Source organism: Silene latifolia, chromosome 10, assembly GCF_048544455.1.
Source record: "Silene latifolia isolate original U9 population chromosome 10, ASM4854445v1, whole genome shotgun sequence".
Lineage (NCBI taxonomy): Eukaryota > Viridiplantae > Streptophyta > Magnoliopsida > Caryophyllales > Caryophyllaceae > Silene > Silene latifolia.
The window spans coordinates 148394137-148465811 of NC_133535.1; the positions used below are offsets into that span (position 1 = coordinate 148394137).

The 71675-nt window shown below is 40.2% G+C and overlaps 4 protein-coding genes across 4 annotated transcripts; all 4 read left to right on the forward strand.

The window, feature by feature from the left end:
• The first annotated feature begins 2629 nt into the window (after positions 1–2629).
• Positions 2630–13083, forward strand: LOC141606286 (flowering time control protein FPA). Its single transcript, XM_074425354.1, has 6 exons — positions 2630–3050; positions 4998–5243; positions 5461–5580; positions 5774–6696; positions 7283–8576; positions 12836–13083. The coding sequence occupies exons 1-5, from the start codon at positions 2784–2786 to the stop codon at positions 8556–8558; spliced, it is 2832 nt and encodes a 943-aa protein (XP_074281455.1). The 5' UTR covers positions 2630–2783; the 3' UTR covers positions 8559–8576; positions 12836–13083.
• A 1861-nt stretch (positions 13084–14944) lies between these two features.
• Positions 14945–23164, forward strand: LOC141606287 (putative transcription factor PosF21). Its single transcript, XM_074425355.1, has 4 exons — positions 14945–15711; positions 20256–20388; positions 20594–20678; positions 22451–23164. The coding sequence occupies exons 1-4, from the start codon at positions 15161–15163 to the stop codon at positions 22798–22800; spliced, it is 1119 nt and encodes a 372-aa protein (XP_074281456.1). The 5' UTR covers positions 14945–15160; the 3' UTR covers positions 22801–23164.
• Positions 23165–37835: 14671 nt separating this feature from the next.
• LOC141606291 (uncharacterized) lies at positions 37836–38550 on the forward strand. Its single transcript, XM_074425359.1, has 2 exons — positions 37836–38033; positions 38115–38550. Exons 1-2 carry the CDS (start codon positions 37854–37856, stop codon positions 38529–38531), a joined length of 597 nt encoding a protein of 198 aa, XP_074281460.1. The 5' UTR covers positions 37836–37853; the 3' UTR covers positions 38532–38550.
• Positions 38551–40007: 1457 nt separating this feature from the next.
• LOC141606290 (putative B3 domain-containing protein At5g66980) lies at positions 40008–44948 on the forward strand. The gene is made up of 5 exons (XM_074425358.1): positions 40008–40153; positions 40939–41226; positions 41988–42096; positions 42911–43053; positions 44489–44948. Exons 1-5 carry the CDS (start codon positions 40082–40084, stop codon positions 44549–44551), a joined length of 675 nt encoding a protein of 224 aa, XP_074281459.1. The 5' UTR covers positions 40008–40081; the 3' UTR covers positions 44552–44948.
• Positions 44949–71675: the final 26727 nt, after the last annotated feature.

The following is a 71675-nucleotide window of genomic DNA, read 5'->3' on the forward strand; positions in this document are numbered from 1 at the left end:
ATTATATATTATGGAATCTAACTTTAATTATTTATAACCTACATATTATATTTTTGTATGTTAAATAATTAACATCTCTATACATCTAATAAACTATAAAGTTTAATAAAATTGCATAGATTATAAATTTAATATATAATTTTATGATGATAATAATTAAACCATAAGTGTGCATGTTTATACTAATTAATTATTTTATTTTAAGAAAATTGACCATCTTCTAGTATTCTATAAATACTTAGGAAAATTACCAGTCATCTTCTTTCTTTTAGTTTCCTTGAAATTGACCATCTTAATTAATTATTTTATTTTAAGGAAATTGACAATCTTAATTAATTGTTTTATTTTAAGGAAATTGACCATGTTTAGAAAAGTTATCAAACTTCTATATAATTTAATTTTAACTAAAGCTATATAATATTTGCATTGAGATTTAATATATAATTTTATGATGATAATAATTAAACCATAAGTGAGCATGTTTATACTAATTAATTAATTTATTTTAAGAAAAATGACCATCTTCTAGTATTCTATAAATACTTAGGTTGCCACCTTCTCCATTGCTACTGGCTTGCAAATGAATTCTATGAAATCTAATATTTATTTTAATGGAGTTCATCATTCTGTGAAGGCTGATATCATCATTGAGGTGTCTGGGTTTGTGGAAGGTACCTTGCCTTTCAAATATCTAGGTGTACCTATTGTTTCTGGTAGGCTCTCACATAACCACTGTGCTGTTTTGATTGATAAAGTTACAGCCAGAATTAGAGGGTTTGGTTCCAGGAAACTTTCCTATTGTGGCAGGTTAACTTTGGTGAACGCAGTTCTGACTTCCTTGTATAGCTACTGGGCCAATATTTTTATGATTCCAAAGGGTGTCCTCAGAAGGATTGATACCTTGTGTAGGAACTATCTTTGGGATAGTTCCACTGAATTTTTGAGGTCACCTCCAGTAAGCTGGGAGAAACTAAGTGTACCAAAAAATGAAGGAGGTTTGGGTGTTAGAAATAGCTATTCTTTCGAATGCAAAACGCTTTGTGGGTAAGCTTGTTTGGTGGATCCATTCCAAGCCTGATGCTCTTTGGGTTAGATGGATCAACCACATTTATATGAAGGGTACTCCTTGGGCTTCTTACTCCCTAAACCGGATGTGGCTGAGTTGGAGGTCTATTTGTAAACTAAAAACTAAATTCCCATTGGTTTTCTCTCTTTTGGTGTATGGAGTACCGACCCTCCCCGGTATTCTGCTCTCCGTGGGTATGAGCCGATCGGGACTCACTACCCACGGGTCCCTTGGTACAAGTATACCGAATGTCCGAGTGTGCCTAAGCACACCTTTATTAATTGGTTAATTGTCGAGAAAGCCTGCCGAAGGATAAACTATTTCGATTGGGCATTAGTCGATGCTATGTGTTTGGTGTGTGGTATGGTCCGATGAGACTCATATGCATCTTTTTCATCGATGCCATTTCATCAGGAGAATTCTTGGGATGCTTAGTGTCAAGCTTAATATTCGTCTTCCCCTCATCGGTACCTTGGCTTGGGTTCACAAAAGCCTTGGTCAAGATTAAAAAGAAGGTCCTTATTGCTTGGATTCAAAGCGATACTATATGGTTTGAATTCAACAGAACAAAGTCTTTGTTGATGGCGCCCCTGCTCATCCAAATAGGGTTGTCCATGATATAGTTAGCATGATGAAAATTCGTTGTACTTTTTGGCTTCAAAATGTAATGTCTACTAAGGATAAGGAATGGATATTTATGATTAGCTCCTAATTATAATTGTCCATTGCCTTGGAATTGTACCATTAGTTGGTAGTTTGTAAATTGTTTGTTCATTGGTTTTAATGAGAAGCTAACCTTTCACCAAAAAAAAAAAAAAAATATAAATACTTAGGAAAATTACCAGTCATCTTCTTTCTTTTAGTTTTCTTGAAATTGACCATCTTAATTAATTATTTTATTTTAAGGAAATTAACAATCTTAACTAATTGTTTTATTTTAAGGAAATTGACCATGTTTAGAAAAGTTGCCAAACTTCTATATAATTTAATTTTAACCCAAGCTATATAATATTTGCATTGTGATCCCTTAATCGGGTCCATCACACGGTGCTATTGATTTAAAACTATATAGTATAATTAATTTGTATAACTTTCTTTAATTACATTGAAGTCCCTTGGTTTCTGGAATTAATATATAGTATAAGTATTGATTTGTTCTACGATGGAATTTGTAGGATATTTGTATTGGCAGAATTCTGAAGAAATATACTCTTTTGCACACTAACGGGTCCCATCATAACATGAATTTAAAAAAAAAGGCTGAATTAGTGAGATGGCACGTCCTGGATTGAGTATTGTTTTCTGAATTAATAAAGATAAGATGGACAACTAAACAAGCTTTAGAAAACACAATTTATGGGATTATGAAATTCCCATGAATTAGCAAGGTAACCAAACGAGGTCTTAGTAATACTAGAAAATAGCAAGTCCCTTAAAATTTGAGAGTCAAAAAAATAAAGTTAAAGGGGGATAAATTGACACTTTCGCGAACGAAAAAATATAGGAATAATATATTATGGAAAAACCTGATAAGATTAGCGGCCACCAATACCCGTCAACGATTATAAAACATCACACATACCACGCCATATAACCCATCCACTCATCCTTTCCCTTCCCTTCTCTCTCTATCCTATTCATCTCCAAATCAAAAATCCCCAATTCAAAACCCTAACCCTAATCCCCAATTTATCTCCTTTTTTCCCTCCCGAAAATCATGTCGATGAACCCTAGAAAGCAAGGTTACGGATCCGATACCGCATCAAGTCATCTATGGGTCGGAAACTTACCTTTCGATATCTCTGAATCGGAATTAATGGCGTTGTTTGAGAAATACGGTGCTATCGACGGAATTACTTGCTACGCTTCGCGAAGTTACGCTTTTATTTATTATAAACTAGTTGAAGATGCTGTTGCTGCTAAAGAAGCTCTTCAAGGTTTTGTTCTTAATGGAAATCCCGTCAAAATTGAGTTTGCTAAGCCGGTTTGTTCTCATCTTTTGTCGATTATTTTTTATCGGATCGTTGTATTTTGCGTTTGTAATTACTTTATTTGTTTTGATTGTACTCGGTTGAATTCTGGAATTTGTGAATGTTTACTGGTTTTGATTCAATGTGATTGCGTTCATGTTTGCGATAACACGAGGGTATGACTGCATACATTCGATCCCCGATCACCCCCGCTATCCCCCACTCCCTCAAAAGTGAGTTCATTCTATTTTCATATATACGTTTGTTCAAAATTCATCTCGCATATCGAAAAAACGTAATCTCCTCGCACGAGATAGCGTCATCCAATGTGTTTTTCTCTCCCGCAACTTATCAGTTTCATCGGCAAACACAACATCTTTCTATGATGTCATTCTTGTGCAGATGCGCGCCACCATGAACTTTAGAATTCAATTCAATCTCGTTGCAATATGAACAATGAAACAGAAAATACATTGATGCTGATAATCGCATCTTCAAGATCGTGTGGCGTGTCAGCTTCAATGATGGTAATAACATAAGAGTAATCGGAAAATTGTGATATACTTATCCATTTGTTGCAGATGTGTAAGTCAATCTGCAATGCGTAAATATGGTCTTCTTTAACAGTAATATATTCAGGCAACCATCTTTTCCCTAAGATTGCTTTTGTCGAAGGGTGTGTGAGCGACTCGATAATTGCACCTTCTTTTCAGCATAGGATTTTCAAACAATGACAACACTATAACATGAATCAATGCAATGCCAGATAATCTCAATGAAAGAGAACAAGTGAAGCATGGAGCATGATGACAAATTAAGAGATACAAAAACAATAAATCAAGTGTTAATATATACTTTTAACATATATACTTTGAAGAGAGGTAAAAGAGATTTAAATAAGAAAATGTGTAAAAGAGAACTATGTTAATTTGACGCTTCACTTGGGCACTGTGTCGCGTTTTCGACATGACTCACAATCGATATGACACAGGTCAGTATAGTGTCTCCGTCATTACGACTCGCAGATGATACGACACAGGTCACTTGACGTGTCTGACACACCCAATTCAAACACGGCCGTTGACTGATTCTAATGGTTTCAAAAAAGAAAACGAGAACAGAAACAAAAATGACATCAAGCTGTAACTAAAAACACTTTTAAGAATAGCAAAGAGGAAGGACACAGTGTTGGCTTGTTGCTGGTTAAAGCAAAGAAAATAGTGAAGTCTGTTAAATAGTTGTGTCTGTATCTCATAATTGGTCAAGACGCTTACGCGTATCTGCCTGATGCTTAATTTTTAAGACAGTGTATAGAACACTGACACACTGTCGATTCTCACACTGTCCGGAGTAAATAGAATAGAATGAAAGCTAAGAAACTAGAAAGAAGTAAAAACATTTGCAGAGATAAGAAAAAGATATTCAAGTTGGAAAGAAAACAAGTCTAAACTCTAAAGTCAAATTCTCTCATTCAAATGCATTCTTTCTCCTTTCTCCTTTCCCTTCCTCCAATCTCCTACTATTGTAAATTTAGATCCACATACAGTCAGTTCTATATGTTTATCCACATTTTCTAGAGTGTTCCTGTACCCTTTAGAAGCTTGAGCATGTCCAAATTTTGTGTTGCTTACTTGTGCCTCACTGTCTCATTGTTGCTTGACAAAACCATCGTTCAAGGCTTCTTCTTCGTCTTTATGTTTTTTCGTTACTTTTTTGCTTTTCAGAACTCCCTCGTTTGTGTGAATTAAAATCTGTCTTGTGATAGGGGAATAGAAACTTCTGTCTGTGTGAATTAAAATCTCATCTCTCTTCAGAAATAGATGTATCTGCAAAAGTACTTGCAGTTTTTAAACTATATTATGATCGTAGTTTTGGTTGCTTATGTGTTTAAGATTTATTCACAGCATATGTTAGATTACATTCATGTTAGTGAAGTAACATTCTAGACTTTTGACTCACAGGCTAAACCCTCAAAACATGTATGGGTTGGTGGATTCAGCTCAGCAATATCCAAGGAGAAGCTGGAAGAAGAACTAAGTAAATTTGGTGAAATTGAGGACTTCAAGTTCATAAGAGATAGGAATACTGCACTTGTTGACTTTGTTAGGGTAGAAGATGCTTCTGCAGCAGTGAAGAACTTGAATGGGCTGCAAATCGAGGGTGATCATATACGTGTTGATTTTCTTAGGTCACATCCTGCAAGAAGGGTAAGTTTTCCATTCGAATGTTTAATGATTGTTTTTGGATTGTATCCAGTCAATTTATACTTGAGCAAATCAGAATGATAATTTAGCACCAGTTACCTGACACACTAATTATTTTATGTGGGCCTTTTTAAATATCTGTTAGGAATTGTTACCAATGACACGAGATCTGTTTTTATGCACCGACACTTTGTGTGGGATTTTGCTGTATTGGCTACAGGAACAAACTGATTTTATTGAGATGGGGAGTGCACAATATAGAGGTGGTGGTTTTGATTCATCATGGATTAACCCTGACATTGCGAGGAATTACCCCGAGTCAAGGCATAAGAGACCACAGGTATATTGCACTATCTGTCCATACTATTGGTATTTGATTCTCATGATCTCTTAGCTAGATTGCGCTGTCTTGTGACGCGAGCTGGGATTGCAAGCAAATATTTGTTTTCTTTACCTTGTAGATGGCTTGATGCTAGAAGTGATCATGTGTAGATGCTTCGCACAGATTATAATTGTTCTTTTTCCTTTTTCAGCCATTTCAATCTGCTGGAGGACGTAAAGGGGATAATCCCAGTAAGGTCTTGTGGGTTGGATACCCTCCTTCAGTTCATGTTGATGAAGAAATGCTTCATAACGCCATGATCTTGTATGGCGAGATTGAAAAAGTAAAATGTTACTATGGAAGAAATTATGCATTTGTTGAGTTCAGAAGCATCGAAGAAGCAAGGCGAGCAAAGGAGGCTTTGCAAGGAAGACTATTTAATGATCCTCGAATCGCAATAATGTTCTCAAACAGCAGTCTAGCTCCTGGGAAAGAGATTGACCCCAACTTTTCCGGATTTAGAGGACAGAGGCCTGATGTTTTTGGAAACAAAGGTCCTTTTCGACCACCTATAATGGATATGTTTCCTCCTGTGGCACCAAATAGCTTCTCTGGACCTAATGGGAGGCTTGGACGGGGTATGATAAGGCCATTTGGACCTAGAGGAAATTTAGATCCTCTGCTGCCAACCCCAGATTTTCATGATCCTAGTATGCATTCTCCTGGTGGCATGAACCAGAGAAAATTGTCTCCTTCTGCTGCCAATTTGCTCCCCTCCCCTGCTCTTCCTGGTAGGTCAGGTCAGAGGACAACTGGTTGGGATGTCGTTGAGCCTCATGTTCCTGCTAGAGAACTAAAGAGGTCAAGAACTGATGGTCCCTCGTTTCATGACTCTGAGCAATTGGATGAATATGTTGACCAGCCTTATAGTTCTGGTCCTCCCTTTGGAGGCGGAGCCTTAGCTAGAGGTCAGCCTGAAAGTGGATTGGGTATTAGAGATACTGGAGCTGCAAAAGGACTTGGTCATGGACGTGGAACTGATGATCATATCTGGCGGGGTGTCATTGCGAAGGGTGGAACTCCTGTTTGTCATGCTCGTTGCATTCCTTTGGGAAAAGATATAGAGTTTGAGCTGTAAGCATTCCTTTAATTATATGAATTTCTAACTCTTTATTTATTTATTTTGATATAGAACTTCATTAGCAAATGTGTTATGTGTGATATTTTCATTTCTTATTGGTTTAATATATATTTATATATCTTTGGGCTTGCTATTGCAAAAAGAAAAAAAAAAGAATCCAAATAGTTTGGTAAAACGTCAGTCATGGAGAAGTATTTTATCAGCTAGTTTCTGCTGAACAGATTTGAGTGCCAGGAGGTGGATTTATTAGTTTTCTATTACCAATGCATATATTCTTTGATGGATAACAAGAAAATGTTAGCACACTATTCAACAGTTAACATTATCATAATTTAGTCGTGATGGGACTATCTGAAAGAAGAGTTCTCAGACACTAAGTGCCATCCCACTTGTCTTTCTGGACAATGTGCACGACTGCACGGTGCCGGTGGTGAGAATTTTAAAAAAAAAGTGCAGTTATTTTTCAAGATATATTTTCTTTCATCGAAAACATCCTACTTGTGCTGTGTGCAGTTACATCATCTGTAGATCAACCTGTCTGTTGTTACCTGTCCTAATGTTGAACATCTTGCTTTGTAGGCCCGAGGTTGTTAATTGCTCTGCAAGAACAGGATTGGATATGCTAGCAAAGCACTACGCTGGGGCTTTAGGGTTTGAAATTGTATTCTTTTTGCCTGATAGCTTTGAAGATTTTGCTAATTATACTGAATTCTTACGGTATCTTGGTTCAAAAAACCGCGCTGGTGTTGCCAAGTTGGATGATGGGATGACATTGTTTTTGGTCCCACCATCTGATTTCCTGACCGATGTTTTGAAAGTAGATGGCCCGGAACGCTTGTACGGAGTTGTCCTTAAGTTGCAACCGACACAACCTGCTGTTACTCCTTCATTACAACAGTTCCATCAGCCTCTTCCAACTATGCAACAAATAGACAGGCCGATTATTCCTCAAACACATGAATATGCAGTGCAGAAACCGGAATTTTCCATTCAAAAAGATTACAGTACCTCCACACCTCAAGCAGCGATACCTCCGAAAGCAGCATATCCAACTTCGTCTGTACCTCAAGCTCAATCTAGTGAGAACTTTCCTTCAGCATCAGTACCCGCTCTCACATTAACAGCCGAGCTGATTGCTTCACTTCAGTCCATCCAGTCAGCGGCTCAATCTTCGACATCCTCACATTCATGGAATCAACAGCCTCAGGTGCAAGAGCAAACAGGGCAATCATCTCAGCAGTTTGGGATTCAACATTATCCTAATGCACCACCATTGATAAATAACTTCCCGTCATTCTCAACGAACCAAAATTTTAGCAGCCACACGGTTCCCCCTGTTCCCGAAAATACGGCTATGCAAAATCATGCTTATAACCGACAGGAGCAGGGTTCGATTGCTTCCAGGCCCACTCATATGCACTCAATGAGCGCGCAGGGCCAACAATTTGTTCCTCTAAGTCAGGCTACTCAACGTTATTCTGTAGAGGTTCCTCATAGTGCTCAGCAGGGTTACGCTTATAGTGTAGCTGATAGTCAGCAGCCCAATAATCCCGGTTCCTATGCCAATCATTTGCATGAAGGTAATAATTCATCTCGTCCAGAAATTAACTTGCCAGGTTCAATTGGGAATTCAAAGCTGGAGGTACAAAGTTCAGTTGAAAGATTTCAAACAGTGCCAGCAGGAGTTAGTCAAGGAACAACAGAGGTTGAGGTTGACAAGAATCAACGGTATCAATCCACGCTGCAATTTGCTGCTAGTCTTCTCCAACAAATACAGCAGAAGCAGCAGCAGCAGCAGCAGCAGCAGCAGCAACAGCAGCAGCAGGGTGGTTCTAATATGGGAAATCAACAGTGAAGTCCACCCTTTTGCTAGGTAATTTCTTGCAACCCAGTTCTTGGCTTCTTGCTATTCTTTGTGTCTATACTATGTTTGGAATTTTGACGTGCTTATTGAATGATTGATTTCTATTCTTTGTGCTCTGTCAAGAGCTGAGTCTGGTTTTTGTTCTTTTCTCCCTTGGCAATTGCTCTTTTTGTTAGGGGTATGCTTATAAATTTACTAGACTCGGTTCACAGTATTCGATGCACGTGTTTGTCAAAGTGTTGGACTCGGCTACTGCTCATGGCTTAATAAAGTTTGTCAAAGTGTCATATCCGTGGCTGAGTGTTGACTGTCAGACACGGTACACAAGTTAATATGAAAGACCAGAGTAACATAGAGCTCACCTCCTGATCAAGTTTTTCACGGTCTCTATGTTCCCCTGTTTTTTAATTTAGTTTTGAGTGATGCAGTGTATATATGCTTTATTTTAAGAGTACGGATTATGTTGTTCTTGCTAGTTGCTACTTTTGTTCTGTCTTACTGTCTGGGTTTTTGAGATCCTATATTGAAGAAATTTGTTCGGCTAGAGTGACTTGTAAAAGAACTTGACAGTTCTGGCCTCTGGGATAGATCTTTTTTTGCAGAATTGTTTTTTGAATTCATACTTATATCACTTGCATCCATAGGATTCTAAGATAGAAGTGAACAAAATGTTTCGTCTAAGGACTAGCTTTGAATAATTGTGTGACTTTTGTTATCTTTACTTGACTTTTTACGTTGTATTTCAAATAGATATAGTTTTTCAAATATACTTGCTTTACAATTTTTACATTTTATTTTAAATTTATATTAATAATTTTAAATATTGTTTTACAATTTCGTCTCTAAATCGACAAATCCTTCTTGTGTTCAACGCCAACAGTAGCAATATTTTCCATTTCCCAATTAATGATCTTTGAAATTCACACGTATTTTCTCATTACACTTCAATGGTTTTGAACGGATATTTGTGTCTGTTTATCCTTGCAAGTTAGGTGTCATGTTTCAGTCTAAAAACTTCTCGAGTGGTTAATGCTGAAGAGTGTGTATGTGTTAGTTTATTGCAGAAGACGTGCATTCGTAGCACAAGTTCTGGAATTAGTATAGTTTCGGTAGTTGCGTTAACCAATCCTATAATTTGCTTATAGCTAGTCTTCTTTGGCTTAAAAGAATGTTTTTTAAAAAATTATCTTGTTGGTATCGACATGACCCTCTTTTTGACAGTATTTAGACACTTAAGCTCAGGTTGAAAACGTGACTTTTCACACATTAACAAATTAGCCGTGGCCAACACTCTGACACACCTACATCTGTCATGTGCACCGAGTTTGAGTAACAAAAGCAAAATGATACAGAGTATTGTCTAAATTTTGGTTTGTGGCTTTTTGCTCCTTTTTTCCCTGGTTGTGCTGTCATGTTTGTTTTCCCTGCTGAGTTGTATGTCGTTAGGTGCTGCATGTCCCATTTGCATGTCTTATGTAGCAACCAGATGCATGGCTTTATCTTTCTGATGTTTTTTTTTGTGCGCGTCAAATGAGTAAAAAGGCAGTGCAATATCAGGGGTAGGATCCGAACTTTTGGGACATATTCTCCACTTTACCCCCATCTTAACTACTAGGCTTAAGACGACTTCGGTTTTATTTTTGTGATGTAGATGTTTTTTTAACTAGTCTTTCTATTTTTTTCCCCTCTACCTTTTAAAATCTTGTCAGTTTGTAATGTTGACTTATAAATTGCTTATATTGCAAGTTTGGAGTAATGTTTGTGAGTTGTCTCAAATTGGACATACTTGATCCAACCTTTGTCTAGGCGAGAACAGTCGCATTTAGGAAGAAGAATAAACAAGAATAAGACGTGAAACTAATTTAAACATGAAAAATACAATTAGTACTTAAGTTGTGGTACTGGGATCTCGTCTCACCCCAGCAAAGTGAAAATCATACGAAGCAAACCGGTAATACTTGAACATGCATTTAGTTCTTGGTGTTATAGGTCAGGCTTAGTTTGGGGAGAACGGGAAAGGGGCTGTTTAGCGGTTATTGTTCGAACAATACAGTATAATTATACCGTCAAAACGAAAAACACGAATGTTTTCAGCTATGTTCAATGAAGTGGAAGCCAAATTAAGTTTTGCTACATCATCGTTAAACGAGTTAAGCGAGTTAAGCATGAAAATAAGGGTAAATCGTACACAAGGCGAGTCTGACATCCGATCAAATGGCAAAATTAAATAACGTCAATCCTTTTCCTTTTTCTTGCCAATCATTTACGGCTTACATCTGCTTGAAAACAAAGAAAATTAAAATCTTCACTGAATGCAAACTCCCAGCGAATCCGAATGGTTTGTTTTAGGATACTTGAAGTTGCCCCGTTTGCCTCTGTTATGTTTAGTATAACCTGTAACAATCTTCCTAGTTGCGATCCACTGGTCAATGACTGCGATGGTGCTGGTACGTTCCTTAGCATGGTCGATGCAGAACACATGGCCATTACAATTGCTAGCGTAGGACCTTTTCGGTATAGTAATTAGATCCTCTACACTAGACATGCAAGTTTTCCATCAGGTATTAGACGAATGGCAGATTGAAAATTGGAATCCTACCTCGCTTAAATTTTTATGATCCCTCCAAATTATGATCAAGATCTATACTTGTTTTAGGAGTCGTGTCTTGTGTGTAAAAACGTGCTGCATACTTACATCAGTGTCCGTCTACTCGATTCTTCACAATTCACAATGTGGCATTTGGTCGATCGATGTACCAATCTTCGTGTTTTACATGGTTTATCATACTATTCATGGCTGTCGTTCCTATCAGTTTTTAATATGCCATCAAACGAGTTGAACTCGATAATTAACTTGTCACACACTCACACTTCCGAGTGTTTTTCAATGTTTGATTTAGTGAGAAAGGAAACTCAATTCTGAACCTAAATTCCACGTGAATGCGTTCTCTTCACCTAATCCTTTCCTAATTCCTACCCATGGTGTTGCAAAATGCAATTAGCAGCAGATTAGGTATGTAAATATTTTTCCCTTTTTTATTTGTTATGCTTACCCGGACGCTTCGATTTGGCTCAAAAATTGAATAGGCAGCTGAACAATATTTAGGGTTTTGCAAATCGAACTGGCTACCTTGCTCGCGCTAGCTTTGGGAGTAGAAGACATCAACGACCTAGGGAGGGGACGCTAGAGCATGCTATCTAAGCTTTCGCATTTTGCATAAATCTTTTCGCATGATAGATTTATCCACCGCATTGCTCGAACTTCATTGGCAATTTCATATTTCCATACCTCAACATAACAATGTTAACGCGGGCAATAAATTTTCATCATTTAGAGTCGAATACAAGATATGGAGAGTGTTGGTGCTAGATAGGCGAAAAGAAAGGGAGTGAAGGGGCAAGAAATTTCGGTTAGAGGGGGTGAAACAGTGATCGTCGTAACTAAGATATAGGCGGTGAAAAAGAAGTTGAATATTAAGCACGGATTCAATTTAGATACCTATCTCGGTTGAGATCGTGCAGTTTTTTCGGATCAAATCCGAAACGAAATTATTCAAATCAATTAAAGATTAAGACCATCCTACAGAGTGACATAATGCTTAGTGTTTATATATACAGCAATTCTCCCTTGTGACGGTCACAATTTGCGATGGGTAAATGTGACCACTTTTTGATAAAATGTAACCACTCAATTACTGTTCATAAAATGTTACTTAAAAAAAATGGTCACATTTTCTCATAAAATGATCATATTTGGCCCGTCGCAAATGTGAATAGTATTTGTGACGGAATAGTATCCGTCACAAATGAGAATTGGTGTTATATAAAAACGTACCATCCCTCATTTTGTAAGACATTTTAACACTGAATAATTAATTGCTATGTAAAATCGAGCAAACATGTCATTAAAAGGGTTAACCCATTAAATTGCCTTCAGTATTTCGGAGGAGATTGTCCTAACTGTCGGTAGGGGATACTCCTGATTAACACAAAAAAAAAATACTAAATAATAAGTGCGTACAATTATTTATATATGTTTGATAAAACATAAAAATTGATATTTAAAAAATCTATTAACAAATACGGATAGTATGTAGTAGATCCTACAATCCTCGAATTCTTGTTTTGATATTATTTGGATTTATTTTTAAAAAATGCCCATGATTATGAATTTCATATACATACGTATAATATTAAATTTTGATTTAAACGTTTCAGCAGCTTTGGAAGACTCATTTTTTTCGCTTTTTTTTTCCACGATTTTACAGGCAAATGGAAGAAAGAAGATTTCCCTTTGTTGCGATCGTTAATGATGAAGAACTGGAAAGTTTGAAGATTTAGTTCCAACGTTACTGGTTTAGTTCCGACGTTAATGGAACCATAGGGGTAGTTGTTTGTTTTAGGGTTTGTTTATTTATTTTGTGAGTTGTATCTTTCTTTTATAGTTTATCGATTTAGTTTTGTAAGAATTCCCCCCTTTTTTGTTCAAGGCAAAATCGTTTCTCCTTGCATTGAATCAATGATTTATCCCTTGTTAATTTTACTCCAAAGTTACTTGTCAAAAAAAAAAAAAAAAAAAAAAATTTACTCCAAAAGTTTAACCTAAAATAAGTCAAACAAAAAAAAAAAAAAAATAACAGAACAATGTAATGTGAAGAACTCTTAACTAATACATCTTTTAGAACCACTTCCATGATTGAGCTAAACCTACGTACTAGTTAAACCTTGTAACGTCAAATTTTGAGCTAATTTCAAGTTAAAAACCATTCAACAGTTTAATTAATTTATGACTCCATTAGCTGGATGGACGTACACGCTACACATCATACTTTTTTATTTATTTATGTATTTATTTATATAAATTCACTATTTTCTTATTAGTTGCTTCTTTTTTGCGACTATTTAAATTACTTGCTTTATTTTTTTTTTGGTGCGAAAATTACTTGCTTTATGAAACTTCTATAATTCAAACAAAGTTAATCTACATCACAAGTCCAATTGTTGAACTATTAGTTTACAATTTTTTAAAATTTCAAGCAATCACAAAACCAAATCATTAAAGTCAGAGGCGGACGCAGAAATTTCTTATAAGAGGGGCACAAAAAAAATTCAAAACATCGTCCATCTTAAAAAAAAAATTATATTTTGGATTTTTTCCCCTAAAATTAATATGGTATAAAGTAAAAATGGAAAAACAATTCGTTTGACTAATTAATGATACTTCGTATTCTAAGTTGAATAAATAAATGTATATTTAAATTAATGATAATTGATTTTTCTAATTAAAAGATATAGTACATACTACTAGTTAAAAAATCAATAAATACTAGTGGCATAATGGTTACAGAGTAAATATATAACAAGTGAGGTCTAAGGTTTGACCAACTGAGCCACTAATTACTACTCCCTCCATTCAACTCCAAATGTTAGTTAATTTTTTTTTTTTACACTATTCACAAGTAAGAAGAAGCTTCTCATTTCCTCTTAATATATAAGATAAAATATATTCATGTGAGATCTTGTTTTATTCATTTTTAGGAGTACATTTAAAATATTAAACTTTTATAATTTTTACAAAAATGTGTAACTAAAAATATTTACAAAGTAAAACTCGCGCTGACAAACGTGAAAAAATGATAAGTATCATTTGTAGTTGAATGGAGGGGGTACAAAATTTGATGGTGGGCACGTGCCGACCCGGGCCCCCTAGATCCGCCTCTGATTAGAGTTGTTTTTTCTCAAATCTCTATCTCATTTTTTCTCACCACGTTAAGACATCATCAATTCAACAAATACTTTCAAATTTCATTTCATAAATTACTATTTAATACGGACATATCCGCCTAAAAAAATAAAACGGGTTAAATATATAATGAAAGATAGAATAAAATGCATAGAGAATAAATAAACTTTTGCTCCATCCATCCTTAGTTAGGGTAAGATTATTGGAAAGGCTTTTTCAAGTCTTGAAACTCTAAAACATCAACTTTCCATTAACTTTTATTATTTCTTTATTGTTCAGACTCGTTTTTGACTAACCTCAAATTTTATACATTATCCGCCAAACTTAACTCGTACTCTACTTTTCCAAAACACTTTTTTTAACAAAAAGAGTTGACATATAAGATTATTTATTGAATAATTTTCCTTCAAAGTGGAGTCACGATCCACTCAAAGTCTTATGCTCAACTTAATACCTTGTCAAGACTAAGATAAATTATTAGTAGTCTTGATATATTGGATGAGTATTCTTTCAATACTACCAATAATCTTACCCTTATTATGAAGTACTACCGTAATATTAAACTCGTTTTAGACTTAAAACGGACGTAATTATACAGACCGTAGTATAAATCACTATCCTCCACGTGACGGCCAGCAACTTCTCGTTCTCTCTTCATTTTTTCTATTCATTTTCTCCTTCGCCGGCACTCCACCCTTCCTTCTCTCTCCTTATTACATTCTCACCACTTTCTTCAATTTTCCCCCAAAATCTCCCCCAAATTTCCTCAAATCCCTAACATTTTCCAGATCTTACCTCAATCAATAACCTAATTCAATTAATTCAATCAATTTCCGGCGAAAAATCATCAATGGAGAAGGAAAAACCTACCGGATTACCGCCAACAGGAAGAACACCACCACCGCCGCAAACGACGTCGTTCAGTCATGATTTAAGCCGAATGCCGGATACTCCACCGAAGAACAAGGGACACCGTAGAGCGCACTCGGAAATCCTCACTCTTCCGGATGATATTAGTTTTGATAGCGACCTCGGTGTTGTCGGAGGTGTAGGTGACGGCGGAGGTTACGGTGGTGGAGGTTTTGATGGCGGCGCGTTGTCGGATGATACCGAGGAAGATTTAATTTCGATGTACATTGATATGGATAAGGTGAATTCGGCTACGTCTTCGGAGTTTCGGCTTGGTGAGTCGTCGTCGGGGAATGCGCCGGTGCGAGGTCCGAGACATCAGCATAGTCAGTCGATGGACGGTTCGGTGTCGATTAAGACGGAGATGTTTATGAGTGGTGGTAGTGGTAGTGTTGGCGGTGGTGATGAGGTTTCGCCTGCTGAGGCGAAGAAAGCTATGTCTGCTGCTAAGCTTGCGGAGTTGGCTCTTATTGATCCTAAGAGGGCTAAGAGGTAGTGCATTTTGAACTTGTGCTTTTCGATTTTGTATTTGTATTGCAATTGTGTATAGTTTGGTAGTTGAATGATCACAAAAACTCCAGAGAGACGGTCTCTCAATAGCGTTATTGAGAGACCTTCACATGATGGGTGAGGGATCCACTGAATTTCTTTTTTTCCCTATTATGTCTCCCACTAAATTAGTGGGAGACGGTCTCTCATGAGACCTACTAATGATATAGGTGATTGTTTGGTTGTCTATCGAAATACGCCCTTTGCTGATTCTTTGTTTGGTTCTCCTTCTGATTCATGTAAATTTGGGAGTCCTAGGAATCACGCGAATAGATTTCTATTTTGGTTGTCGAAACACGTCTTGTGGTAGTTCTAGTTCGTACAAAATGTAGGTTTCACTTGCTAAGCATGCTGAGTTAGCTCTTATTGATCCCAAGAAGGCCAAGAATTAGTGCTGTGGATTTCAATTTTGTTTTGCATTTGTTTGTAGTTTGGTTGTTAAATTATTCTAGTACTTTAGGTTGTATACTTCAATTTGTTTTGCAGTTTTCTTTAGTTTCATAGTTTAGTGATGGAGATATTTGTTTGGTTGTTGAAATACTGTCGTACGATGATTGTTTGAATGAATTTGGAAATCCTAGGAGTTACTAGAAGCGATACTTGTTTGGTTGTCGAAACTCGAAACACATTATAATATCCTACAGTAGTTCTATTTTCCACAAAATGTAGGATGTTACGTGCTAAGCTTGTTGAGTTAGCTCTTGATGACCTAAGAGGGCTAAAAGTTTGTGCATTTTAGTTTTGTGCTATTCAATTTGTTTGTAGGTGATTGTTCAATTATTATTCTTGTACATTTTGGTTTCGTGTAATTCAATTTGTTTGGGAGTTGTGTATAGTTTGACCGTTAAAATGATTTAGGTGATTGTTTGGTTGTCTACCTAATTCACTTGAATAATCGAAGAAGTTATGTAAATTCTTGTTAGGTTGTCCAAACACGGCTTGTGGTAGTACTAGTTTCTCCAAAATGTAGGAAATCACTTGCTTAGTTACCTTAGCCTCTAATAGGTACATGGGAATTCTCACCTAACTTGCAATTGCCTTGTCTCAACCAAACTTTGTCCCACTCACATGAATTTAATGTTCACGGGAGTTTCATCTTCACGTAGTGAACCATACACACATGATTCATTTTGGGTGTGGGGAACTACTTGTTCTTTGAAGGTTATGCATTGTTCTAAAGTTGGACTAATTTTGTTAATTTACGCGTTGAGAAGTAACTTATTTACAGAATTTGCTGCTTTTCTTACATTTTTTATTGTCTTGCCGAAGAATGTTGTTAAGTTTGATGATTAAGTTGTAGCCTGTTATTTTTTTTTTTTGGTTTATGATGGACAGAGGTGCTGTGTTAGTTTGCTTGTTCAAAATGTTTTGTATTTGAGCTCTCAGAAGTGAGTTGTATACATTCATTCCTTTTGTTATAATATCTTAGTTTGGTTGGCAAACTGAAGCTATTACTTTTAATGTGAAAACTGGCGATGAGTTCTACTAAAGTTTTGTTGATGATGCTGATATTGCCTTTGGTGATGTGGCTTCTTTTTCGCTGATGAGTGTGTTGTGCTGCTACTGATTTTGTTAGAATGTTCTCCTTACTGTGAAAGAAAATGTTATTAGCGCAAGTAGATAGGTTTGATCTATGTAGATAACCCATTGAATTTCTTGAATGATACTAAACCTTCTGTCAAGATAAACAAAGAGAAGACGAATCTCATAATCGGAGTTATGATTTCAAGTATCTAGTAGCTAGTAAGAGCATGCATCTAGGTTCATGCATTTGTGTTCATATGCATGCATTTTTGTGGCACAAGTTCTGTTACTCCGGCACGCAATTTTGAAATTTAGACAGCAAGCTGAATACCGCTGTTAATAATAATAAAAAAGAATCCATCAATGCTTTGTAGGAAGACATCTTCTATAATTATTCTTCAGACCCCCATTGCTTGTCTTCTTAAAATCTTTAATGGTACAACTTTCATGTCTGCCTCCAATTTCTCTTATGTATGCCTCTCATCCCTTTCTTTGTAGATCTCTGTTTTGTGGGTTTTGGTATGTGTCGTAGTCGTGGCGGAGTCTGACATATCTAACATGTGTCATGTTGTTGATACATGACATGCTGGTGATGTGTCGTGTCCATATGTGGCACAAGTAAGTTGGAGAGGGTTAATGACATTCTCTCATAGAGAAAACCCTCTAAAAGATTAATACCTATCCCTATTATTCTAGAGTAAGTTCCTTTTGTTGGGTACTCTATACCAAAGAGGCATTCATATTTGTAAGTAAGAGATTTTGCAACAACCAAATGTGCATGTTCTGCGAGGTCTCCACTTAAGTTCCTTGTAGATAAGAGATTTTTTCAACCGTCGATAATTCTTCGTGAACATGTTAGGCTTCCCAATTTCCGCCAATGAGCCCTCATGTGCACTAACGAGCCAAGTATTATGCTCATTGAGCACTTCCCTTAGTTTGCACTTCTACTCTTTCTTTGTACTTAACTAAATGAACACCAAGATTGAAGTGAAGAGAACACTAAAGAGAGTTTGTGGAAAACTTAAATTGAAGTCTTGGCCACTCAAATACACTTGTAAATCCAATAGACCTCCCATCTCAGTTTTAAATTTCTTAGTAACTTCACTAGTATACCACTATACCCTAGAAACTTCTAGAACATAGTAGTCCAATATTCCAATACACACACAAAACTAGAATATACATGAATATTCTAGTATAGATGCTCTAGTGTTTAAAATTATCTAGACACTGCTCTAGAATATTCTCCATGAATATACGCAACACTAGAAAGCTCTACACAACTCTAGAACGCATACAATAATCTAGCATGATCATATAAATTCTAGACTAGTCCTAAAAGGTTAAAACGGCTTCAATCTTCTAGAAATTTATGTCAAATTTAGCACATCGACCCCGAACCCAACGGTATTTTTTCTTTTGGATTAGTGAGAGGTCATCTGTGGCATCAGGTTTGACTCAGATTGGGTCAAGATCGCGAGATCTATTTAACACAACTCAACCTATATCTTTGACAGAACCGAAAGGCCTGTCGAGTGGGCTCTTCTCACGTACACCTCTATGATCTTACTTGTGATAAAATCAATATGCTTTTATAATAAACTCTCTTTTGTGAGTGAGGGCTAGCATGCTTAAAAAAAATGAGTGCATTATATCTTATACTCCCTACTTGTGCTAAACCACTATGCTTTCATAATAAGTAATTTTAGGAGATTGAACATGAATTAAGAAAGTGTTGGAAAATGTTGTAGTATTTAGATGTAATATAAGTAATCTTTGAAAATAGAAAAAAAAAATATTTCCACCAATCCAATAGCTAAAAGTCCCTGTTTTTCCTAATTAATGGTGTTTTGGAATATGTAGTGCAGATGTAATACATGGAAAAATGTAAAACGACATATATTTTTTTGATCTGTTCTAAAACGACTTATAATAAAAAACATAAGGGAGTATCCGCGTTATGTGGGGTGTGTTAGATGTTGAATTCTGTAGTTCTAGTGTTAGTTGTGTGGATGGAGAAAGCAAGTGTTTGATCTAGAAAACTGATGCAGCAAAGTTGACATGTTGGAAAATTGAAGTGAAATTTGGTACAGGTGATATGTTTCTGATATTTGACCAGCGTTGATGTGACCTAATAAAAAGTGAGTACCACGAAATTCTGCGCACCACTGTGTATTCTGTGATTTATGCTCATTTACTGCTCTCAGAACTATAATTTAATACCGTGCATCGACCACATATTTAGGCTTGGGCAGCCGCTGATGTGAAGACCTGACTGGTTACATATTTTTTTGGAGGATGCACATTCTTTAATATGAATATATAGGATTCATTACTATTCCTAGTTTTGTTGTTGGTGAAAGTTGCTGGTCTTTCAAGGGGTGTGTCAATCTCACATTATCAAAGTTAAAGGAAGTAGAGTTTTTGCGAGGATGCTGTAAGAGCTGCTATCGCGCTTTGGCTTTGGCTTTAGTAAATATTTGTACATGATTTTCTCATCATAAAATTGGCAGGGTGCTATCTGTAATCTTTCATAACTTCTTGTTCATTGACCGCTTTTTGTGATTCATGTGTTTCTTGCTGCATCACCAACTTTTAATCTCATCTTATAGCTGTAGGAGAATGTAGATTTGATGTTACTCCGATACTTCACTTAACTGCCGTGTTGCGTGTCAGACACGTGTCGGTGTCCGACACGACACTTCACTTCAATTTAGACCACAAAACAGGAAATTTCACCCCAAATAGCCGTGTCCGACACGCCGGCACGTGTCGAACACCGACACATGTCGGCGTGTTTGAGTAACACAGGGTTTGAATACTCCTTTTCTGCTAGCATGATGCGATGCATTTAGATTATAGCATCCTGGATTATACATATTACTAGGCCACTTGAAACTTGCATTCTTGCCAGAACTAACCAGCTGACACTCTAAGATGTCTTTCTTTGTTCTCTGGAATAGAATATGGGCAAACCGACAGTCTGCCGCAAGATCCAAGGAAAGGAAGATGAGATATATAGCAGAGCTAGAGCGCAAGGTTCAGACTTTACAAACAGAAGCAACCTCTTTGTCTGCTCAGTTGACCCTTCTGCAGGTAGTAGTTTCTATATACGATTCTGTTTAGTGGGCATAAGGTTTGGCGTATCAGATAATTTCTATATGTTATTTTAACTGATTTTCTTATTCCATTCTTTTTTGATTTCTTTCAATCTGAATTCACTTGCGTTTGTCTATATATTTAGTCGGCTCTCCTGTGTTATCTATAGTCTATACTCATTTCTGAAATTACTTGTGAGCAGAGAGATACAAATGGTCTTACTGCTGAAAATAGCGAGTTGAAGATCCGCCTGCAAACAATGGAGCAGCAAGTTCACCTACAGGATGGTAAGATCTTACCTTTTTACATGATTTGTAAGCATGATCGTTGATTCTCTCATGTTGGTAAATGTACTGTTAGTATCGCATGTAGTGTATGAAGTTTTCCTTTTACTTTCTCTTCAACCACTTTTCTTTTTCTAAATGCTGGTTGCTCTCTTTCTGTGGGTTGTATAGCGGATGATATCATACAATTATTTTTTTATACCCCTAACTCTTTTTAAGTTTACGTTTTGGGGGGGGGTGCTCTTATCATGATTTTCACACTCAAGAGAAGATTAAATTTATGTCAAACTTCTTTTGAATCTTGACGCTAAGTTTGTTGATTTTTTTTTTTGAAAAAGAAAGAATTGATGTTGGTGAGGCCTTGGGGTATAGGCGGGGCGTTTGTGGATCCAACTGCCCCCATCGTTGCACTTATTGCTTGCTGTTCTCGTAGGTGCTTGGCAGTATAGGTACATAGGTACATATAAGGGTGATGAATTTATTGTATAGGTCCTGGGTTCGTGATTTCAGTACGGGGGAAACAAGCAAGTGGAGAGAAGAGTGCCAACATGAAACTGAATTCATTGTTTTCTTGTCTGAAATTTTGGAGATAGAAACCACTGTTTTTTTTTTTCTTTTTTCCGTTCTTGAATTTATTATATACGGGTTCATGATTTTAGTATGGGAAAAACAAGAAAGTGGAGAGAAGAGTGCCACCATGATGCTGAATTCATAGTTGATAGAAACCATCTATTTTTTTCCTTCGTTCTTATGGCTTTTCGATCATCAGTGATTACTTGCAATAGCAGGTTAAAGTTGAATTTTCGCTTGCTTTTTAGTAATAAACTTTAGGTTATGTCGTCTGCCTTGTCATTGAAGAAATGGCTTATCACATAAGGGCAGCTTGTCCATACAGTATTGGTCATGAGGCAAGAGTTTTTAATGGCCTTGAATAATGCGTTATTCCCCCATACGGAAGTAATAGTTCCCTAGCAACCTCCTACTTCCACCCTCCTCTTGACCTCTACCACCACCTACCTCCAATCTCCTCCACTTCCCATTATTTTGAGCTGAATGGTTCGGCAATAGTTACCCCCATTCCCGACTTCTATCTTTCTTATTTTTTTTCTAAACTTAAAGTTGCATAACCTTTTTCTTACCATAAAATATAAAGTATAAATTCTATGATTAAAGCTATATTTTCTAAATACTATTTTGTGAATTTAATCTTTAAAAAATTCAAGCGTATTAATATTACAAAAATCTGAGAATTATGTTATTGTGATACTTCCCATGTATAGGATACCCTAATAAGAGCTAATCACGCATCTGTATCATGTATATAAATCTGGTGACCCTGTTTCTGAGTCCCTAATTCTGATCATGCTCTCGTAGAACACATCTGAAACCTTGAACCGATCACATACTCTGTATGCTTCTGAAATATCAATTGTTTTATTTACAAGGAATGATAGTAGATTAGTAGTAGTAGAGTGATGTCATCATGGGTCATCCGTTGACAACCTCTTTTTGTGGACACAGTTATCATTTTGGGCCAAGTCCGCCTCTTGTGTGTTTTCTACTTCCTAGTACAAGGGTATGGCTGGGGTCATCCCATCTTAGGGGGAGCCCTTGTGGGCCTTAGGCACTTGGGGTAGTCTTGTTCTTTTTGCCGTCGATCAGTTATGTCGTAGGCATAGAAACATTAAAAACTCTAGTACAATCCTAAACATTTTATATACTCACAAAAACAAGACATTTTTTAATCGCTTTTTATTTCACACTTTGTGATGCAGCTTTGAATGATGCACTGAAAGAAGAGATTCAACACTTGAAAATGCTGACGGGTCAAGCTATGTCCAACAATGGCGGGCCAATGATGAACTACCCACCATCCTTTGGAGCTAATCAACCTTACTACCCAAACAATCAGGCAATGCATACTCTGCTAACTGCACAGCAATTACAACAGTTACAGATTCATTCCCAGAAACAACATCAATTCCAGCAACATCATCAACTTCAATACCAACACCAGGATCCGACCCACCAAAGTCACCTTCCCGCCGAGTACAAAATTAGACCGTCTATGCCACCTTCAAAAGAAAACACATCAGACTCCAACTCCGGCCCTTCAAAGGATTGAGGTGATTAGTTTGCAGCATTTGATTAGTAACTAGTTTTCTTTATTTGCGATCTATCCGTGGGGACAAATGTTCGTAGTTAATATAGTCTCGTATTAACTACTACAGTAAGGGAAACTACATAATTGATTTGTTTTGTAGCCGTTTGTGTATTTGGAATCTGTCTGTAGTTAGTAGGTCAAGTGTTAGAATTGATATGTAACTTTTCATCTTGAAAATGCGTCTCGTAAATTAGATTACTATACTGATGATGGTGTTGGGGGCTTAGCCGAGTGATCATGTAATTTTGCTTCTAGTATGGCTGAGCCAGTGGCCTGTGGAACTGGACTTTGTTTACTTACTAATCAATTCAATTCTTTTTTTTTACTTGCTGATTATTCCCCTTCTTTTTTTATTGCGAAGAAATATACTCGCAATTTTCACATGGATCATCAGAGCATTCTGTGTGAGGAGAAAATTATTCAAGTGAATATTTCTCCTACTAAAACTTTCGCTTGGCTTTCATTTGAAAGCGTCTTTAATATAGACGGAGTATGAATGTATGTTGCATGTCTTTTACTTCTCTTCCGTAATTTTTTTATTGTCTCTGTACTTTTGATTGTGTTTTCAATTTTCTCTTGTTTTTACCTTGCAAGAAAGGTGTCATTAGAAGAACAATGTCATTCAACACTTCATGATAGTCGTTCCAAATTAGTGTTGGATGCTTTGTTGTAGTACTAGTGCTTGGATCGAGTCTCTTGTATTTACTGTTAAAACTTACAACTTTGGAACTCGGTATCAGTATCATTAGAACTAGTTCGAGGTTAGGTTTATTGAACATACAAAATCCGAAACTACAAAAATAAAGTATTTTATGAATTATGAATATCCGGTTCCGCACAAACTATGCTATTATTATATCAACTAGTTTTAAACCCGTGCAAAATTGTACGGATATATATTTGGGCCAGTATTAATATTTTTGGATGTATATTTATTTTTGTATTTCTATTGTATTTATCTAGTTGGTCTAAATCTACGATCCACATAATTTATTTTTAAATTTGTTACAAACACGAGTTCACATACACTGTTTTATAAGCAAATAACGTAATCTACTCTTGTAAATAAAAATTGCATACATAAAAAACTTTACATCCGGATAAAAGAAATATAATCTAATAATCAACTTTAACATATGCAAGTTATTCTAAAAATTCAAAAATTTCATGATACACTACATTAGTAGTCGTAGTAGAAGTACGCATATTTGAGTCACAAAATAGAATTTTCTAGCCTTCTTTTTGGGTGACTCTGAAAAGTGCGACATAAAGCTGGCCATGACTAAACACTGGTCTTGGAAGATAGATGTTGACCTGAGATAAAGACTGCCCTTAACTTATCGTGTTATTATTAAAAAAATATTTATTACAACTATTGCGAATTATTTATTATAAAAAATTTTAAAAAATTTTTATTAAAATTTTTTTAATCACTTGTAAATTAAATTAAAATTTATTTGTTTTTTTACAGTAAAAGAAAATTGAAATTTGCTTTAAATTCTAGTTGAAGACTAAATTAACTCGGTTGCCTATCATTGTCACCTACCATTTTCGCCTTTTCGGTGTGTGCGGTTGATAGTTAAGTTGCCGAGTTTTATATTCCAAGTAAATACTCCGTCATAATTGATTTTTTAAACAAAAATTTTTGTACCATGTAGTTTTAAAATTATGTTGTGATGTTGTTGCTGCATGGTACAATAATATTAACCAAAAGACATGAATATTTTATACTCCAAGTAAATATTCCGTCAAGATTTATTTTTTAAATAAAAATTATTGTACCATGTAGTTTTAAAAAATAATGTATGTAATTCATTTGCGTTTTATGTGCGATCCCGTATATAAATGTAATTCCTTCTTGAAATTATGTAATTTTATTATTATGTAATTTTCTTTTAAAAATTATGTAATTCAATTTCATTTACTCGCATTTGTAATTCATTCTGCGTATATGTTATTAATTTTATTTACACGGAATGTATAAAATTATTTCATAATATTAATTCATAAATTTTTTTCATAATATTATTTCATAGAATTTGTTATAAGATGGAATTTATCGCATGTTTGAAAAGACGAAAATCTGAAGAAATAAATACATTGCACACTCACGGGTCCCACCATAACATGAATTTCCAAAAAAAAAAAAAAATCTGGATTAATGACGTGGCGCGCTGAGGATTGAGTATTGTCTTTTGTATTAATATAGATAAGATATAAGGAGTTGAGCCAATGATTGAAATAATACAATCCCCTAATTTGGATTTCTCTATTATTCACAATTTCTAGGCCAAATACAAGTGTAACACAATTAATAAAACTCTCGGAAAATGCAAGACTACACAATGTACAAAGTTGATTACACTATATACAATGTAATGGAAATTGTTGCTAATCAACATGTTTACCGTTTACGCACAATGTAAATAAATACCGTAGTTGATAATGAAATAACATTATTTTTCGGTATAAAGGAAGTCACAAGGGCACATTAAGTCTCGGTTGTTTAAGTAGAAACGTAGACAATCAGATTAGAGCAACAAACGGTTGAAGCGTAATTTGGCGTGGGAATTGAAAGAGTTCATGCAAGGGAAAGACAATGCACCCAAACAAGCTTCAATTTTTTCAACCTCTTCTTCCTGATTTTCTTCACAATTTTGTAAGTCTCCATCCCTATCTTTTTTTAGATGAGAGTACCCTTCTCTTTGAAGGTTGGGTAAAAGTCAATGTCTTTAAACTTGAACAATGATGAAGAATAACCCGAACCGCTATCTTTGATGCGCGCTCCTGGTTATATGTAGTAGCTTGCAAATTACATATTCAGGGCCAACAACTAGGGTTGGAATTTCTCTCCCAACCCTAGTTTATACTCTGCGTTCGTTCGGAATTATTACTTATAATTAAAAAAATGTGAAAGGCGTAACTTAATTGGAATAGCGACATTGTAATGGAGTTATGGAGATTAAACGTACGCAATGAAGCCCTATCAACTGATAATGTACGTATTCAAATTTTTTGACCTTTGGTTAAAATATCTCGTATGAAATAATAATCGAAAGATGTATCCAATTCAGGCCATTCCGAAATGCTTTATCAAACATATAGAAGAATGCCATGGAGAACAAGATGAGAAGGCAGAACTGAAGGATAGAAACGGGAGAAGTTGGGGAGTCAAGATTATAAGTAAGAATAGTAGGAAGTATTTTAAAGAAGGATGGGATACTTTTTGCAAAGACAATGATTTGCATATTGGGGATTTCTTGGTGTTTAGGCATCAAGGTAACTTACTATTTGAAGTGTTAGTCTTTGACTCAACTTCATGTGAACGTGAAATTTCATCCTTAGGTGATCCACATTTGCAGGTAAATTATTCAATCCTTCTGCTTTTTTAATCAAGAAAATACCAAGGTAATGTTTGAAAACGCGGAATTAAATTCATTTTCATGATTTCAATTGTAGAAATTAAAAAGTTTGAATTCAATTCCAAAAGTTCGTTTGGGAAACCCATGGAACTGGAATTGGATTGGGCGAGACGGATATGGGTCGAGGTCACGGAAATTTTTTTTATTCGAAAAAATAAATATTGTCACGGGAAATATTTGTAATTGAAAAAAATATCATAAATAAAAATATTGCGATAAAATTTGCATAAAAAATGTAAATGGTAATAGAATAGGGATTTGAGAGACTCAAATTTTAATTAGGTTGCAATTTGTGAGCAAGACTCAATTACGTAATTCAATTTCAATTTTAAGTTGCCAAACATGCCATAAACGAAATCTCATGATAATTTTATTATGAAACTTTTTGTAAATAATTTTGACATCTAATAGGGAAATTTTAATACTGGCTACACCTTTCAATCTCAAATTATAAGTTTACTTTAAAAACTTAACCAATTACTCGTATTACAAACCTCTTTAATTGAATAATGAATACTAACAATCTTAAGTTGAAATTCAGAGTGCGGAGGAAGAAGGCGACAAACTCCACTGTTTTGGAGACCATGAAGCAGCTGGTAATGTCGACGAAGAAGGCGACAAACTCCACGTAGGGGAAGATCAAGAAGGAGACTCTGAGATGTCGTCTGGTATTCTTTCTTCAATACCTTTAACACTATTAGTTGTTGATTTGTTGTGTTCTTGCTTTGTTAAGTAGCTCACTGCTTTTATGGTCGTTTATCAGCCAAACACTCATTTTTTATCGACTCCAAGATGGAGAAGAAGAAACGTAAGCTTTCTGTTACTGCCTCCAAGCCGGCTCCCAAAAAGAGGGTGGAACCTGTTTTGGTAAAAATTTACCGAGTTATATATTTAATTGGTGAGTGATAGTGATTGATCTACGGCCGGTTAGTATTGGATTATGATTAATCTAACGAGAGAATATGCGATGAAGTAAGGAAGGAAAAGATAGATAAAAAGGATGACACGAGAGATTTTTGGTGACGCGGAAAACCCGGTGTGGGAACAACCGCGGAGGGAGTCGGAATCCCGCCAACTTTGCACTATAATCGATGTAAAAAACGCCCAAGTAAGGAAATACAATTTTTATGTTGCTCAATAATTATCGCCAATTGCTGATGGATTTTTTAGAGACCACTGTTGCTCGTTGATATGGAGAATGCCCTTTGTACGTTGCTTTGCCCTCGCTTTTATAGCTGCTAGAATCAGAAATAAAAATTGTCTAACCGTTCCCTGCTTCTGCTCCTGGATACTTGGTCAAATTCCTAAAGAATAGGTGGTGGTTAGTTGACTTCAAAAGATTCCTCCCTTGTTGTACGTGTGCTACTTTTGTTTCAATATGTGTTTGTTCCCTTTCTTAATCTTATGGCCCATAGCTTGCCACCTCAGCAATCCATCTCTCCTTCTCTTTACCAATCGCCGTGTGCCACGTCGCCCTTGATTGTCTCCCTTTTTCCCAGTAAAGTGATGCCACGTTGCGCATGATAAAAATCAATTTTTATCCCTAACAATTGCCCCCAAATTTCCGTCTCAAATGTTTTTAGGCGGGAATTTCCGTTGTGATGCGGAGAACTGACGAAGCTTTAGCAGTTACCTTGGTTTCTACAACTTCCCTCACTTAATTCTTCCCAACCGCCCATTAACTCCCCACTTTCCCTCAAACTCTTCCTCTCACGCCACTTCCTCGGTATCCTCCCTCTTTTTATATTCCCCAACTCCCTTCATTATTACCTCTCACTTCCTATCACCATCAATCACTTTTCATCCCTTCCGCCGGTTGCTTTTTTCACAGGTACTTCATCTTCAACTTCACTTTCTTTTCATTTCTTTGCATACTATGTCACAAAGATCGGCCTCTTCGACCTCGGCCTCGGATCCGGTAACGCCGTCCGATGCTTTCCTCTCCGGCGGCGTCCTTTCCGCCAAACATTCTTGTGACTCCGACTTCACCTCCGAGGACTTTGATCACATCAAGAAAACCTTTGGTTTCTCTGATGATGTGGTGTTCCACATTCCGACTCCTGGCCAGAAGGCCGACTCAGTGAGGGATGGGTGGATTTGTTTGTACGAATACGCCTTTCGTCTGGGTCTGCGATTTCCTTTCCCTCCTTTGGTTCAAGAGTATCTGAACTTGAATCAGCTGGCTATTTGCCAAGTGGCCCCATACACTTGGCGGACCTTGCTTGCGATTGATGCTATGAATAACCGTTTTGGTTATGAGATTGGTCTCTCGGACCTTGCACACTTGTTCTCGGTCAGGTCCCTTGCTCGGGGTCAAGTGACCATTCGGGTTCGAGACGGGGAAAAGAATTGCATCATCTTCCTGTGAAGCGGGATGACAAAGCAAGTGGTTTTCCCGCTTTATTTTTGTGAAAATTGACACTCTTCCTCTCCGACGACTATATTGTCAGTGTCTGGTGATCAACAGACGGTACTTGCATGCCCTTATTCCTGTGTATTTTTCTTTGATGCTCATATTTCCTTACTTGGTTTTTTGTGCAGGTTTGTGCCCCTTGCCTTCGTCTCCTGACAGAACTGCATCTCTTTCCAAACTATTCATCCACCTCCGAAAAATAGGACCTTTCCCAATCGATCCGGATTCTCAACTGCTGCGGTGAAGAAAACAAATTTCTTGAAGAAAAGGATTCAATGTCGACTAGTGCGTTGCTCCTCCCTTTTTTGACTTGGTTCTGTTTCTAGATTCTTCGTATATTTGGTTCCGACTTAATCTTTGCTGCTTCCAGGTTCTGCAAAATCTAGAATTTCACTGCAAGATGTTTTGGCTCAGAGAGTGAAGGAGCAGGATACGGCGCCCCCCAAGCTCGAGAAAAAGGAAGTCTACCCACGCTTCAGTTGGACCCCGTCCCAAGAGGAGGTCTCGCTGCTGCGAACCGGCTGGAGCGATCCCCTATTGAAGCCACGCCTCTAGCCGTGAGGCCTCCGCCGCTGGGCATGGGTTATCTCGTACGAGATGCTCCTGGGTTTCCAGAGTCATTCTCGGTTCTCCGCCCCCGTGCACTGCGTCGGTGCGATTCCAACGTCCGAGACCATCCACGCTTCGGAGCTATTCACGCTTCGGAACCGCTCCTGCTTCGGGGCTACTACCTTCTAGAGCCGCTCCCGCTCGGGGCTACTTCGCTTCTAGAGCCGCTCTCCGCTTCAGGGCTACTACGTTCCAAATGCCTCAGGAGGTTATTGTTTTTACACTTCCAGATAATTTTGGTAAGGCTAAGTCTACGAGTAGCTTGGACTTAATGAGCCGATGCTTCTTCCGCTCCTAGGTCTGCATACGGATAGCAATCCTTTGCCGACTTGGTGGATCGTGCTACGAGCATTCTTTTGAGGTAAACAATCATTGGCCGCCGCTATATATACTACTTTTTTTTTTTTTTTTTTTTTTTTTTTTGACGCTTGGTTCGGTCCACCAAATCCTTTCGAGATGGCCCCCGTATCTGCGGGAGAAGGTGCCTCTCCCGGTAGCGAGAAAATGCGAAACTCCTAAGGTCGCGAAAGAGGCCAATGAGGATAGGTGAAAACTCAGTGATCTAAACAAGTCCCGGGATTTGCTTTGTTGGAGGAGGCCACTCGAAGCGAGTTTGCGAGCACGTCTTTCTCTTCTTTGAGGGGCGGATTTCCGGTCTTGAGAAGAAAGTCGCGATCTTTGAGAAGAAAGTCGCGTCTTTGAGAAGGAGGCGGGCCGATGCTTTAGAGAGAAGGCAACGATCTTTGAAAGGCGTGCTTCGACGCCGAGAGGCGTATCTCGAGGTGGAGAAACGTGCTTCGATGCGAGAGGCTCGTCTTTGCCCGTTTCGGGAGGAGAAGGTTTCGAGGTGCGGGAGTTGAAAAGGACTCGGTGGATGCTTTGTCTTATCTTTGCTTTGGAAACGAAGATTGACTGTATAAAGGTGTTCCAGAAGGGAGAGCATTCTGCCTGGGACTTAGGAGCTGAAGAGGGGAGGCTTGCTGCTACCTTTCCTGATGGTCTGAATTTGGATATATTGGCTAGCTTGGTGGAGCCTGGTACTGTTCATGCTGATGATCCAGGCGCTGAGGAAGAGGTGAATTCTCCTGCTCCTGATGCTCAGGCAACTGCTTCTGAAGCCGTGGAGCGTATTGACGTAGATTAGTATTTTTCTGCATCTGAAAGACTTATGCTATGCTTAGTTAGTTTTTGGCCCTACGGGGCATGACATCTTTATTTTGAACAGTTTATGTACTTTTGGTCTGGCTCTGGTGCCAGGCATACTTTGCTTTTCGACTTAAGTATTTCCTACTGGTTATCTTTTTGTGTCGTACCGTTTCTGGTGGTTTGATTTGTGTATGCACGTCGTTTGTTTGGCCATCGCTGATAGATTGCTGGCTAAGGGGTCTAGTATGCCCACTCGTCCAGAGGAGCCAGGCTTGCGTGGGTGCTAATGCATCGCGGGAGGCTGGTTGTCCCGGTTGTATGTGCTTAGCCACGGACACACGCCCTCTGTAATGAATACAAGCTCTGCCAGATTAGTTTGCATTTTATTTCCCTGGCTTATTAGAAAAAATTAATTTACTCAAGGTGGTTTTATAATTTAGAACTTTCCGGAATTAAAATACGAGCAAGTCTATTGGAATCAGAATTGTTGAATTCGAAAATAACATTTTTAGAGCCAGAAAACATTCAGAATCAGGAGATATCCAGACCCAGAGAAGTATAGAAAATAGAAAAATATTTTAGAAGCAGGAAAATATCTTTTAGGGCTAGAAGAATTTTTGGAGGCATAAAAGTATTCAGAGACAGAAAAATATTCAGAGCCAGGAAATATGTAAGGCAATATCTATAACCTGGCTGGGCTGCATCTGGTAGGCTGAGTACCCGGTTGTTGACCTTGCTGGTGACTTTAAATAAAATATTTTTTCAAGTGGGTGATATTCCAGGATCTAGGAACCATTTGCCCTTCTATAGTCATGAGTCGGTAGGCTCCATTTCCAACTGTGCTTTCTACTTGGTATGGCCCCTCCCAATTGTAGGCAAATTTACCTGCTTGCTGGTTCTTGGTATTCTGGAAGACTTTCCTTAGGACCAGATCTCCCACCTGCAGGGTTCTTACTTTTACGTTCTTGTTGTAGCTTTTAGCCACAGTCTGTCGGTAGGAAGCCATCCTGATCTGGGCGCTGGTTCTGAGTTCATCTATCGTGTCCAGGTTGCTTGCCATTTCCACCTGGTTCCGATCTTCTGTGATGCATCCATATCTGTGGGTTGGGACCACGACTTGAGATGGGATGATCGCTTCTCTCCGAACACCAGGTGAAGGGGTTTGCCCCGTTGCAACCTTTGGTGTGGTTACGTCACCATTTCGAGAGAACCAGAGGTAGCTCTTCCACCCATTTGCCCCCAATCTCCTCTAGTTTCTTTTTCAAGTTTTCAATGATAATCTTATTCTTTGGATTGACTTGTCCGTTGGACTGGGGGTTCCTGGGAGTAGATTTCTGCAACGAGATGTTCCACCTAGCACAAAAAGCTTCCGTCTTATTTCCAATGAATTGGGACCCATTATCACATATAATTTCAGATGGAATGCCAAACCTGCATATGATATTGCGTTTAATGAAAGATATCACCTGGGTTTCTGTAACCTGGGAGGATGATTCTGCTTCTATCCATTTGGAAAAGTAATCCGTCATGGCGAGCATGTAGACTTTGTTTCCCGGTGCTCTGGGTAATGATCCCACGATATCCATCCCCCATTTCATGAAAGGCCATGGTGAGATAACCTGGTGCAGAGGCTCTGCTGGCTGGTGGCTAACATGGGCGTGTCTCTGGCAAGCGTCGCATCTTTTTGCGAATTCCATGGCATCTTTGCGCATTGTGGGCCAGAAGTATCCCTGCCTCAGTGCCTTGTTGGACAGGCTCCTGCCCCCTGCATGGTTTCCACATTCTCCACTGTGGATAGCATGCAAAACAGCCTGAGACTCTTCCCGATCCAGGCATCTGAGGTAGGGTCCAGCGTGGGATTTCCTGAAAAGAACATTATCGATTAGTAGGAATCTGGATGCTTTCATTTTAAAGCCCCTTACCTCCTTTTTATCTGCTGGTAGGACGTCATTCTGCAACCAGTCTAGGTAGGGTTTCCTCCAGTCTGGAGTACTTTCTTCACTGCTGGTGCTGCACACTTTTTCTGCTTCCTGCTGAGATTTTAGTGTTGCTGGCTCCAGCACGTGGACAATTGGTATCGTGGAGATAGTTCCTGTCTTGAAGTTGCCCCGGGGTGGCTAGTGCGTCGCTTCGCGTTCGCTCCCTGGGATTTGCTTGATGTTGAATGTGACAAACTTGCCTTTCAGCTCTTTTGCTACATCTAAATATGCCATCATCCTGGATCCCTGGCTTCATAGCAATCATTTACATGGTTAACTATAAGCTTAGAATCACCGCAAACCCGAAGGTGCTTGATTTTCGGATCGAGCGACTTCAGGACCCAGGATTAGTGCCTCATATTCTCGCCGTTGTTTGTGGCTTTGAATTCACATCGTACGGCCTGGACTATGAGGTCTCCATGGGGTGATTTGAGGACCGACCTACTCCTGCTCCTTTGGCGTTTGAGGCTCCGTCCACATGTAACTCCCATACTTGTTCTCCTTTGTCTTCTTCCAGTTTCGTGGATGTCTGTTCGGCCTGGGTCTGGAGCGCTGGGCAGAAGTCAGACACAAAGTCTGCCAGAGCCTGAGACTTTATGGCCGTACGGGGTTCAAACTTCAAATCGTACCCGCTCAAATGCACGGACCATTTAGCCATTCGTCCTGACAATTCTGGTTTTCTCATGATAGTTTTAAGAGGATAATTAGTTATCACGAAATGGTATGAGACTCGAAGTAAGGACGCGATTTATAGGATGCGATAACTAGTGCAAGGACAAGTTTTTCTAGTGATGTGTACCGGTCTCTGCCGGAAGTAGAGACTTGCGATGTAGTATACCGGATCTTTGTGATCCTTCCTGCTCTCATACTAGCACCGCACTAATGCATTACTTGGATGATAGATACGGGAAAAGTGGTTCTCCCGGCTCTGGTTTCGACGGGAGGGGGGGTCTTTGAGATAGCGTTTGACTCTGAAATGCTTTTTCGTGGTCGTCCGTCCATTCAAATCTTTGGCTTTTTCTGAGTATATCATAGAATAGCCTCGCATCCGTCCGAGGATCGGATATAAATCTGTTTAAGGCTGCCACTCTTCCAGTCGGTATTTGTCGTCTTTTGGTTTCGCGGTGATTTCAAATTGCAGAATGCTCTTATTTGCTCGGTGCTGGCCTCTATCCCCCTCTGGGTTACCATGTACCCTAGGAATTTTCCACTGGATACTCCGAAGGTGCACTTCGTAGGATTCAGCTTCATTTGATATTTCCTGAGGGTATTGAAAGTTTCGCCAGTCTTTGGTGGTCTTTGTGAAGCTCGCTTCGATTTGACGACCATATCGTCTTTATATACTTCCATAGTTTGGCCTATTTGTTCTTTAAACATCATGTTCACCAGACCTCGATAGGTAGATCCTGCATTTTTCAGTCCAAAAGGCATGACGTTATAACAATAGATACCTCTCTCGGATCGAATCTTTGTCTTTTTCCTGGTCACTCGGGTGCATCTTTATCTGGTTATATCCGCTCCAGGCATCCAGGAATGTCGGCATCTCGTGGCTGCGATGGCATCTACCATGGCGTCTATGTGTGGTAGAGGGAATGGATCTTTTGGGCAAGCTTTGTTTAAATCCGTGAAATCGTCGCAGACCCTCCACTTGCCATTCTTCTTTGGGACCACTACCACATTAGACAACCACTTTGGGTACTTTACTTCACGAATCTTTCCCCGCAGCAAAGCGGTTATCTACTTCTTGATTTATGACCTGGTTTCTTTCGGAAGCAACCTTTCTTCTTTTCTGCTGCATAGGTTTATAGCTTGGATCCACACTTAGCTTGTGAGTTATCACGCTTGGGTCTATCCCTATCATATCATCATGTGACCAAGCAAAGTAATCTATGTTAGTTCTCAACAACCGAACGAGTTCTTCACGAATCTTACCTCTACACTCGGATCCAATGAGAACGATTCGTTACGGATGCGGCGAGTCCAGGATTACTTCGTCTAGTTCACTGCCGAGGCTCAATGTACTCGTCCTGGATGCGCCGGCTCAGAATTGCTATGCGGGCGATCCTGTTATTGGCTTCAGCCACCTTGTAACAATCCTTAGCTTCTTCCCCGGTCCCCACGTATTTCTTGCACCCCCAAGGTGTTGGAAACTTTAGGCATTGGTGGTACGTTGAGGGAATTGCTTTCATCTCGTGGATCCAGGGCCTGCCAAGGATTACATTGAAAGTAGAGGGCCCATCAATAACCAAATACCTTACACATTCTGTTTACACCTCCGGCGTAGGTCGGGATGATGATTTCTCCTAGGGAGTGCTTTGTTTCGCAATTGAAACCAACTAAGGGAATTGCCTTCTTTGCTAGATCTTTCTCGGTGAATCCCATTCCTTTGAGTGTTTCCATCATGATCAAGTTGACGGAGCTTCCGGTATCCACCAGGATCTTTTTCACCTTGCAATTTCCTATGGGAAGCGTGATGATTAGAGTGTCGTGGTCTTGTTCGGGAGTAGATCTGCGTCTGTTTCGTCGAAGGTGACCGATGGCGGTTCTGGTGGTTAACCTGCGGAGTTCTCTGTCTGTCTCCCTTAGCCCTGGTTGCATGCCTCTTAGGCTGAGTAGGTCGGCCCACATAGCTCCGATCCACCCAATGACATTCACGGTTCTAGAGCAATGAGGAGGAGGGAGGCGAGAACCCGATCCGCCGAATTTACTCTGGTTGTGTTTACTGGGTAGGAGATGATCCGGGTTTCCTTGGTCATAGTGAAATTTGACTTCCTTTACGAGGGAGTGGCATTCATCGGTGTTGTGAGTGTTGTTGCCGTGGAACTCACACTTTTTGCCTGTGTCTCTGCTGCTGGGGTTTCCTTCTGGAAGTTTTGGCCATCTGACTCTGCGTCCCAGCTCCTTCAAGGCTTTGAATAATCCTGCAAGATTGGTAGTGAAACCATACTCACTTACTTTCGGAGGCGGATCGCGGATTTTCCTTCGCATTTCCGAAACTTTATTTACGCTCCTGCTTTGTAGGGTTTGGATCTTTCACTCTTCTTCTCTCCGGAGCCTTTACGGATCTTGGGTCCAATCGTAAGTGCCTCTTCTTGGTGCGAGTCCTCTTCCCGACCTCATGACAAAGAATCGCCTTCGATTGCACCTCCTCAAAGGTAGTGCATGGATGCATGGTTAGTTCCTTGTATAGCTGTGAATCCTGGTGTAGCCCTCGACGGAAGGCTTGTATAGCGGTTGCTATATCACACCTCGGAATTGACACCTTCTCTTTGTTGAACCGGTTCAAGTAATCACGGGTGGATTCCTCAAATCCTTGCACTAGCCGGTAGAGGTCGCTGGTCTGCTTCTCTGGCTTTCTGCTGCTGTGCGAATCTTTGGTTGAAGGCATTGACTAGGTCGGCGAAGGCTGGATATGCTTTTGTTCGATAGCCGACGAACCACTGCAGGGCTGCTCCTGACAGTGTTGATCCGAAACCTTTGCACATGCAAGCTTCCTTTAGAGATCCAGTTGCGGTTATCACCATCATTTTCTGCTTGTAGTGGTTGATATGGTCAAGTGGATCTGTGGTCCCGTCATAAAGTGTCATAGCTGGCGGCACACATCCTTTAGGAACACCGATTAGAGCTATATCATCCACAAAAGGTGAGTCTGCGTAGCTATCTTTGGTCGCTTTCTCCAGTGGACGGACTACGCCGGTATCCTATACATTAGCTCCCTCGGCTCCCGGTATTGCTGCTCCAGTGAGTTACCCGCTCTGCAAGAGGGTTAGAAAGCAAAGTGGAAGGAACCAGCGAGATGTACCTCCTAGCCAGTGCTCCGGAAAGTTGGCCGATCTTTGGATGACTGTTCTTTGGTGTTGCACTGATTATGGATCCAGGCTGCCATCCTGGCGTCTGCTGTAATCCTCCGATCCAGGCTCCACTGGTGAACTGGTTGCAGGATGGGATTGCTGTGTTGGGGACAGGTCCAGACTGCCATCCTGGTGTCTGGTGTGCGGGGGTACCTGAAAAAGGTGGAAGATCAGATCCAGAAGGGGTGCTAAATAACGTGTTACCTGTTGTCTGCTGCAGACTGGGTGGATTATCAAATGACAGACATCCCAATCCTCTTGGCTCGATTGGTTCGCTGGGTGCTACCCCTGCAAGATCCAGCCTGGTAACTAGTTCTGACGGGATTGGTCGACCCAGTTCTCCACCGCTGGTTCTGGCTAGAGCCTCTGGTGCTGATGCTGGTTTGGACTGGACTGCCGTCACGATTTGAGCCATCATATTCTGGTTGTCTTTCCTCAGATCTTCAACAGCCCGACGCAGAATGTCCATCCCCTGAATCATCACCTGCATCGGATCGAGTGCTGGAGATCCTCTGCTTCGGAGAACTTCTGCGCCTGAGCTTTCCTGGGTCGGGCTTCTGGATGCTGCTTCGCCTCCTCTGCTGGGGCTGCTTTCCCTGCTGGATTTGGACTGACTGGATGCACCTGTTGCCTTGGGAATCTGCGGTGGTTTCTGAGGCTGGGGCATGGCTCTGGTCGACATGCTGGCAGGGATCATTTGGCTGGATGTCGGGGATGCACGACCGTCTGCAGATGCAGAAGTAATTCCTGCTGCAGAAGATAGGGTGACATACTCGGCTTTGGAAGGATTACAGGCAGTTCCAGACATTGTGATGGCTGGTTCGGTTTTGCGAGGCTTGGCTATAGAAAATGATCACTATGCCCCACGGTGGGCGCCAAACTGTTTTGGTAAAAATTTACCGAGTTATATATTTAATTGGTGAGTGATAGTGATTGATCTACGGCCGGTTAGTATTGGATTATGATTAATCTAACGAGAGAATATGCGATGAAGTAAGGAAGGAAAAGATAGATAAAAAGGATGACACGAGAGATTTTTGGTGACGCGGAAAACCCGGTGTGGGAACAACCGCGGGGGGAGTCGGAATCCCGCCAACTTTGCACTATAATCGATGTAAAAAACGCCCAAGTAAGGAAATACAATTTTTATGTTGCTCAATAATTATCGCCAATTCTTTGATGGATTTTTAGAGACCACTGTTGCTCGTTGATATGGAGAATGCCCTTTGTACGTTGCTTTGCCCTCGCTTTTATAGCTGCTAGAATCAGAAATAAAAATTGTCTAACCGTTCCCTGCTTCTGCTCCTGGATACTTGGTCAAATTCCTAAAGAATAGGTGGTGGTTAGTTGACTTCAAAAGATTCCTCCCTTGTTGTACGTGTGCTACTTTTGTTTCAATATGTGTTTGTTCCCTTTCTTAATCTTATGGCCCATAGCTTGCCACCTCAGCAATCCATCTCTCCTTCTCTTTACCAATCGCCGTGTGCCACGTCGCCCTTGATTGTCTCCCTTTTTCCCAGTAAAGTGATGCCACATTGCGCATGATAAAAATCAATTTTTATCCCTAACAGAACCCTCCTTAGAACCCGAGCCAATGTCAGCGAGCGAGCCTAACTCCACAATTTTGCTTCACTTCCCTAGTGGTTATGGGGGTGATAAAAATGTTCCACTATGGCCGCAACTTGGCCAGCTTTTGTTTCCTAGTACCCTAAGCGGCCTTGGTTCCAAACCTCTTCCACAGGTATCGGATATGGCAGCTGAAAACGCCTTTAATGTAAGGAGTTCTTACCTTTCTATCTGGTTTATTTACTCTTTGAAGATTTTGTCTTGATATTAATTGTCGTTCTATCTACAGGCCCTCCAGGTGAATCTATTCATTCGCGAGGAAGTTATTCGCCTAATGGGTGAAGTGAACAATCTCAAAGAGAGGAATGCCGCCTTGGAGTCCCAGCTAGCCCGAACTCAGGGTGACAACTCTTCTCTCTCCGCCGGGCTGAAAGCTGCTGAAGACCAAGCCCTAACTTTGAAGAAGCGCCTCTCTAATGCCCTGGTGTTTGCTGCTTGGGAGTTTAAGATTAAGCTTATGAAGGAATTCCAGGCTGGAGAGCATACCGCCTGGGACGTGGAAGAAGAGGAAAGGCTGTTTGCTGCGGCCTTTCCAACTAAACCTGACTTAAGCATTCTGTGGGACCTTGTGGACTCCGATGAGGAGGAAGTTCATGCTGACGAGGCGGTCACCCAAGAGGATCAGACTGGTGACCCGACTGTATGAGTATTTTTAATTTTGCTTAGTACTTTAGTCCTGTGAGGCATTTAGTTTTACTTTTGAACAATGCGGAACCTGTTTTAGTATACCAAATGCCCAAGTTCAGACTTACTGCCACATCGCGAAGGATTCTACTCTTTGCTTAGGGATGGCAATGGGTCGGGTTGGATCGGGTTTTGCAAGATCCAAACCCGATCCACTTACTTATTGGATCATAGATCCATATCCATACCTGATCCTGTCCATATCCAAAATTTTAAAATCCATACCCGGTCCATTATATTTTTTTCAAACCCATACCCGCTCCAAATCCATACCCGATCCACTACATAAACCAAAACCCAATCTGAAACTTGATTTGACTACATAAAAATTTAATCTTATATAAGAAAATTTAAATTTCAAGGTTAATAAAGCCTAAATTTTCAAAAATATCCAATTGGATCGGGTTCAGGTATGAATGGATCGGGTTTGGATTTGGTTCGGGTTTTTCAATAGTGGATATGGATATAGGTTTTTAAACAGTGGATCGGGGATGGGTTTTTAAAAGGTGGGTTTGGATCGAATATTTTCCTTCGGTTCGATTCGGGTTCGGTTCGGTTTATGCCATAATTGCCATCCCTATCTTTGCTGCACCAAAATGTTGCTTATATTGAAGATATCACTAGCAAATCAAATATTATGTAATATTCTATCTTACGTAATTAATAATTACTTAAGATAAAATATTACATAATACTCCGTATTTACTCCGTATTTGATTTGCTAGTGATATCTTCAATAGCTTAGTCGAATTATGCATATATCTAGACATCACACTAAACGAAAAAGCAATATCCGGCCTAGTATGAGTAAGATAATTTAAGCCCACAACAAGGCTTCTATACACTCTGCCATCAGCATGCTCCGTTCCATCTTCTCGCTGCAACTTTTCATTACTTGGCGTTAGTTATGTCTGTGATTTTTGGTGTTTGGTTGTTTACGGAGAACAGGAAAAATGTTTTAAGGGGTTCTTATGTTGGTGGACAGGAAACCTTTCCTTGTTTTATAAACTTTGATTGTGATTTTTTTTTGTTTTGTTTTGATTATGGATCAAAACCTTGGTCTCTTGATATCAAGTCGAGCACTAAATTTTCGATAATAAAATCCTATAAAACGTCTGAGATATGCATTGTCGTAACTAGGATATGCTCTACCCTTGACCTAATTTTTCACACTAGAAAATACGGAGTATATCCTATCATCATACGTGATAATAAATTTTAAGAAAGTTACCAAATATGACTATACGAGTAGAAAAAAACGAAAACGTAACAATGTACATAAATACTCCTCTGTTCCGATGGATAGTTTACAGTTTACTTTGTGAGTGGAAAAAATAAAGTAAGCCTAAAGTATTGGGAGTGACTAATTCTTTTTTTTTTTTTTTAAATAAAGGGAGAGTGGGAGACATAAGGGCACGTAATTACGTAAGTCTCACGAAACGTACTCTATCAGATTAGGGCAACAAAACGGTCCAAGCGTTATTTGGTGTGCAAATTGAAGATTTTTCATGCATGGGGAAGACAATGCACCCAAACAATCTCCAATTTTTCCAACCTCTTCTTCCTGATTTTCTTCACAACTTTGTGAGTCTCCATCCCTATCTTTTTTTTTTTAGATGAAAGTACCCTATTACTCTTTGAAGGTTGGGTAAAAGTCAATGTCTTTAAACCCTAGTTTAGCTTGATCTGTGTCCAGAGGCGATAGTTAATATTGTACCGTATCTACTAACTTTATGTCGGCCAAAGTCTTTAATTTGTTAATAAAGTTACCTGTTTTTTGGATGACGAGAGAACCCCTAGCGACTACCTTTGTTGCACACCCCTTAGTATGTTTAATAGCCTACTACGTGTACAAGGTCAGCTATCTTTTTAATCAGCTGACATGCTTGAAGTTTAGAAGTTCTAGCCTCAAGCCCATGAATAATCCCATGAAATTGCTCTAGGTTTAGCCAAATTTATTTCCTCTTAAGAAAACATATGTGATGTGATTGTTTTTGCATGAGTTTAAGATAAAATTTTATGATTACGTTTAATTTACTCCTCCAACTCACCGTTTCTCTCCCAATCTAATAAGAAATATCAAGTAACTTTTATAATTCGAATGGCGACATTGCAATACATAGCATGACTTATGTACGTGGCTATGTCGGCGTAAGGAGGTTAGATGTATGCAACCATGCCCTATTTTCTTAAGAAACACAATAATATAATTGCATCTATAAACAAGGGTGATTTTGATACTAACTCGATTATTCGAACCCACGTCATGAGCAATTCTCATGACTTTACTAATTAAACTAGTTGACATCTGCTATGAATTGATAATGCACGTAGCAATGAGTAAAAATTTAAAGATGGATACGATGCAGGCCATTCCGATATCCTTTGTTGAACATTTAGAAGAATGTAATGGAGAACAAGATGAGAAGGCAGAACTGAAGGATAAAAATGGAAGAAGTTGGGGAATCAAAGTTATAAGTAAGAATAGTAGGAAATATTTTAAAGACGGATGGGATACTTTTTGCAAAGACAATGATTTGCATGTTGGGGATTTCTTGGTGTTTAGACATCAAGGGAACTTACGATTTGAAGTGTTAATCTTTGATTCCACTTCATGTGAACGACAAATTCCACCATTACGTGATCCACAATTCCAGGTCAATGATTCAATCCTTCCACTCTTTTTTTACTTTAGTATTCCCTCCATCCCAATTATTTGTTCATCAGTTTTACTTGGGTGTCTTAGTTTATTTACCTTTTTTTTATTTTGAGAATGTCTTAGATGAGGAATTTGATCCTACACATCCCCTTAGTCTTTGTGTCAATACAAAAAATAAAATAAACAGATAACGGTAACGGAGAAAGTAGAAAACAGTAAGGGTGTGTTTAGATTGGAAGATTTGGAAGGAAAAGAAGGGGAGAGAGAGTATGGCTATGGATTTTAAATCCCTTGTTTGGATAGCAAATGAGGGTGGGGGAAAATGGAGGGGGAGAGATTTGAAGGGATCCAATTTCCCTCATTCAAGCCTAATCAAAATCTCTCAACAATAGGCAAGATTGGAAGGAAAATTGTATCCAAACATCCACTCTCCATTCTCCCTCCCCTTCCCTTCTCTCCCTTTCCCTTCCCTCCTTCAGTCCTTCCTCTCTCCTCCATTTCCCTTCACTTTTGCTATTCAAACACCCTGAACAAAATATAAGTCTCATGATAATTTTATCATGAAACCCTATTAAATTTGCAGATGGCTTAGGCCTCGCCCATTAACTTCTTAGGGATAATTGTACACTTTCGTTGTAAATTATTCTCATTAACTTCTTAGGGATAATTGTACACTTTCGTTGTAAATTATTCTCCTTTATAATGGATGCAAAAAAGTTTTTTGTAAAATGAATGCTAAAAATTATAAATTGAATACAGCATGTGGACGAAGCTAATAAAGATGACCAAGTCATGCCGGACATTAGGGAAGAAGGCGACAATCTCCATTGTTTTCGAGGCCATGGAGAAGCTGGTAGCGTCAAGGACGGTGAGACTATTCTATAAAATTACTTTGAGTAATTGTTCTACTATAGATGTTGGTTGCTAAATTGATGGAAAGTAGAAGTTCTTATCCAATTCTAATTCATAAATGTAGAAAATAATTTACCTAGTCAAAAATCATCACAAAACTTTAATAATAGTCTCTTGATTCTATTTATCTTGAACAAGAGAGAATCTTGGTCATGTTCTTTCGAATTGAAACTTATCTGATCTGAACTAAACATGTAGGATCTAAGCTGAACTGAACTGAACTTATAGGATCTGAATAGAACATATAGGATCTGAATTTAACTGAACTTATAAGATCTGAACTGAACTGAACTTATAGGATTTGAAGTGAACTTAAATTAAGTGACGTATTGGATTTGAACTAAACTGAACTTATAAAATCTGAATTGAACTGAAATTATAGGATCTAAACTGAACTTATAGGATTTGAAATGAACTTAAATTAAGCGACTTTAAGTCCAAAAGAACAAGGCCTTAGTCTTAATATTGGGAAAGCTTTTATGATATCGAGGCTATTATAAGGGTTAAAATTATGAGTGTCAATGAATCTCTGATCCTCAAAAACCTAAGTTCCATGAAATGGATCGACTTTTATACCGGCTCCCGCTTTGAAAAGCGGAAATGAATGGCCTAAATCTAGTCAATACCATATAAGGGGCATAACAAACGCTCTTGTCCTTCTAAGGCTTCATTAGCAGCCCCTTCGGGGTAATGTCTACAAATTATACATTCAATGTTGTTTATGTTTTTTTTTTTCTATATTGTATTTAAACACGTTTTGTTTCATGCAGATCACATGAACTACAATGACCCTTACTTACAATGTTACCCCTATAGCACTCGCCCCATTATTAGTCCTCATTCCAATGAAACTCAAGCGAACTATGAATCTCAACACTACTACTACCCTACTGCTGTCGACTACTCTTTGTTAGTAAGTGACCTACAATTTATATAATTTACGCTTTATTTTTTTTCCGCGAAAGTGGCAATTGAGCCCCATTACATTGGGTAATTGTGAGATTAAGCCCCTTAAGTTTGGATTGTAGCAATTAGGCCTCATAAGTTATGCAAAAGGTGAAATTAAGCCCATTACCTAAAATCTCATGATAAATTCATTTTCCCATACCACAAAAACTTAATTAGGTTATATTTTGTTTAAAAAAAAGTGCAAAATTCTTTTTAAAAAAAAAAGTAAACAAAGACAATATACTTTAAAATTCTGGAAAAATAAAAACTTTAGTTTTATTTTACTTTTTTTTCGAGAAAATCGTCATTTTTATTAAAATATATCTCTATTACAAAAAAAAAAAAAAAAAACTAAGCACGTATATTTTTTGTATGTCTCATCTTTTCACAAAAAAATAAATAAAAACATTATATATATTTTTTTCATTTCGTAAAGAATTGTTAACAAATTTAAGAAAAATATTCAGTTTTTTAATAAAACATAAATATTTTTATTTTTATGAAATAAATTAAAATCTTCTCTAATTGATTCTAATTCATTTTAAATTTTGATTTCATTGTTAACTTTTATTTTGATTGTATATGATGGGGCATATTCTGCACCCTCTGACCGAGTCAACATATTGAGCAAGGTCAAAGATATCCACAGCAAGTCAACGACTTAGACAGCCTAACCAACGCAGCCTGTCGGCCTGTCTCTTGTGCCTCGGCTAGGACAACTAGCCAGCCGGGGCACACATCCGCGAGCTCGTATCCAAGACCCCTCGGCGGCGAGTCATCAGGGCCCGTCGGCCTACCATGGGTTCGTCAGCCGAGGGTAGGTCAGTCTTTCCACCTGCTAGCCACTTGGCCACTTGGCCACTACGTGACAAAAGGTGAAAGTCTATAAATACTCCTCAACCCTCATTGAGGAGAGGATCCACAATTTAACCTAAGAATCACTATTCATCTGGTAATATCTTCCTTATCTCTCTACAATACATACTACGCCAAGTAACCACAACTTACCTCTCTAAGTTACTGACTTGAGCGTCGGAGTGAGTTCGCTCGGTCCCAAGCCGAGCCCTCAGTTTGTTCACTGTTTCAGGAGACCGAAAGGAAAAGCAACCAAAGACGTCATTCTACAAGCACGGGTGGTAACAAATAACTGCTCTGGAATTACACCCGGAACAGTATATATTGTAAAAAGTGTAATCAATTTCACTTATGTAATATGATATATTGAATTTATCATGAGATTTTGGGTAAGAGCTTAATTTCACCTTTTGCATAACTAATGGGGCCTAATTGCTACAACCCAAACTTAAGGAGTTTAATCTCACGATTAGCTAAAGTAATGGGGCTCAACTGCCACTTTCGCGATTTTTTTTCTCTCGTATTGACATCAACATTTTCTCGAGACTCATGCAAGTGTATTTAACTATAATCACGCTTCCTCCTTACTTGCTCATCGTCTGGGATGATGTGTCAATCAATGGCTCATGTACAAATGTTGTATGAAATACAAAAGATGTCTCGCCAATCTCTCCAAAACACTAGGCAAGGGCATCTCATTCATCTAGAATCAGAATCAGAAGATGAAGATGAAGATGAAGAAAGCTCCCATGACGACAACGAGATTCCACGATACGACTTCCGGCATTTGAAGCATGGAGCAACTCCATCCGTGCCAAGATGAAGACACGTCCAATGGTTCGACATCACAAATAAGGACTAAGAGAGGTCGTTCTCAAAGAAACTAGGGTGTTGTAATTGTAATTTATTTATTTGAAACTTAAATTGTGTGCTCATGACATTTAGTTAATGCAAGACTTATTTTTTTTTACATTAGAACAAGTAAGTGTGAATTAAAGTGTGCAAGATTGTCTTTTTTCTTAAATTTGATGGTATGGTGACAAGACTAAGTCGTATTCTTATACAAAATAATCGATCCCAAACGGACACTAAAAATGCAGATAGTGGAGTCAAGGGTAGAACCACAAGGAAACGTGACATTTTGAAACGTGACATCGAGCTCTCATACTCTGCCATATCGAAGTATAGCAGGAGCCATTTCGTGCTTGATGTTGCGTTTCAAGCATCTTGTTATGAGTCAAGATATTGTTGATGGTGATATCCTTTTGCTTGACTATCCTTTTTGCATTTAAGTAAAGAAGTCTTGTTGATTCTTTTGCATTTGGAGCATCGCTCTTTGCATATCAAAATATTGGTCATTGGTTTGCATGGGGGGTTGAGTAGGTGTAAATTTTTGGTTTTCGGGGGATTGAGCTTGATATCCTTGTTGGTTTTAAAGGCATTTTGGTTATGATTTTTATTGAAGAAGGGCTTTTGGATGCCTTGTTGCTTTTGATTCTTTATTAGAAGAGTAATGTAGAATTGCTGAAGGGGATTTTGAATGTTTTGGCTCTTATAGGAGAAATTGGGTTAAGAGGTTCTTGCTTATATGCTTGAAAAGCATTTACTTTTTCCAATATACCCCTATATTCTTGTTGACCATGTTGGAAAGTACCACAACTTTCACAAATCCCACTTGGTAGGGAAGATGACATTACCATTATCGCATTAACTTTTTTTTTTTTTGATTAGGTAAGAAAACTAGGTTGATCCTCTAGGGCAGGACCAACCTATCTCATCCTTTCGAATGAGGGAGGTAAGTTGAAGCCACCGGCTATCAAACCACCTCGAAAGAGTTGGACATGAATGTCCAACAGAAGCCATGAACTCAGCAACCTTGTTGGCTTCACGAAAGCAATGTTTAATTATCACTTCATCGAAAAAATGAAGGTCTAATTTTACATCCTTGATAATATTAGAAATTTCCCACGGAATTTGCCAAGTACCTCGAATCGGGTTAATAACACATAAATTATCACCCTCCACAATTAACTTTGAAATTCCTAAGTATTTAGCTGCTAAAATACCTTCTTTTAAAGCAAGTGCTTCCGCAACAAGGATACTATTGGATCCGCACCTTTTTGCTCCCAACAAGATGATTTTACCATTGTGATCTCTTATAGAATATCCTAAAGCAGCTTTATTACCTTCTATTCTCGATCCGTCAAAATTTAGCTTTAGGAAACCGTTTGTAGGTTTTTCCCACCAAATCTCTTCCTTACTAGAATTATTTCTAGCTGACTCTTCTACCTCAGGATTGTTAAGATCCTTAAATCTAGTCACATTCCAGGTCTTAATGCTATTATTACATAAAGTAATAAGTTTGCTGATACTTAAATTAACATTATTAAATATAATATCATTTCTATGAAACCATGCATTCCACCAAATAAAAATAATCTTAATGAAATCATCTTTTGGAATTAATTCTTTGAGATAATTAAGTTTCGTTAGAAAACTTTGACTTGTAATATTATCATAATTTGACAAAAACTCGTTGAAACTAATAATGTTCAGGTCTTGGATGACAGACCCAATCAAGGGACATTCGTAAAAGAAATGATCTTTGTTTTCAACAGGATTGTTGCACATAACACAATGATGTGGGACATCAATATGACTCTTGAGAAGTCTACTTTTTGTTAGAAGACCGTCAACACAGGCTTTCCAAAGAAAAAATTTCAATTTAGGAGGAATATTCAATTTCCAAATCCACTGAAATTCACATTTGTCAAGAGCTTGATCGAACAAACCTTGCGCTAACCAAGTTGTTGTTTTGGTAGAGAAATTTCCATTTACGGACAACCCCCAAATGAGGGTATCAGGAATATCATTATGTGGCACTAGAATGTTAGTAATCTGATTAACAATATCGTTATTCACTAAATTGGATAATTTACAAACATCCCATTGCTTGTCTGAGGTTATGAAATCTTTAACCAAAAGATTAAGATCACGGTTACCATCATCATCAACCATACTGCTTGTAAGTGGGTGTGAAAAAACCCAATTATCAGACCAAAACTTAATGTTGTTCCATTACCTACCTGCCATCTCAGTCCTTTTCTAAATAGAGTTCGAAGACTCATTAGTTTACGCCATTGCCAAGAAGAGGCTGAATTAGGCTTATGATCAAAGAGTGAACAATTTCTCAAGTATTTTTTCGATACCACTTTAACCCATATACTTTCCTTATCCATAATAATTTTCCCTAAAAGTTTCATTTGAAGAGCTTTATTAGCTGCTTCAGAAGATTTAATTCCTAAACCACCAACCGACTTTGGTAAACAAACTTTATGCCAACCAACCAAATTAGGAGAATATTGGGTAGGATTCTTATTCCAAAGAAAGTCTCTATTAATTTTATCTAATCTATTATGGATCGATGAAGGGAGGAGGAAGCTTTGCATCTGAAAAGTTCCCTTCGCGGCTAAATTAGCATTGACAAGAACTAGTCTGCCTGCTTGAGATAGAGAATTCGCTTTCCATTTCGATAATTGAGTGCAAGAAGATTGAATAATGTTCTCGAAAGTATTTTTGGTCACTCTGCTATCAATTATAGGACATCCTAAATACTTACCCAAATGAGCTTCCTCGTTCATATGAAGAATGCCTCTAAAGGACTCACGAAGAGAATGCTCAATATTTCTAGTGCATTGAAAAGTGGATTTGTCAAAATTAACAAATTGTCCGGATATCGTGCAAAAGTTATCTAAAATAGACTTAATAGTTCTACAACTCTGGTTAGAGGCTTTAGCGAAAATGATAGTGTCATCCGCAAAAGTGAGAAACAGAATTTTCTCCACCCCGGATCCAATTCTAACACCAATATCACTAGAGCTAACATCACTATTTTTTTGCAGAGATCTTGCTAAAATCTCGGTGCACATAATAAATATATATGGCGAAAGTGGGTCTCCTTGTCGAATACCTCGAGTGGGTTTAAAAACATCTCCCGGTGTTTCATTTACTAACACTGAGTAAGAAACAGTGTTTATACATGCCATAATCCATGAAATTCACTTAACATTAAAACCCATTTGCTTAAAAGTTTCCTCGATAAAATTCCATTCGAGTCTGTCGGATGCTTTCTCCATATCAAGTTTGATTGCAATCCAACCTCCTTTACCTTTTTTACGTTTAAATGAGTTAAAAATCTCGTGTGCTAAAAGAATATTATCTTGAATGAAGCGATTAGGTGTAAAAGCACCTTGAAACGGGTGAATAATCTTATGCAAGACACTTCGAAGACGATTAGCCAAGATTTTTGCAATAATTTTATAAATTGTTGAACAAAGACTAATTGGGCGAAAATGGTTTGCTGTTTGAGGATTTTCAATTTTAGGAATCAATGCTATGAAAGTATGATTCATTTCTTTTAATAATTTTTCAGAATGGAAAAATGCTAAAACTGCTTTAGTGACATAATTTCCTACAATATCCCAGTATTTTTGAAAAAATTGTGCAGGAAATCCATCGGGACCTGGGCATTTATCTGCGGCTAAACTAAACACAGTTTGTTTAACCTTTTCCATACTAATAATACTAGTAAGAAAATTGTTATCTTCATCTGTAATTAAGCCACTAATAGACTTAAAATCCTCATTTTTGTCGAAATTACAAAGTTGATTTTTTGTATACCTAAGTTTACACTCGTCAGAGATTTCTTGTTTAATAAGTTCTTGATCGGTAATACAAGCACCATTCTTATTAATAAAATGCTTAATACCATTTTTACTACGTTTAATCGTGGCATAACTTTGAAATTTTTTGGTATTGTTATCTCCAAAATTCGCTTTGGTTATAGGAGATTTTTGTTGCCAATAAACACGTTTATAGTCAAGAAGTGCATCACACTTTTTCACCCATCTCAATTGTGCGTTTTCTAAATGGGCAATATGAGAAGAGCCTAGTTGTTTTTGAATATTTTCTAACTTTTTTTCAGCAATTGAAAGTTGTCTAAAAATATTACCAAATGTAGACTGATTCCATTTCTTAGCCTTTTGTTTTAAAAGTTTGCATTTTTGAGAAAGACAAAACATATACGATCCTCGAAACTGATATTGCCAACAACTTTTGACCATTTTACTGAAATCATTTCGGAGAGTCCACATGAGTTCAAAACGAAAAGGAGGGGCTTTCTTATGATTTTGGTCCTGAAACTTCACAGAGATAGGACAATGATCCGAGCTAGTAAAAGCATGATGCACAAACTGCATGTTTGGATAACAACTAATCCAACTAGGAGAGGCTAAAGCTCTATCAAGAATTTCAAAGACATTTTCAGAACCAGTTTTCTTTTTTTCTCCAAGTAAAAAAATTACCGGAAAAAGGGAGATCTATACAATTTGTATTACTTAAAAACTTAGTTAATCTCACACAACGCGCATTCGTTACCGTTGCACCCCCTCTTTTTTACTAGGGCTCTTAATCTCGTTAAGATCTCCTAGTAATAAAAAAGGTAAATCAAGATTAAAGACAAAATTCTGCAATTCATTCCAAAATTCCGACTTTTCAGACGGTTGAGCTGGAGCATAAGCAAAAATAAAGCAAAAAACAAGATTCTTCGTTAAGTCGCACACTTCACAAGTAATGAATCTTTTCGACTTAAAAATGACATTTATTGAAAAAGTCATGGAAATAGACTCTTTCCAAAATAACCAAATACCACCCGATAATCCAGCGCTAGGAATAAAATCGCAATTATTAAACCCAAAGTTAGCTATAAGAAAAGGTTCGGGCTTAGAACTCGATTTAGTGTCGCATATTGCTAGGATTTTAATTCCATTTGACGAGCAAAAGAAATTAAGTTCTTCAGCAAAATTCTTTCTTTTCGTACCCCTAACATTCCAAAAGGCAATATTCATGGAAAAAACTTTAAGGCGAAATGCCGCAAAAGTGGCTTAATGACATCGGCAAAAGCTAAATACAACCATGACCAGCATAGTTGATGTGCTATGTTGCAAGTACAATGAATTGCAAGATCAGTCATACAAGATTTGAGCTTAAACTTGGTTCTAACAGAGACGACAAGGTCCCAATCAAGCTTAAGAAAGCCAGAGAATTGAAATTCAACTCTGCTTAATTTTTGAAAGTAGAAACTTAACCAACAAACAAAGTATATCTGATGGTCACATAAAAACTCAACAAACATGTTCAAAGTTGCTAAAGATAGCTTAGCAAAAAACTGATGGAATGAAACCATAAGAAACGTTACTGGTAGAGTGGTAAAAGGCAAGGGGTAACACTTCGAGAAGCTAATCCAAAAAATCATACAACGCATCATAAATAAACCTGATACAAATTTTTTATACAGCAAAAACAAATCTGGATTACAATAAGGTTCTATAATTAGCCTGGACAAGTATTGAAGATAAATACTCCAAAAGATAGCTGAAGAACTTGTGACTGGAAAATCGTCATGATCGATCCTTTCATTAAAGTAGACACAATGCTGGATAGAGCTCTCCTTGGCTAAATAGGAGAGCAACCAAGTGTCCACTAAGAACGAAAGAGAAAGATCAAAACAAAGGAGCGAAAAAAAGATGAAATTAATCACAAAAAAGGGAGAAAATTGATATACCCCAAACGAAAGACTTGGTTTCTGCAACTCAGTCGCAACAAGAATTGCCACAAAGACGACCCCAAGAACTTGAGCTGTAGAAAATCCGGCTCGAAAAGATATAGAAAGTCTCTGGAATGTTACCCCAAAAGAAAACTCCGGAGGGCAGCAGACCCTAGTGAAACCACGGACCGTCGCCGCGTTATTTCTATACATAGGGGCAGACTCGAAGCAGATGAAAGGACACCTAACATCGCCATCGTCGCGTACCAGTGACGCCCTCCAAACGGCCGAACAGGAGACGGGAACTCGCGGTAGAAAAGAACAGATCAACCAAAACAGGCGATCTTTAACACCGCCGTCGGATACACACTTGCACAAAACCTGTAAAATCAACGCACCATCTTCATTAAAGAAGATTACACAGATTGGTTGTAAGAGAAGTACAAGGATCCGATGTAATACCCCGTATTTTATATATAATCAATTAAACGGATATTATTATATATTAGTTATTATACATTTTATATTACTAATTAAGTCGGGTTAATTGTTGAGTTGATAATTACGTTGAGCTATCGTAAGTTAATTGAGACGGGTTTATATGGAATTCGAAATGTGAGCTAACCCATTTGAGTTGGCCCAATAACGTAGTCAGCCCATTTAACCCTTAACCCTAAACCCTAACCCTAATAGTACCCTAACACTACCAAACCCTTCCCCTCAACCCGCCTCCCTCAATTCATACTCTTTCAACCCGCCTCCCTCTTTTCTTCAACACCAATCTCAGCCTTTCACACATAGAGAGAGAGAGAGAGAATGACCGTGGGTGTTGACGGCATAGCAAGGAAGAGCTAGGGATGATTGTCGACGACCGTGGGTGGCCCTGGTGGCTGTTGTGGTGGCGGAAAGGTAAGCATTCAACCCCCTCCTCTGTTTTTCGCATTGATGTCGGGTTTTCGGAGGTTGTTGCGTGTCTTAGGGAGGTAATAAGGGTGGTTGTTGACGGGGTATATGGGTAGGGTGGTTAGTGACGAGTGTAGTGGTGGTGGTTATGGTGGTTTTGGGTGGTGATAGTGACGGTAAAAGGCGGCAGCGACAGGGGGTAGCAAACGGGTCAAGATATGGGTTTTCAGGCGAGTTTAGATGGGTAGGTTTGGGGTGGCGCCACCGTGGACTTGGGGGAGGTCAAAACGGTGGTGCCACTGTGTCTGGGTGCGTGGTTTGGCGGCGAGCATGACGGTGGTGGTTTGGCAGGGGATAGGTGAGAGTTGCGGTGGTTGTAGGTTGAGGAAATGGGGCGTTTGGTGAGGCACGGTGGTGAACCAGGCCAAATGGCAGCCCTGGCTCGAATCGCCGGCGGCAGTCGACCAGGCTGGTGGTGGTTGTTGGTGGTGGGGTCGAAGTGGGGAGCATGGCTGGTAGTTGTCACGGTGGTTCAGGCGGCGCGTGAGGAGTGTGGGCGAGAGTGAAGGCGTGGGTGGTAAGAGTCGGGTTATTCGAATTGTTTTGAAACGGGTTTTCATAGTTTAATCGTTATAATTCGTTAATTGGTCGTATTCTTAATTAATTAATTTAATTCCTGAGTTATTTAAATAATTAAAGACGGGTTTTAAGTCGGGTTGTTGAGTTGTTCAAATGTTTGATTCGGGTTTTCTTAATCGTATAATTCGTATAAATCTTTTAATTATCTTATTGGTTATTCAATTTAATTCCCGAGCCAGTTAAATAATTCATGTCGGGTTTTGAGTCGGTTTTGTTAAAATGGAAAAGCTACTATATCGGGAAAGTCCATTTTAGGAAGTTCTATTTTTAGTAACTTCTATTTTGGGAACGGGAATAGTTAAGTAATTGTTTATCATTTAATTATCTTTCAGAGGGCGAATTGTCGTGAAATATTACTGGACACCCGACCATTTGACTGCAGTACTGAGGTAGGGAAATACACTTGACTCATTATCGTTGTTGAACTGTGTTGACTTGATTCATGGTTGTTGATTTACGTTATGATTCATATACGGGAAGGTGATTAACTGAATTGATCGTATTGAGTATGATGTCACAACATCGGGTAACCGGCATGATTTTATGATTTATCAGTTCAGTGATTTATATATATATATTGTGTTGCATTAATTTCTTTTGAGCATTCATATGCATTGGAGAAGGAGGATGTTGGGGCGATGTGGTGTGATGATGACGATGTTGTGATAAGGCCCAGGCGGGTTCTGCAGGACTTGCCCTGGTGTCCTCAGCTGCGAGCTGGCAGATCGGCTACGGTCGATATATATAGTCTACCGGGGATCGGTATGGTTGGGCGTTCCGGGTTATGAGTTATGAGAAATGAGATATGAGATATGAGTTGAGATGAAGATGGAGGTGACGGAGGATCATGCATATCATATTTTTTGTTGTTTAATTATTTTCCCTACTCAACCTCGTGGTTGACCCTGTGTATTCGTGAACACATGTGATGACCCAAATATTGGCGAGCAGACTTGACAGGTTTAAGAGATAGAACGGGAGCTTGGTGGGCGTGAGACACTGGATCAGAAGACTTAGTAGCTAGATCATTGATGCGTGTCTTTTATATGATGTTTTACATCCCATTTTACACGCATTTCAGAGCTCATTCTTGTAGTTTGTGCTGCATTTCTCCCTATTTCCGTCTACTTCCGTATTTTGTATATTATTGCAGAAATGTGAAGAATCCAGCGGAAATCGAGCTAAATCCATTCCCAAGTATCCTACATTGCATTTGACATAAAGTATTCACCCGAGGAACGAGCTTGGCGCGCAATTCAAGGCCCAAAAGACAAGTCCACGAGTTTTAAGAAGTCAAGTAGCAGCTCAAATAGTCGATCGACCATCACCCTCAGTCGATCGACCAATGTTCGGGTTCCAGAAGCTACTGTACACCGAGGACCAGTCGATCGACCACTTACCTTAGTCGATCGACCACAATGCTGTTCCAGACGTGAATTAAAAGACCGAGGAACTTGAAGCCCGTTAAGTTTTAGGTTTTGGAATAATTGTTACGTACACTTTCTATATAACGTAACAGAGAATATCTAGTTTAGTATCAAGTTTTTCATTCAGTTTTCAATCAGTTTTAAACCTAAGTTCTATTCAAAAATTTTCATTAAGTTTCCGCATACGGTTCTTGATAGATAGGGTTTGGGATTGTTGAGCATTGGATTTTCGGTTCTTAATAACTAATCTTTCCTCTGCAAATCGGTATTCTTCTGCCCTAATTTTAGTTCATCTTTATTTTATCAATAGTTTAGAATTGCTAGCTAGTTTCCCGCAACCAATTTCATTGTTTATGTTAATTGCTTCCTTTACCGTTTTAAGCATGAATTCAGTAGCTAGTTTCATCGTCAATGTTATTGTTTTCACCCTTAGCATGAGTAGCTAAATAATTTGTGCTAGGATGTAGGCGAATTGTAGCATAGGCGGCATTAGATTAGACACGGCCTGAACCCGCGTGTTGGTCGATCGACCACCTTACCCGGTCGATCGACTGACCTCGTGAGCCTATTTCGTTTTAATTGATTTTAATTGTTGTATTTAACGAATCGAATGCATGCGACCAGTTAGATACCCTTTTATGACTGACCCAATAGATCGAAAGATAGGGAATGTTGTTAGACCATCAATTGAATCGACTAAACTGTGCTAAGATCGAAAGATAGGTATAGTTTAGACCATTAGTCACTTTTCAGAACGAAAGTTAGTATTAGTGATATTAGGGACCTATAGCGAGATCGAAAGATGCTATTTGTTAAGAGTGGACCGAGAGGACCTCTTTATCTCCCGCCTCACCGTGTTGACTCGGATCGACTTAGTTTCTTTGCCCAAAGCTATAATGAACCGATCATCCTAGTACCCCTTTCTTTATCTGTTAAACCGTCTTTTTAGTTTATTATCTTTATTTGTTCTTAGCTATAGACCATCTCAACTCAATCCCCACAATTGTTACCTTAGACTAAATATAAATCAACTAGAATTTACATCTGCCTCCTTGTGGTTCGACCCTGTTACCACTAGCCTAGGTTAGTCTTAATAGGAATTATAAATTTTATCTTTGGTACTTGTTTTGGTAAAAATTTACCGGTTATGAATTAATTATGTGAGTGATAGTGATTATCCTTAATGCCAGTTACGTTTAAAGTACGAACGAAAGGAATGACGAAATAAAGATGAACGAAGAAAAGGACACGGAAGATTTTTGGTGACGCGGAAAACCCGGTGTGGGAACAACCGCGGGGGGAGTCGGAATCCCGCCAATTATTGCACTATAATCGAGATTTACGAACAAGTAAGGAAATACAAGTATAATGTTGCTAGGTAATTATCACCAATTGTCAATGATTTTTTGGGTAGAGTTGCTGCTTGATGATATTTTTCAATGCCCTTTGTAGATTGTTTTGCTCTCGTTTTTATAGCTGTTGGAGTCTCCATTTAGGGTTTGATGGCTGCTTCTGCTTCTGTTGCGGATTTCCTGGTCAACTTCCTAAGGAATAGGGAGTAGTTGTTTGACAAGGTCTCTTTCTTCCTTTGCACGTGAGTTTCTATCTTATATAATTTGTGTTTGTTTGCTTTCTATCCCATGGTCCACAACGCGCCACCTCAGCAATCCCTTTTTCCCCTCTCTTTCCAATTGTCGCGCGCCACGTAGGCATCTCTTGTCACTTTTTCTTGCCAATGATTCGCTGCCATGTCACGGATAATAAATGACATTTTTATCCATAACAATTGCCCCCAAATTTCCGTCTCAAATATTTTTAGGCGGGAATTTCTGTTTGCGATGCAGAGAACTGACGAAACTGGGCAGTTATACCTGATGATTACAACTCCCCACTTGAGACAAACTGCCGCCACTTTCCCACTTCCCTAAGAATTCTCCCCTCACCATAACTCCCCAACCTCCCTCTTTAATAAATCCCTCGGTACTCCCTCTTTTCCTATTCCTCCTCATTATTACTCCCTCTCTCTCTACTTTTCACCATCAATCACCTTTGTCTCTTCTAAAAACTTTCTCACCTTCTGCCGGTCACTTTTCCACAGGTACTTTATCTTCAACTTTGTTTTTTTTTTTTTCTTTTCATCTTTTTTACATACCATGTCACAAAAGTCCGCCTCTTCGACCTCGGCTTCGGATCCAGTGATGCCGTCCGAGGACTTTCTCTCCGGCGGCGTCCTTTCCGCCAAGCATTCTTGTGATTCCGAGTTTACCCCTGAGGACCTTGATCATATCAGGAAAACTTTTGGTTTTTCCGATGACGTGGTGTTCCACATTCCAACTCCTGGCCAGAAGGCTGACTCGGTGAGGGAAGGGTGGATTTGTTTGTATGAATATGCCTTTCGCCTGGGTCTGCGATTTCCTTTCCCTCCTCTGGTTCAAGAGTATCTGAACTTGAATCAGTTGGCTATTTGTCAAGTGGCCCCATACACTTGGCGAACTTTGCTTGCAATTGATGCTATGAATAACCGTTTTGGTTATGGGATTGGTCTCTCGGACCTTGCACATTTGTTCTCGGTCAGATCCCTTGCTCGGGGTCAGGTGACCATTCGGGTTCGAGACGGGGAGAAGAACTGCATCATCTTCCCCGTGAAGCCGGATGATAGCAAATGGTTCACCCGTTTTATTTTCGTGAAAGTTGCTACTCTTCCTGCTCCGACTGACTATATTGTCAGTGTCTGGCGATCAACACACGGTACTTGCATGTCCTTATTCCCGTGCATTTTCCTTTGATGCTTATATTTCCTTACTTGGCTTTTTGTGCAGGTTTGTGCCCCTTGCCTCTGTCTCCTGATAAAACCGCATCTCTTTCCAAGCTGTTCAGTCCACCTCCAGAGAATAGGACTTTTCCTAATCTGGTTCAAGATTCTGCTGCTGTGGTGAAGAAAGCAGCTGCTGAAGAAAAAGACTCGATGTCGACTAGTATGTTCCCTTTCTGTCTTGGTTTTGTTTCCAACTCTTTTACATATCTGAGTCTGACCTAATCCTTGCTGCTTCCAGGTTCTGCAAAGTCAAGAATTTCCCTGGGAGATGTTTTGGCTCAGAAAGTGAAAGAACAGGGCGCGGCTGCCCCCAAGCCTGCTGAAAAAAGGAAGTCCACTCCTGCTCCTGGCTTTGGACCTCGTCCCAAGAGAAGGTCTGCTGCTGCTAATCAGGCCAAGGAGCAGACTCCTATCGAGGTCACCCCTCTAGCTGTGCGACCTCCGCTACCTGGGCACGAATTACCTGCTTCTGGAGATGCTCCGGTTTCTAAAGCTGTTCCTGGTTCTGCCCCAGCTATGCCTGCGTCTGGTGCATTTCCAACGTCTGAGACCATCCCTGCTTCTGGAGCTATTCCTGCTTCTGGAGCTATTCCTGCTTCAGGGGCTACTTCTGGCTCTAGAGCTGCTCCTGCTTCTGGGGATGCTTCTGGTTCAAAATCTGCTCCGGGGGTTATTGTTTTCACGCTTCCAAGTGACTTTGGAAGGAATAGATCTGCGAGTAACTTGGACTTAATGAACCAGATGCTTCTTCCAGCTCCTAGATCTGCGTTGGATTGCAAACCTTTGCTTGACTCGGTGGATCGTGCAACCGAGCATTCCTTTGAGGTAAACGATCGTTGGATGCTGCCTGCCTTTCTTCTCTATTTTTTTTTTTTTTTTTTTTTTTTTTTAACGCTTGGCTCTGGTGTACCAGTCCTTCCAGATGGCTCTGTTCCTGCGGGAGAAGGTGTCTTCCTTGGTGGCAGAGAATGCAAAATTCCAGAAGCTGGCGAAAGAGGCCAATGAGGATAGGCTGAAAACTCAAGCTGATTTGAACAAGTCCCAAAGCTTGCTGTTGGAGGAGGCCACTCAGAAGCAGAGTTTGCAGAACAGTCTCTCTATTGCTGAAGGGAGGATTTCTGGTGCTGAGGAGAAAGCTATCGATGCTGAGAAGAAGGCTGCTGATGCCGAGAAGAAGGCTGCTGATGCTAAGAAGGAGGCTGCTGATGCTAGAGAGAAGGCTGCTGAAGCTGAGAAGCGTGCCTTGGAGGCTGAGAGGTGTATCTCAGAGGTTGAGAAACGTGCTGCTGACGCAGAGGCTCGTGTTGCTCAGATTCAGAAGGAGAAGGCTTCTGAGGTACAGGAGCTGAAAAGGACTCTAGTGGATGCTCTGACCTATGCTGCTCTGGAAACGAAGATTGACTGCATAAAGATGTTCCAGAAGGGTGAGCATTTGTCCTGGGATTTAGGAGCTGAGGAGGGGAGGCTTGCTGCTACTTTTCCGGATGGTCTGAATCTGGATATGTTGGGCCGGCTTGGTGGAGCACAGTCTTTTTTCGCGATGATCCGGGCGCTGAGGAAGAGGTGAACTCCCCTGCTCCTGATGCTCAGGCAACTGCTTCTGAAGCTGTGGAGCACATTGTCGTAGATTAGTATTTTTCTGCATCTGAAAGACTTATGCTATGCTTTAGTTAGTTTTTGGCCCTACGGGGCATGACATTTTTATTTTGAACAGTTTATGTACTTTTGATCTGGCTCTGGTGCCAGACATATTTTGCTTTGTGACTTAAGCATTTCCTACTGGTTATCTTTTTGCGTCGTACCGTTTCTGGTGCTTTGGTTTGTGCATGCACGTCGTTTGTTTGGCCATCGCTGATAGATTGCTGGCTAAGGGGTCTAGTATGCCCACTCGTCCAGAGGAGCCAGGCTTGCGTGGGTGCTAATGCATCGCGGGAGGCTGTTTGTCCCGGTTGTACGTGCTTAGCCACAGACACACGCCTTCTGTAGTGAATACAAGTCCTGTCAGATTAGTTTGCCTCATATTCAATTGGCTTATTTGAAAAATTTTATTCAAGGTGATTTTACAACTTAAAGTTTGTTAGAATTTAAAATACGAACAAGGCTTTTAGAACCGGAAATGTTGGATTAAAAATAACGTTTTTAGAGCCAGAAAACATTCAGACTCAGGAGATATCTAGACCCAGAGAAATATATAAAAAATAGAAAAATATTTTAGAAGCAGGAAAATATCTTTTTAGGGCCAGAAGAATTTTTGGAGGCATAAAAATATTTAGAGACAGAAAAATATCCAGAGCCAGAAAATATGCAAGGCAATATCTAGAACCTGGTCAAATTTGTGATCAGTGTAGGTGAGTACCGGTTGTTGACCTTCTTGGTGACTTTAAATAAAATATTTTTTCAAGTGGGTGATATTCCAGGATCTGGGAACCATTTGTCCTTCCATAGTCATGAGTCGGTAGGCTCCATTTCCAACTGTGCTTTCTACTTGGTATGGCCCCTCCCAGTTGTAGGCAAATTTTCCCCTTGCTGGTTTTTGGTATTCGAAGACTTTCCTTAGGACCAGATCTCCCACTGCGAGTTCTTACTTTTACGTTTTTGTTGTAGCTTTTAGCCACGATCAGTCGATAGGAAGCCATCCCGATTTGGGCGATGGTTACGAGTTCATCTATCGTGTCAGTGCTTGCCATTTCCACCGGGTTCCGATCTTCGTGATGCATCCATATCGTGGGTTGGGACCACGACTTCGGATGGGATGGCTTACACTCCGAACACTAGGGAAAAGGGGTTTGCCCCGTTGCAACCTTTGGTGTGGTTACTCGTCACCCAGAGAACCAGAGGTAGCTCTTCCGCCCATTTGCCCCCAATCTCTTCTAGTTTCTTTTTCAAGTTTTCGATGATAATCTTATTCTTTGGATTCGGCTTGTCCGTTGGGTTTGGGGTTCCCGGGAGTAGATTTACGCAACGAGATGTTCCACCTAGCACAAAAGCCTCGTCTTATTTCCAATAAATTGGGACCCATTATCACATATAATTTCGGATGGAATGCCAAACTGCATATGATATTGCGTTTAATGAAAGATATCACCTGGGTTTAGTAACCTGGGAGGATGATTACGCTATCCATTTGGAAAAGTAATCCGTCATTGCGAGCATGTAGATTTTGTTTCCTGGTGCTCTGGGTAATGGTCCTACAATATCCATTCCCCATTTCATGAAAGGCCATGGTGAGATAACCTGGTGCAGAGGCTCTGCTGGCTGGTGGCTAACATGGGCGTGTCTTTGGCAAGCGTCGCATTTTTTTGCGAATTCCATGGCATCTTTGCGCATTGTGGGCCAGAAGTACCCCTGTCTCAGTGCCTTGTTGGACAGGCTCCTGCCCCCTGCATGGTTTCCACATTCTCCACTGTGGATAGCATGCAAAACAGCCTGAGACTCTTCCCGATCCGGGCACACGAGGTAGGGTCAGCGTGGGACTTCTGAAAAGAACATTATCGATTAGCGGGAATCGGATGCTCTCATTTTAAAGCCCCTTATCTCCTTTTTATCTGCTTTGGTAGGATGTCATTCTGCAACCGGTCTAGGTAGGGCTTCCTCCGATCTGGTGTACTTTCTTCGGCTGCTTTGGTCTTTGCACACTTTTTTCGCTTCTGCTGAGATTTTAGTGTTCTTTGGCTCCGGCACGTGGACAATTGGTATTGTTGAAATAGTTCTGTCTTGAAGGTTGCCCCCAGGGGTGGCTAGTGCGTCGCCTTCGCATTACGCTCCTGGGGATTTGCTTGATGTTGAATGTGATAAATTTGACTTTCAGCTCCCTGGCTATATCTAAATATGCCATCATCCTGGGATCCCTGGCCATAGCGATCATTCACATGGTTAACTATAAGCTTAGAATCACCGCAAACTGAAGGTGTCGATTTTCAGATCCGAGCCGACTTGGACCAGGGATTAATGCTTCATATTCTGCTTCGTTGTTTGTGGCTTTGAATTCACATCGTACGGCCTGGACTATGAGGTCTCCCTGGGGTGATTTGAGGACCGACCCTACTCCTCTCCTTTGGCGTTTGAGGCTCCGTCCACATGTAATTCCCATACTTGTTCTCCTTTGTCTTCCTCCAGTTCGGGATGTCTTGTTCGGCACAGGTGCCGAGTCTTTGGCAGTCGGACACAAAGTCTGCCAGAGCCTGAGATTTTATGGCCGTACGGGGTTCAAACTTCAGATCGTATCCGCTCAGATGTACGGACCACTTAGCCATCCGTCCTGACAATTCTGGTTTTCTCATGATAGTTTTAAGAGGATAATTAGTTATCACGAAAATAGTATGGGACTCAAAGTAGGGACGCGACTTATAGGATGCGATGGCAAGTGCAAGGACAAGTTTTTCTAGTGATGTGTACCTGGTCTCTGCCGGCGAGACTTGCGATGTAGTATATCGGGTCTTGTGATCCTTCTGCTCTCGCACTAGCACGGCAGCACCGCCGCATACATGGTAGCGAGATCGAGAACGGTGGTTCTCCTGGCTCTGGTTTCGACAGGAGAGGTGGGGTGCTGAGATAACGTTTCAGCTCCTGGAATGCTTTTTCGTGGTCGTCCGTCCATTCAAATTTTTGGCTTTTCCTGAGTATATCATAAAATAGCACTGCATACATCGAGGATCGGATATGAATCATTTAAGGCCGCCACTCTTCCGGTCAGTTGGACGTCTTTCGGTTTCTGCGGTGATTCCAGCTGCAGGATGGCTCTTATTTGCTCGGTGCTGGCCTCTATTCCCCTCTGGGTCACCATGTACCCTAGGAACTTTCCACTTGATACTCCGAAGGTGCACTTCGTAGGATTCAGCTTCATTTGGTATTTCCTGAGGGTGTTGAAGGTTTCGTCCGGATCTTTGGTGGTCTTTGTGAAGCTTTGCTTTGATTTGTGACCATATCGTCTATATATACTTCCATAGTTTTGCCTATTTGTTCTTTAAACATCATGTTTACCACCTCGATAGGTGGATCCTGCATTTTTCAGTCCAAAAGGCATGACATTATAACAATAGATACCTCTCTCGGATCGAACGCGGTCTTTTCTGGTCGGGGATGCATCTTTATCTGGTTATATCCGCTCCGGGCATCCGAAATGTCGGCATCTCGTGGCTGCGATAGCATCTACCATGGCGTCTATGTGTGGTAGAGGGAATGGATCCTTTGGGCAAGCTTTGTTTAAGTCCGTGAAATCTCATGGACCCTCCACTTGCCATTCTTCTTTGGGACCACCACCACATTAGACAACCACTCGGATATTTTACTTCACGGATCTTTCTAGCGACAAGCGGGTTATCTACTTCTTGATTTATGACTGGTTCCTTTCGGAAGCAAACTTTCTTCTCTTCTTCAACTGCGGGTTTATGGCTTGGATCCACACTTAGCTTGTGAGTTATCACACTCGGGTCTATCCCTATCATGTCATCATGTGACCAAGCAAAGCAATCTATGTTAGTTCTCAACAACCGAACGAGTTCTTCACGAATCTTACCTCTACATTCGGATCAATGAGAACGATTCGCTCACGGATGCAAACGAGTCCAGGATGACTTCGTCTAGCTACGCTTCTTTGAGGTTCAATGTACTCGTCCCTGGATGCGCTGGCTCAGAATTGCTATGCGGGCGAACCTGTTGTTGGCTTCAGGGCTACCTTGTAGCAATCCTTAGCGTCTTCCTGGTCCCCACGTATTTCTTGCACCCCCAGCGTTGGAAACTTCGAGCCTTTGGTGGTACGTTGAGGGAATAGCTTTCATCTCGTGGATCCGGGGCACTGCCAAGGATTACATTGTAAGTAGCGGGACCATCAATAACCGGATACCTTACCTGTTTGTTCACACCCCGTAGGTTGGAATGATGATTTCTCTAGCGAGTGCTTTGTTTCGCGTTGAAACCAACCAATGGAACTGCCTTCTTTGCTAGATCTTTTTCGGTGAATCCCATTCCTTTGAGTGCTTCCATCATGATCAAGTTGACGGAGCTTCCGGTGTCCACGGGATCTTTTTACCTTGCAATTTCCTATGGGAAGCGTGATGACTAGAGCGTCGTGGTCTTTGTTCGGGAGCGGATCCTGCATCTGTTTCGTCGAAGGTGACCGACGGCGGTTCGATGGTTAACCTGCGGGAGCTCTCTGGTCTGTCTCCCTTAGCCCTGGTTGCATGCCTCTTAGCTGCTGAGTAAGTCAACCCACACAACTCCGATCCACTGTAATGACATTCACGGTTCTAGGGCAATGAGGAGGAGGGAGGGCGGCGGGCTCCGATCCGTGAGTTTACTCTGGTTGTGTTTCTGGGTAGGAGATGATCCGGTTTCCTCGGTCGTAGTGAAATTTGACTTCCTTTACGAGGGAGTGGCATTCATCGGTGTTGTGGGTGTTCTTTGCCGTGGAACTCACATTTTTTGCTGTGTCTCTGCTGCGGGGTTTCCTTACGGAAGTTTTGGCCATCGACTCTGCGTCCCGGCTCCTTCGGGGCTTTGAATAGTCCTGCAAGATTGGTGGTGAAGCCATACTCACTTACTTTCGGAGGTAGATCGCCGGATTTTCCTTCGCATTTCCGAAACTTTGTTTACGCCTGTTGTAGGGTTTGGATCTTTCGTTTTTCTTTTCTCTAGGAGCTTTTCGGATCTTTGGGTCTGAATCATAGGTGCCTCTTCTTGGTGCGAGTCTTCTTCGATCTCATGACAACAATTGCCTTCGATTGCACCTCCTCAAAGGTTGTGCACGGGTGCATGGTTAGTTCCTTGTATAGCTGTGAATCCTGGTGTAGCCCCCGACGGAAGGCTTGTATAGCGGTTGCTATATCGCACCTCGGAATTGACACCTTCTCTTTGTTGAACTGGTTCAAGTAATCACGGGTGGTTTCCTCAAACCCTTGCACCGGCCGGTAGAGGTCGTGATGTCTGCTTCTCGGCTTTCTGCTGGCGAATGAACTGGTTTGAAGGCATTGACTAGGTCGGCGAAGCTGGATATGCTTTTGTTTGGCAAGCCGACGAACCACGCTGGTACTCTCTCCCGATGTTGATCCGAAACCCTTGCACATGCAAACCTCCTTTAAAGATCCGATTGCGGTTATCACCATCATTTTACGCTTGTAGTGGTTGATATGGTCAAGTGGATCGAGGTCCCGTCATAGAGTGTCATAGGCGGCGGCACACATCCTTTAGGAACACCGATTAGTGCTATGTCATCCACGAAGGTGAGTCTGCGTAGGCTGTCTTTGGCTGCTTTCTCCAGCGGACGGGCTACGCTTTGTATCCTATACATTAGCTCCCTCGGCTCCTGTCTGCTTTGCTCCGCGAGTTACTGCTCCTGCAAGAGGGTTAGAAACAGCAGTAGGAAGGAACCAACAGGTGTACCTCCTAGCCAGGGTGATCCAGAAAGTTGGCCTGGTGCTGGGTGGTTGGTTACTGGTGTTGCACTGATTATGGATCCAGGCTGCCATCCTGGTGTCTGCTGTGATCCGCCGATCCAGGCTCCACTGGTGAACTGGCTGCAGGATGAAATTGCTGTGTTGGAGACAGTTCCAGACTGCCATCCTGGTGTCTGGTGTGCGGGGGTACCTGGAAAAGGTGGAAGGTCGATCCGAGAAGGGTGCCAAATAAAGCGTTACTTGTTGTCTGCTGCGCAGACGGGTGGATTATCAAATGATAGACATCCCAATCCTCTTGGCTCGATTGGTTCGCTAGGCGCCACTCTGCGCAAGATCCGGCCTAGTGACTAGTTCGATGGGATTGAACGACCCAATCCTCCACCGCCCAGTTCTCGGTGGAGCCTCTGTGCTTGATCTTTGGTTTTGGGTGGACTGCCGTCACGATTTGAGCCATCATATTCTGGTTGTCCTTCCTCGGATCTTCAACGGCCCGACGCGAGAATGTCCATCCCCTGAATCATCACACGCATCGGATCAAGTCTTGGAGATCCTCTGCTCCGAGAACTTCTGCTGAACTTTCTGGGTCGGGCTTCGATATCTTGCTTCGCCTCCTCTGTTTGTTGCTTTCCCTGCTGGATTTTGGTATTTGGATGCACTGCTTGCCTTTGGGATCTGTGGTGGTTTTACGAGGCCGGGGGCATGGCTCGGTCGACATCTTTGGCGGGGATCATTTGGTGGATCTTTGGTGAGGCACCGCGGCGTCTGCGGATGCGAAGTAACTCTGCTGCGGAAGATAGGGCTGACATACTCTCAGCTTTCTTGGAAGGATTAAGGCAGTTCCGGACATTGTGATGGCTGGTTCGGTTTTGCGAGGCTTGGCTATAGAAAATGATCACTATGCCCCACGGTGGGCGCCAAACTGTTTTGGTAAAAATTTACCGGTTATGAATTAATTATGTGAGTGATAGTGATTATCCTTAATGCCAGTTACGTTTAAAGTACGAACGAAAGGAATGACGAAATAAAGATGAACGAAGAAAAGGACACGGAAGATTTTTGGTGACGCGGAAAACCCGGTGTGGGAACAACCGCGGGGGGAGTCGGAATCCCGCCAATTATTGCACTATAATCGAGATTTACGAACAAGTAAGGAAATACAAGTATAATGTTGCTAGGTAATTATCACCAATTGTGAATGATTTTTTGGGTAGAGTTGCTGCTTGATGATATTTTTCAATGCCCTTTGCAGATTGTTTTGCTCTCGTTTTTATAGCTGTTGGAGTCTCCATTTAGGGTTTGACGGCTGCTTCTGCTTCTGTTGCGGATTTCCTGGTCAACTTCCTAAGGAATAGGGAGTAGTTGTTTGACAAGGTCTCTTTCTTCCTTTGCACGTGAGTTTCTATCTTATATAATTTGTGTTTGTTTGCTTTCTATCCCATGGTCCACAACGCGCCACCTCAGCAATCCCTTTTTCCCCTCTCTTTCCAATTGTCGCGCGCCACGTAGGCATCTCTTGTCACTTTTTCTTGCCAATGATTCGCTGCCATGTCACGGATAATAAATGACATTTTTATCCATAACAGTACTCACAACGACGGGTATCAAATTTTGGCGCCGTTGCCGGGGAGGCAATAGTCCTAATTTTAGTTGTTTTTATTTTTAGTCTTTCTTAGTTTAAGGGACTTCTGTTCCTTAAACTCTTCTTATATTCTTTTTGTAGTTTCCTCTTATGCGTAGGTCACAGGGTGGTGAACTAGTGCCATTTGACCCTGAGATAGAGAAATCCTTGCGCGAGTTGAGACGAACACAAAGAGTACTACCGACAGAGGAAGAGCTGAGTACTCTGTCAAGCTATTACGAGAACAATCTGTTCAAGAAGACCCACATCTTCACCCGTTTCCACTTCTTCAGGCCGAGACGCATTACTTCTCCAGAAATTCCGGTCATGGCCGAGGAAGCGAGTATAGCTAGTCATTCGAGCCGACAGTGAAAACTTATATAAGGGGTTCGAATTACCGGGAGATGCCAGGAAGTTCGAACCAAAGCCTTCATACATTAGCATGGTTGAGAAGAACCGATTCGGGAGCTGCAAATGAAGATGCGGCTAAGCTTATGGAGACCTTTATTGACTCTCGCTGCTCCATACCCCCACCAGCCGGCGTGACCCAAGACCAGATCAAGGAGACCATGTTCATCTTCTCTCTTCGTGATGCTGCAAGGGAGTGGTATAGAGATTTGGACCGGACCGTTCAGGGGATCACCGATTGGAATACATTGGCATTGGCATTCTACAAGAAGTACTTTTCTGCTTCAAGGACGATTGCTATTAGAGCTCAAATCACGGGCTTTAAACAAGGGCCAGATGAGAATTTCCACGAAGCATGGGTCCGATTTAAGAAGTTGGTGCGAACCATACCGCACCATGGGTTCGAAAAGTGGAGCTTGTGCAATCATTTCTACAATGGGTTGTACGACGATCGGAGGGCCATTTTGGATCTTTGCAGACCAATGGACAATTTGCTGAGAATTTTGGAGCAACCAAGGGGTGGAAGATCATTGACGATCTAGCTACCCACAAGGCCGAGTATGGAAATTCTAGAGGGAACCGAGAGGAGAGTGCAATCTTCCTCTGTCGCTGCGCTTGAGGCTCTTACGGCGAGATTTGACAAATATGAGCTAGGAAAAGCTTCTAAAGGTGGGATGTACCAAGTCAATGCTGTGTCAAACGGTCCTTTCGTCTGTGAAAGGTGTGGAGGTGAGGCCATGTCTCGAAGAACGCCCTAGCCCCTTTGAATCTTGTCTTTGCCTTTCAACACTATAGGCAGACCAACACCTACTATGAGCCGAATACCCATCCGAACTTGAGTTGGAGAAGCCAAAATGTCCCGAACCCAACTCAAGCTCCGCCGCAGAAGAAAGACCCTATGTGCCCCCACATCAAAAGCAACAACAATATCGAAACCTCCTTATGTGCCGCAAAGAAGAACAATCGCAGACTTCTGAATTTTCCGAGCTTAAGAACCTGTTGCTAAAGGAGTCCCAAGCAAGAGAGGCCGGGATGAAGCTACTAGAGAGCCAAATAGCTCAATTGGCTAGCAAAAGCAACACTCGAGCTCCCGGACACTTGCCGACCCAAACTGACCAAAAGGATACCCTAAATGCCATCACCTTGAGGAGCGGGTCCACCCTTGATGGTCCTGCCATGGTCGAGGACACTGTTGAAAAAGATGAGTCGGAAACAAGTCAAAAGAAAGCTTCAACGAATAAATCAAAGAAACAGCCGTCTACGGTATATCGGTCGATCGGCGATATACCTAGTCGATCGGCCCGAAGCACGGGTTACTGAGAGCTTCTGAATGTACATCTCGGTCGATCGACGAGGACGATGGTCGATCGGCGAGATCGGCTGCGATCTTGAGGAATTTCGTCCTTTAATGCCAAATAATCTGCGAGACCACTTGTTTCGGGGTACCACGATCCCCAAGACTTTAGGACAAGACCCGAGTGCTTGATGGGTCGATCCAGGTCCCCGAAGTTCGACCCAATGACGGTTAATGGCTCACATTTGAGACGGTCTGAAGAGGGGTCTAGCTTCAACAAAGAGAAGGTGACAAATTTTCAGCCTAAGTCCAAGGATGCCGGCGCGCGTGATTTGGAGGAGAGGGCTAAGGTACTTCTTACAGCCCCTTACCCGGAGAGGCTAGTGCCGACCAAGGAACAGTATCTTTCAAAGAAATTTGAAAAAGTTATCCGTAGTCTGAATGTACAAGTCCCCTTCCTTGAGCTAGTAAACCAAGTGCCCGCTTATACTAAATTTATGAAACAACTTTTGTCCAAAAAGCGGTCACTTGAAACAGTGCACACTGTCGCACTTACTAAGGAGTATTGCTCTTATCTGTCCCACACTGCGCCCCATAAGTTAGAGGATCCGGGTAGCTTTTCCGTCCCTTGCAAAATAGGTACCTTGTCTATTGAGAAGGCATTGTGTGATTTAGGGGCTAGTATAAGCGTCATGCCCTTGAGTTTAGCTAGGAAACTCAAGTTGACCCGGTTTGCTATCACAGACATGACAGTTCAGATGGCTGACCGATCTGCGGTCGAGCCTATAGGAGTCCTAGAGGACATACCCGTCCAAATAGGGAAGTTTTTCTTCCCTGTTGACTTTGTTGTCCTTGACATGCCTGAGGATGCCCATATACCGATCATCCTAGGTAGGCCGTTTCTGCACACTGCTGGTGCAGTTATTGACGTAGGCTCTGGAACTTTGACCTTCAAAGTTGGGAAACATTCTATCATTTTTGCCCAACCTGCTAAAAAGAAGGATCCCATGTGGCCTGTTACTTGTAATACGGTTTCTGAAAAGAAATCGTACTTTGTGCTTCCCGAATTGCTGTCTCTATTACTACTCCCTGTGCTAACCCCTCCGCCCCATTGGGAGCGAAAAGGAGGAAGAATCATTGTTTTAGACATTGCGAGCCGGTTTGGGGAAGGATGAGCTGCGGGTCACTCTAGGCGCGACAAAGCCTATCATTCAAAGAGGAGGCCTTGGATGCCTAAGCTATGGGATTGATGAGGAAGTGGAAGATGAGCCAGCCAAGGTGAGATGGGCTGATTTGGATTCTGACGATTCCAAGGAAGTCCTTGATTGGGGAGATGACGAAGTTGATCCGTTGAGCTCTCCGATTGTTGAAGGCCGAGAAGGGTGCTGCGATAAGATGAGCACCATTGAGGCTACCTCTAGTAGCCAGAAGCCGACGAAGTGAGCCATACCGTGGTCCTTCTTGATCAACTATTAGTTGATCGAGCTCGTTATAAACTTCATTTTATTTGTTTTTGTTAAAACAATTTTTATTGCTTTTTGTGTGCGCGAAAACTTCGCATTTTATTTCGCTTGTTTAGGATTCTTAAGTACTTTAGACTTTATTAAGGTTTTGCGCGATTTTGGGCGCGTATTATTGTGTACTTGCAGGTATTTAGAGCTTGTTAGCTCAAATCATTGAGCAATTACGAAGAAATATGAGGTTGCAGCAGTGCTTTCAGTCGATCGACTGGTTCCGATGTCGATCGGCGATCTACGAGTTCCAGGGCGACACTTTGTTCATGTATACCTGTCGATCGATCGGGTTAAGTGGTCGATCGACCGCTGATGCTGCTGTACTTGTTCACGACCTCTCCCCTGCTGTGTTTGGTCGATATGCGGACTTAAGGGAGTTTTCTACTCCACTTTACTTTCCGTCTCTTTCCTTATTTCTTCTATTTTCTCAATTATGCACAATTTTACCGCTTCAAAATTGTTTTCTCAGTCTTATGCGTGGTATATTCTGTCTTTTTAGGCACTTATGGTAGCACTGCTAGCTACTGAAACCTCCTAGCTCACGCTGGTTTGGGGAGGTTTCCTTTGCGCTTAAAGTCTTGTGAGTTCCTGATTTCTTTACTTCATGTCATATTTATTTATTTCCCGCAAATTCCCATTTCTCTTTTCTTCATTATATGATTTTGCACAATGGGGACATTGTGCGATTTGATTTGGGGAAGGGTTTTGCGTCGCATATCATTTGTTTGCACTCACGTTTAATTTTGTTTTGCATTGTTTTATTTCATTTCTCTTATTTATACAAAATTCCAAAAAATTGAAAAATTTCAAAAAAATTTCCATAAAATGCACGTTTATTTTAGCATATAGGTCGAGTCGGAACGGTAGTATTTCTATGATGATTTTGCATTTGCACCTGTTTTGCCTAAGCCTTGCTAGATTAACATGTTATTAGTAGAATCGTATATGCATATCTACGAGTTTTCGTTGAATTACTTGCTGGACTTGAGACTTGACTTAGATTTTTGGCAAGCTACATCATATTTCTGAGATTTAGAGCCTATAACTGGTGACATTCATGACCAGTTCATCTAGGAATGTGAGTAGTTCTCCTTATGAGACATGTTTCCTTAATTTGCATAAATATGAATTTGATCTACTTAATACCTGTATGCATTCGGTTTGTGGTTTGTTGACACATGTGGTAGAGGTTTTCCTTTATTCATTTTTCCCATAAACTCCACACTACCAAAAATATCCCTTTTTGTCCCATTTACTACATCCTACATTTAGCCTGTCCTTTGTCAAGCTAGTAGTTTACGTTTTTGGGATTGTTACTTCGTTTTTGGTGGCATATGCTCTGTTGAGATGATGATTGGAAAATGAAAAAAAGGAAAGAAAGAAACAAAAGAAAAAAAAAACAAGAGAAAAATGATTCGAAAAAAGGAAAGAAAAAAGAGTTCTGTACTGTTCAAGGCAGTCGATCGACTGCCCAATTGGGTCGATCGACTGAAGATCCGAGAAAGAAATCAATTCGCATAATTTAATCCTTATCTTTTGGCGATTTTTGCTCCCATGGTTCATTCAATCCTATGGGGAGTTTATTGATTTATTATTTTTGAGACTGTGAGTTTTGTGCTTGCTATAGCACCGTTTCGTTTGATTATGAGCAAGAAGTTGGATGTTGCCACTTGGTTCCGTTTTGGTGCTAGCTTGATCACCTGTACCTCCACTTTACCATAAAACGTTTTGCCTCTTCTTACCCATACCTCACATTTCCATATTTATATCTCGGCATGTGTCATTGGTCATCTGTTTGGTTGGAATGCATATGTACGGTCATAGAGATTTCTTTCATATTCTATTGCTGGCATGTCTTCATAGGTTGTAGTTAGGTGAGAGTCACTACAAAATCAATTCTTTCTATCTTACATATATTCTCCCGTACTTATTGAGTGATCTGAGCGACCCGTGAGAGTCCAATTTGATAAGTCTATACAGTTGGCAGTTCAGCATAATTTTAACGGCTACATAACTTGTTTGCATGATTCTCATTACTAATTGATTGTTGGTTGTGCATTAAATTGGTTTAGGCTTAACAGTTTGCATTTCGCTCTGAGTTTGAACTCGTTCCATTAGGTCATTAGATCGAGTCTAGTTTTTGCTTGGGGACAAGCAAGGGTTTGGTTTGGGGAAGTTTGATGCGTGTCTTTTATATGATGTTTTACATCCTATTTTACACGCATTTCAGAGCTCATTCTTGTAGTTTATGCTGCATTTCTCCCTATTTCCGTCTACTTCCGTATTTTGTATATTATTGCAGAAATGTGAAGAATCCAGCGGAAATCGAGCTAAATCCGTTCCCAAGTATCCTACATTGCATTTGACATAAAGTATTCACCCGAGGAACGAGCTTGGCGCGCAATTCAAGGCCCAAAAGACAAGTCCACGAGTTTTAAGAAGTCAAGTAGCAGCTCAAATAGTCGATCGACCATCACCCTCAGTCGATCGACCAATGTTCGGGTTCCAGAAGCTACTGTACACCGAGGACCAGTCGATCGACCACTTACCTTAGTCGATCGACCACAATGCTGTTCCAGACGTGAATTAAAAGACCGAGGAACTTGAAGCCCGTTAAGTTTTAGGTTTTGGAATAATTGTTACGTACACTTTCTATATAACGTAACAGAGAATATCTAGTTTAGTATCAAGTTTTTCATTCAGTTTTCAATCAGTTTTAAACCTAAGTTCTATTCAGAAATTTTCATTAAGTTTCCGCATACGGTTCTTGATAGATAGGGTTTGGGATTGTTGAGCATTGGATTTTCGGTTCTTAATAACTAATCTTTCCTCTGCAAATCGGTATTCTTCTGCCCTAATTTTAGTTCATCTTTATTTTATCAACAGTTTAGAATTGCTAGCTAGTTTCCCGCAACCAATTTCATTGTTTACGTTAATTGCTTCCTTTACCGTTTTAAGCATGAATTCAGTAGCTAGTTTCATCGTCAATGTTATTGTTTTCACCCTTAGCATGAGTAGCTAAATAATTTGTGCTAGGATGTAGGCGAATTGTAGCATAGGCGGCATTAGATTAGACACGGCTGAACCCGCGTGTTGGTCGATCGACCACCTTACCGGTC

Excerpts from the sequence above, each read along its gene's own strand:
- LOC141606286 (XM_074425354.1), top strand. The coding sequence starts at position 2,784 with ATGTCGATGAACCCTAGAAAGCAAGGTTACGGATCCGATACCGCATCA. Across the intron at positions 3,051-4,997 it reads AAATTGAGTTTGCTAAGCCG|GCTAAACCCTCAAAACATGT; the intron begins GTTTGTTCTCAT and ends TTTGACTCACAG. Across the intron at positions 5,244-5,460 it reads GGTCACATCCTGCAAGAAGG|GAACAAACTGATTTTATTGA; the intron begins GTAAGTTTTCCA and ends TATTGGCTACAG.
- LOC141606287 (XM_074425355.1), top strand. The coding sequence starts at position 15,161 with ATGGAGAAGGAAAAACCTACCGGATTACCGCCAACAGGAAGAACACCA. Across the intron at positions 15,712-20,255 it reads GATCCTAAGAGGGCTAAGAG|AATATGGGCAAACCGACAGT; the intron begins GTAGTGCATTTT and ends TCTCTGGAATAG. Across the intron at positions 20,389-20,593 it reads CTCAGTTGACCCTTCTGCAG|AGAGATACAAATGGTCTTAC; the intron begins GTAGTAGTTTCT and ends ACTTGTGAGCAG.
- LOC141606291 (XM_074425359.1), top strand. The coding sequence starts at position 37,854 with ATGTCAGCGAGCGAGCCTAACTCCACAATTTTGCTTCACTTCCCTAGT. Across the intron at positions 38,034-38,114 it reads CAGCTGAAAACGCCTTTAAT|GCCCTCCAGGTGAATCTATT; the intron begins GTAAGGAGTTCT and ends TTCTATCTACAG.
- LOC141606290 (XM_074425358.1), top strand. The coding sequence starts at position 40,082 with ATGGGGAAGACAATGCACCCAAACAATCTCCAATTTTTCCAACCTCTT. Across the intron at positions 40,154-40,938 it reads CTGATTTTCTTCACAACTTT|GCCATTCCGATATCCTTTGT; the intron begins GTGAGTCTCCAT and ends GATACGATGCAG. Across the intron at positions 42,097-42,910 it reads AGCTGGTAGCGTCAAGGACG|ATCACATGAACTACAATGAC; the intron begins GTGAGACTATTC and ends TGTTTCATGCAG.